The sequence below is a fragment of the Macadamia integrifolia genome, chromosome 5 (assembly GCF_013358625.1).
Source record: "Macadamia integrifolia cultivar HAES 741 chromosome 5, SCU_Mint_v3, whole genome shotgun sequence".
NCBI classification, from domain to species: Eukaryota; Viridiplantae; Streptophyta; class Magnoliopsida; order Proteales; family Proteaceae; genus Macadamia; species Macadamia integrifolia.
In genome coordinates, this window is record NC_056561.1 from 43,893,065 (window position 1) to 43,965,153 (window position 72,089).

General features: G+C 37.5%; 3 protein-coding genes and 1 pseudogene across 3 annotated transcripts; 3 read left to right on the forward strand and 1 right to left on the reverse strand.

The window, feature by feature from the left end:
- The first annotated feature begins 1,477 nt into the window (after window positions 1-1,477).
- On the forward strand, window positions 1,478-24,643 carry LOC122079281 (SAC3 family protein B). The gene is made up of 14 exons (XM_042645627.1): window positions 1,478-1,610; window positions 6,233-6,436; window positions 6,548-6,778; window positions 8,165-8,413; window positions 9,568-9,824; window positions 9,947-10,047; window positions 10,164-10,379; window positions 10,748-10,975; window positions 11,045-11,136; window positions 11,228-11,321; window positions 13,234-13,326; window positions 13,417-14,261; window positions 14,351-14,465; window positions 22,551-24,643. The coding sequence occupies exons 2-14, from the start codon at window positions 6,306-6,308 to the stop codon at window positions 24,384-24,386; spliced, it is 4,488 nt and encodes a 1,495-aa protein (XP_042501561.1). The 5' UTR covers window positions 1,478-1,610; window positions 6,233-6,305; the 3' UTR covers window positions 24,387-24,643.
- Window positions 24,644-25,861: 1,218 nt separating this feature from the next.
- LOC122078094 lies at window positions 25,862-26,863 on the forward strand. The gene has a single exon (XM_042643955.1). The coding sequence runs from the start codon at window positions 25,862-25,864 to the stop codon at window positions 26,861-26,863; it is 1,002 nt and encodes a 333-aa protein (XP_042499889.1).
- A 1,536-nt stretch (window positions 26,864-28,399) lies between these two features.
- LOC122079193 (CSC1-like protein ERD4) lies at window positions 28,400-44,140 on the forward strand. The gene is made up of 6 exons (XM_042645458.1): window positions 28,400-29,002; window positions 29,945-30,090; window positions 30,314-30,589; window positions 32,620-33,464; window positions 42,869-43,124; window positions 43,505-44,140. The coding sequence occupies exons 1-6, from the start codon at window positions 28,729-28,731 to the stop codon at window positions 43,883-43,885; spliced, it is 2,178 nt and encodes a 725-aa protein (XP_042501392.1). The 5' UTR covers window positions 28,400-28,728; the 3' UTR covers window positions 43,886-44,140.
- A 431-nt stretch (window positions 44,141-44,571) lies between these two features.
- On the reverse strand, window positions 44,572-46,189 carry LOC122078095 (annotated as a pseudogene).
- Between the last annotated feature and the right edge of the window lie 25,900 nt (window positions 46,190-72,089).

The following is a 72,089-nucleotide window of genomic DNA, read 5'->3' on the forward strand; positions in this document are numbered from 1 at the left end:
GCAGGTGTTGATGCTTAATAATATATCCCATGGAGTGATAAACACTATATCACATTTTATCACCTATACGTTCTATGACATTTTGCAAACTTTTAAATAAAACATGACATTTGTTTGCACCCTATGGCTGATGCTCTAATAAATAAATGGAATTGTATTGTATCAAAAGAAGAAGAAAAAGGACTGAAAACAAGACTTTCATACCAACAACAAAAAATAACTCAGCCTTATGGCCCTTATCCCAACTAAAAAGCTATGGAATTCCATACCATATTCATGAATTATCCAACTGAACCCAACATAATTAATTGGCATTGGTACACCAATCTTATTTGACTCTTTGCCCAGGTTTAGTATTCGTGCATGACAACTTTGATATTTCTTTGTGGATGTTAATTGTCTTATGATAAATGTATATCCATAAGCCGTGGGTGGGGGTGGGAGGAAGATGAGAAATGAGACTGGCATAATTTTAGCTCAGTGCTATAATCCTTTACATAACCGGGATTTCCAATTACTGTGAGGGGTATTTTATTGTCTTTATATCATGTAAAGTCAATTTGATATCAGTGCAATAAAGATTTAGGTCACAGCATCATCATTTTGTGAATGTGAAATTCATTTTATGGCCCGGGGGGAGGGGGGGGGGAGAAAGATAAGAAATGAGACTGGCGTAATTTTAGCTCAGTGGTATCATCCTTTACATGGCGTGGGTTTCCAATTAATATGAGGGGCATTTTATTGTCTTCATATCATGTAAAATCAATTTGATATTAGTGCAATAAATATTTGGGTCACAGAATAATCACTTTGTAAAATGTGAAATTCATGTGTATATGTTCCTTGAAACTATTATGATATTCAAATTCTCCACACATTTTTTTTAGTTGTTACAGACTCACAGCTGAATGCTTACATAATATAGTATGTAGTATGTACTCCACAATTTTTGGCTTTTGTCACCTGACTTTTTTCCTTGATCTGGATAGTTAGACTGGTTCCCTACTTCTTGGATGGACAACAGCCACAAAAAAGTATAACATTTAATATCTTGATTATTTTCCCATATTTGAAGCAGCAAACTGCAATAGTTTTTTAAAATTCAAGTTTCTGCTTGGGGAATTGATGGTTCAGTTTACTGATGATATAATTATTGAAGACATTGTATCTGAACTCTGATGTTGGCTAAATATTGAATAGTTAGGTTTGCATACATATTAGAGAATGGGTGGCAAACTTTTGTCTCATTAATTAGCATGACATTTTTGTGTCATAACATCTGTATATATGGATGGTACATGAATGTAAAATGTAAAACATACACATTTGTATGTATTTGTATAAAAATCTCATATTGTGGTTCTCTTGTTCAGACCAGCTATATCACCTCCTAGATGGGGTAATCAGCTACAAACCCTTGCCAATGGTTCTAATTCCCATACACAGCAAGTGCCATCTACATTTGCATCATATCTTGTGACACAAAATGCTGGAGCCCGCAGTTCTGCTAATCCTGGCAGCTCCCAACACCCAAAAAGAACCAGGTCGCCCCCTACACCATCAACTAATGAAGAATTATTGAGAAATTCCAGTCAAGGTGTATCTGGGAGGTGAGTTCATAGAATATTTTATCTCTTTGTGATTACTCTTGGGTTGGCTGTCCTCTTTCAATATATGTTGTATCAAACACAGTTGTTGCAATTTATCAATTCCGATTATTTATGATATATGCTGGGTTTTCAATTTCAATGCATGTGAAGGTCAGCACTCAGCAGCTAGTTCTTTAGGCTAATTAATTGAAATGAATAGATTGGTCTGTTTTTTGGGTGAATGATATTTCATTACTAAAGAAGAAAGAACAACAAGGGCTCTCGAGGGGGAAAGAATATTCAAGACATTATACCCAAAGTAAAGCAAAATACAAAGACATCAAAGCACTAGAAAGAGTGTGGGAGGTTCCAAGAGCCAACGATAATCCGATTTCTTGGGGAATCAACACATCTGAAGGGCACCAAAGGTAGCTTGCTTTTTTTTGCATCAAAAGATATGGAGCCCCAAATCTGCTATTATGATTGGGAATTGAAGTCCATTTTTTGAGATTATACTCCAACCAAATGTGGTGCATGGCAATAACGAACACTAGCTTATCCACTCTGTCACAAACTAAGGAACCTCCGAAGGTCATATCACCCTAGATCCACTCACACTGAAAAGGAAAAATCCTTTGTCTATAGGGCCAACATTGAGCAAGAACACCAGTCGAAAACTTGGAGGAGAAAGGACAGCTGAAGAGGAGATGATCCATATCTTCGATGGCACTCCAACAAAGGATACAGGAAGGAGAGACTGGATTGTGCCTTTGGCTTGGAAGGATTCCGTTGGAAGGGAGTAAGAGAGGGCACAAAGTCCACACCAAGATGAGAAACTATGGCGAGGAATGTGAGACGTGAACCAAACTAGGTTGCACCAAAGAGCCTCGAGTTCTTATGGGATCCCAAGCCGACTTTAAACTAAAGAGACCTAAAGGAGAGGCAATTCAAAAAACGATATCACCATTACCAGCCGGCCTTCTAGGGATGCCAAGGTGGGAAGATCAAATAGGATATATAGCTAGATGGAGGGAGCTGATTGGGTGGGCCCAAACACCACCTGAATGATGTTAGAGACCGTGGCAAGTCTAGTCGAACCCGAGCTGTAGATGTATTTGTCAACCATCAAATGAAGGAGAATACCAATGAGGTGCCAAGGATCCATCCAGATTCTGGTGGAAGAACCATCATCAATGGAAGCACTAATAGATCCAATAGCTAGAGGCCTGATTTTTAGAACCTTTATCCAGACCCAAGAGGCATCTGAGATAATGGGAGCCATCCAGAGAGATCATTGCAGAATGCAGAGATGGCTAGAGTGGACCCAATCAATCCAAATATTTTTCTTCTTGGATGCTAATGACTAAATCAAATTGAAAATACCAGCTAAGTTTACATCTTTAATACACCAGGCTCAGACCTCCCTCCTCTTTAGGGAGCCAAACAAAAGCCCTAGAGATGGGATGAAGAAACCTGAGCAGTCAGATCCCTTCTAAAGGAAGGAGCACATAAGAGATTCATGCTTAACAATAACTACCTTAGGGGGACCGAAGATGCCAGACCAATAGAATTAGGTGGACTGAAGGATTGATCTGATCAACTCAAGATGGCTTGCATAGATAAGAACTTACCCTTCCAAAACTGAAGAATCTTTGCATGGGTTCAAGCGTAGGGGTACAATAATGAGCAGTCAATCTGGATGGGATAAAGGCAGCACAAGATATTTGACGGGAAGGGAGCCAAGAAAGAAACCAGTCAAAACTTTGGGAGAATTCTCTCTTCAGAAACTCTTGATAAGAAGAGGAGGGACTTGGAGAGGTTGATACCAAGCCCAAACATACACTCAATTGTCTCAACGACATGGAAGATACAATAGAGAGGGGGTCAGCCTTGAAGAATAACATGAGGTCATCAACAAGGGTGAGATGGGAGAAATTAAGAGACTAACGTGAGTTCATCATCAAAATAGATTGGTCTTTGCTTTGGTCTATCATTGTTTTTCCTGATTTTTTTATCTTTTGAATGTTGCTTTTACAATTTTACTTGAATTCCACTTTTAGTTCATACTTCATAGTGGTTCATTTCATACTTTGTAAGGATAATTATATATTTCCCCCCTGCAGCTGAAAACAATATTGGAACTAATCGTTTTAAAGGAAAATGATGGCCACGCTGCTGGCATCATGCACACTCTTACAACTTAGCTTCTTCTTTACACGTGCCTCCCCCCTTGTATATGAACTATGCGACTCCCCTCCTGTGCTCCCATTTGCTTGGTGTGTGAGATTCCATTCCATGCGGGCAGTGTCGCGATCCCTTGCCCTTGCATTAATTTGTTTCATTCGTAATGTCTTTCACCAATTGTCGTTTGAGAGTTTTTTATAGATGTTGGTAAGTTCGAGAGTTTTCCTTTGTTTTCAAGGAGGTGTTTTCTTATTGCAAAGAAGATATTGAACACACAATAATCAAATCTCTTACCATCAACCAAAAACTTTTGGTTGTCATATTTGGTAATTGTGCAATCATGGGCTTGGTGTTGCCTGATCCTTTTACCTTGGTCTGGATGGTTCGATTGGTTGTTGATGCAGATACATCACCAAAAGGGCTTGTTTGCTTAGGAATAAGTCTAGGGGTTGGGTTATATACATGTTGGGCCTTTTGGTCCATTGGGTTTTCAATGTAATAAACCACTTTAATGGGGACTAAACTATGAATATTAAGGCTGCATATGGGATTGCAATTTTTAGGACCCAGTTTCTTATACTTAGTTTAGTTTTAATTTGTTTTGGGTTAGTTCAATACTTCAATTGAACTGGTTCTATGTGGTTCAATTTAAGTTGCATTTTTTTTCTTTAGCTAACTTGAGTCATAGGCTTGTTAGGACCATAGTTGTCATGGCGTCAAATTGATCCAAGGCAGTGGAGGGGTGGCTAATCGATTTGGCAATGAATCACCTGTTATGGCATTGCCATGGCGGTCAAATCGCCCACATGCCATTTTTTATTTTCCCTATTTTCTAAAGTTATTTAGCATGCCACAAGCCTACAATATATACCCTATAACATATAAAACCAACATTAAGTAACATCAAATCATCAAAAATCAACATAGCCCCTATCAAAATCACCCTGCATTTTACAAAAAAATTGACCGCCTAGTGAATCAGGCGTGACCTGGCATCCATGGCGACGCCTATCAGCCAATGGCGACCGCCATTTGTGAGTCACGTAAATCATATCATTGCCATGAATTTCTTTTTCAGCCAGGACGCAAATCGCCTCCTTGGCGATGCCTAGGCGACGCCATGACAACTACGGTTAGGACTTAAGTTTGACTAGGTTGTTGGTAGTGGAGTTGGTTAGGGATTTGTCCAAGACTACTCTGCAACTCCAAATAAAAATTCCTTCCTTATTTTAGTTTTCTAGTTACTTTAGGCAACCTTATTAGTTAAGGATTGGGTTAATCCTTTCTTTTTTAGTGTTTGATTCTATTTTTGAGTTTTTTATATAAGTTTGTGAGGAGGCCCGCATTGTACACGAATTTGGTAAAGAAACTGTAGCTTTTGCTTGCCTCTAAATGTTTGAAGATCTCTTGTGTTTGATCGAGGAACCCCTTGTGTGCGATCAATGTAGGTTGGTTTTTTATCCAATCGAACCACCTTGCAGTGTGAAGCCCTGGTGTTTAATCTCTGTTTATTCTTATTTTTCCATCATCATTCCTCCGTTACAAGTTAAGTTCTGTAATTTTTCTGCAACTCATGTTCTACCCAGAATTTACATGTTGCATATATATATATTTTTTATTTGAATGTTCTATCCCTCTAAAATAGAATTTGTTTTCAATTTGGGCAGATTCTGACCTTCCGATCTGGAATTATTCCTGTTTTTCTAATTCTGCCTCTGTTTCTTCTTAAGCTACCGTTTATACTCTGATATTCTGATATTGATTCTGATTTGCTGCTCTGTTTTATTAACTGATATCAGATTCATATGTTGAATCGATTGATAGTTCAAACCCTTAATTCTGTTCTCTGTTTTAACCTCCGATATTAGCTCTTTTCCTACTAGTACTAGGACAGGCCTAAATCTTCTGATATACCCATTCGATGGAACTCATAATTTCAGCAAGTATATCCCTGATTTACTGAACTCGATTGGAGTTATAGGACCATCCTTTTATTAAATTGATAATCTCCCCAAATCTGGATTTTATCTCTGAAAAGATCTTGTCTTTTGGTACTGTTTTGACTTCTTCAAATTTGGTACTACATTAGTTGTCCACCTCTTGGATGGACCACAATCGGAAATGTATAACCAAAGGATACCATTGAGTGTATTGGTTATTTTCCCTATTTTAGAGCAGCAAAGTGAAACAGCTATTATGATTCAAGTTTCTTTTTGGGGATTTGATGGTTGCCGATTGACATGGTTGTTGGGTTATGGTGTGTACATATTTAGGCAATATCAAATAATAAGAATTTGCATACATAACTTCAGAATGGAGATAGACTTTTTGTGCTTGATGGACATGAAATTTAAGCCACATAAACATTTCTCTTTATGGAGATGATGTAATTTTGAAATGTAACATATACACATCTTTGTATTTATACGCATTTCTCATATGGTGGTGGTCTTTCTCAGACCCACAGCATCTCCTCACATATGGGGTAATCAGCCAGGATCCTTTGTCAGCAGTTCCCAATCATATGTTGCTATGCAAAATGATGGATCCAGCATTTCTGCTAGGCCTGACAGTTCTCAACAGCCAAAAAGAAACAGGTTGCCCTCTTCATTACCCACAAATGAAGAGTTACTGAGAAATTCTAGTCGAGGTGTCACTGGAAGGTATAAGTTTGTGGGATATTTACTTATTTATGCTTTCTTTTGTACTCCCTGTCCTCTTATACACATCTTTATATTTATATGAAACTGTCGTATGGTGTTTCTCTTACTCAGACCCACAGTATCTCCTCCTAGAAGGGGTAATCAGCTAGGATCCTTTGTCAGCGGTTCCCAAACTCATCAAGTGCCCTCCACAGTTGCATCCTATGTTGCAACGCAAAATGATGGAACCGGCATTTCTGCTGGGCCTGACAGCTTTCAACAGATAAAAAGAACCAGGTCGCCCTCTTCATCACCTACAAATGAAGATTTATCAGGAAATTATAGTCAAGGTGTCACTGGGAGGTAAGTTCGTGGCATATTATAATTATTTGTGCTTTCTCTTGTATTATCTCACCCACTTTTGTTGTATGTTTTATCCAACATATAACAATAACGGAACCTGAATCAGTACCTGATCATAAGAAAGAAAGAAGATAAGAGAGGAGAAGAGAGAAGTCGAAGAGAAGAAAAGATGAGAGAAAGGAAGAGATCCACAACCCACGGTTTGAGTAATGGGCAGAATGCTCTAACTGTGGGGGTGGGGAGTCTATTTATATTAACCAAAGAGCAATTACAATGTTAAGACTGGGTCCATGGCTCCATGCCTAGAACCGACTGAAGAGTATAACAGATGAAGACTATGACAACTATGACAATAATGACCATTACTTAAAGAACCGACACATATACCTAAACCCATAAAATTGACACCACATAACTACATTACACTCCCCCTCAATTTGGAGGATAGTCATCACCCATAACCAGCTTGGAACACCCTTGGAGAAATGCATTTTGGAACAAGGTTTTGGTAAACAAGTCTCCAAGTTGATTATTAGAGCTAACTAAGGAGTGGAAATCAATTTCTTCATCATTGCATCCTAGACAAAGTGAGAGTTTACTTCAATATGCTTAGTCCTCTCATGAAAAACTGGATTACGAGCAATGTAAATAGCTGCCTGGTTATCACAGAACATATCCAATTGTCCATTGGCTTGCTGATTAGAAAACCAAGCTCCTGAACGAAGGATCTAAGCCACATCAACTCAACTGTAGTGTGAGCCATTGTTTTATATTCAGCTTTAGCACTAGAATGGGCTACTGTAGTTTAAATGAGTGACATGGTTCTTGGAAAATCTCCAGAAAAAGTAGGGTTTTACCCGACGAATTGCCTGACAAATTAGGGTTTTGGCAAAAACAAGGAAAATCTGATCTTCCACATCAAACGAATATGACCAGTCCATAAAAAAGAAGACATGAATCTAGAAGGAATCCCAGGTACTGAAATCAATAATCTGATACCATGTAACGATAACAGAAGACAACATGAGAAAAGGAAGAGAACACAACCCACGATTTTAAGTAATGGGCAGAAGGCTCAAACCATGGGGTGGGGGAGTCTATTTATGTTAATCTAAGAGCATTTACAATGAAAAAACTGGGTCCACAGTCCACACCCATAACCAACTTAAGAGTGTAACAAATAAAGACTATGACAAGTATGACAACAATACCCATAACTTAAAAAACTGACACATACACCTGAACCCATAAAATTGGCACCACATAACTACATAACACAACACATTCATTGTGGTTCATCAATTCCAATAATAATCTTACTTCTTTTCTTATCTTTCCTCATTTCCTTTTATCTAATTGAACTCTGTTTGGTAATTCCTTGTGCAGATCTGCTTTATTCCCCTCTGGCTGGGGTAGTCAGGCAAGGTCGCCTGTCAAAGAGACTAATTCACATACTCAAGAAGGCCCCTCTTCACTTGGAACTCATGTAGGTTCTCACACTGGTGGAACCAGGTTGCAGGCCAATCTTAGCAACCAGGTACTGAGACAGAACAGGGATCCTCCTTTTCCATCTAAAAATGAAGCTTTTAATGGAAAGTCTCATCCCATTCAAGATGCAAATACCACTACTGAGAGGTAAATTATAGCAGATGCTAATGAATTCTAAAAACTCTTTTGAGAATTCCTATTTCATCATCATCATCGTAGTTATTATGTGAATGTTTCCTACACAGCCAGTTAAGGAAGCCTTTCTTTAATGGCCCAAATATATGCCACGTGGCGGATCAGAAGGGTCCATATTTCGTGGACCTCAAGGTCCCCTGCTCGCATGTCAAGTTTCAGCCAGCCGGAGTTTGCATAGTGGCAAAACAGAGTTTTGAAAATCCAGGACTATGGGACAGTGCACACTAGTCGTTGGAGTACCATCATGCATGACATACATGGGAATACATGCCAATGGACGGGAGGGTATTTGATTGAATTGGACTTTGTCACGTGGCTAATCCAAACCATGTCCTCTCTATCGACAGTTGGAATTGCCACGTCATGTGTCCATGTGGCACAATGAGGGTGGACCATTAAGGAAAGGCTTCCTTAAGGGGCCTTGTAATTGAATTTTTTCTTTAGATATCTCAGTGAAACCTTCTGGTAGTTCTCTTGTCCAGGGCTGCTGTATCTCATCCTAGATCAAGTAAAGTAAATTCCCAAACTTACTGGAGGCACTCCCCACCTGCTCAGAATGTCAGTGTTGAAGCTGATGGACTTAAGTCTACCACTTCTCATGTACCCAAGAGGACCAGGTCACCCCCTGTACCTTCTTCTAATGAAAATCTTCTAGGAGATTCATCCTCTGTGCAATTCATTATGGTCAATTGGCCTTATTGAATTGAAGGTTGATGGTTTTTGAGGGGTATTGCATGTGTGGTCAGACTGTTTGGATCACCAAGTGCTGCGCCCCTGAATGGTGGAATGCCTAGTTGTGTGATAGAACATCCCAGAAACCATGAACCTCCCAAATCCCAAATTTAAACACCCAAGTGTAACTATACCTGGGAAGTATACTTACAAAAGAGGACAAAAAGCACCTGGAATATACGACATCAACTCAAACCTCTAAGTACTCCACCTATGTACACTGTCCTTTATGCTTCCTCTTCTTTTAAAAAATAAATGTCAAGTATATCCATGTTCACTCTCCTTACTTCCTTACAACTATCAAATGTATCGAATATCCTTCAGATTGTCTTTCCAGTCCCTCATGTATGTGATTTGCATAATATGGATTGTAGAGAGCTACAAGCGAAGGCAAAGCGGCTGGCACGCTTCAGTGTCGAGCTAAGCCAATCGGTGCAAAATGCTGATGATCTTAAAAAGCACAAGTCTTCAGGGAACAGACATGATCAATCTCCGGTGCATAGACGGAAGTTTGTTCCGGAGCATCCCCTTGAAGCAGCAGGGGACTTCTCTAATGGCAGCATTTTACCTGATTCTGAAGACTTGTTGTCTTCCCATGCTATAATTGGGTTATGTCCTGATATGTGTCCAGGTATTGTTTTAGCTTCTTAGTTGGTTGTCACTTGTCATGTCTGTGTTTGGTTGCAACTATGGGTTGTGGTTCTCATTCCATCTCATCTATTATGGTGGTTTGTGTTTTCCTTCATATTTCAGATTCAGAAAGGGAGGAGCGTGAGAGGAAAGGAGATCTGGATAAATATGAACGCTTGGATGGAGATAGAAATCAAACTACCGAATTCCTTGCTGTAAAGAAGGTTGTCCATGAGCTTTCTGGGAACATGTTTTCTGAGTTTGGTTTGCTTCGTGTGAAATTATCTATCATCACCTATAATATGGAGCATAGCTGAAGTGCTTTTCTGTTCTTGTACAGTATAATAGGACAGCTGAGAGGGAAGCAGACTTGATTAGACCCATGCCAGTCTTGCAGAAGACGGTTGACTATCTTCTGGATTTGCTAAATCAGCCTTATGATAATAGGTTTCTTGGCATGTATAACTTCTTGTGGGATAGGATGAGGGCGATCCGGATGGACCTCAGGATGCAACACATTTTCAACAGAAGGGCAATAACCATGCTGGAGCAAATGGTAGAGATACTTCCAGATACTTTTATTTCTTTGAGACAATATGTGTAAAACCTTAGACATTTTGTTGGAAAGCATGGACTATAAATTTATTTTTTTAGTTAAAATTTTGAATAATTTAATTGTTGATATGCATCTGGATGGGTGTTTTGATTCTCACTGATTTTGCATGCAAGTACTTCCCCTCTTGTAAATATTTTTTGTATTCAAATAACCATCTTCCACTTCTGTTTCCTCTTTTGGGTTCATAATAGTCATAGCTTCCATTTGAAACTTATTTTACTATTCTAATTGGTTTGGTTGATATATGCTGTCTAACCACTTAATTTTGCTTAATTCTAAGTTGTCTTGTTTCATCCCCTTGATGCCAGATAAGACTTCACATCATAGCCATGCATGAATTGTGTGAATACACGAAAGGTGAGGGTTTCTCTGAGGGATTTGATGCACACCTCAACATTGAACAGATGAATAAAACATCAGTAGAGTTGTTCCAAATGTATGACGACCACCGGAAGAAGGGAATCGACATGCCCTCAGAGAAAGAATTTCGGGGCTATTATGCACTTCTCAAACTGGATAAGCATCCTGGCTACAAAGTAAGTCAACTATAGCAGTAATTCAGTCTTGGTTAACGTGGAGTTAGTGACTATATTCCATTTTGCTAGGTTGAACCTGCAGAGCTCTCACTTGATCTTGCAAAGATGACTCCAGAGATAAGGCAAGCCATGGAAGTTTTATTTGCCCGAGAGGTAGCAAGGTTTGTTGGCCTTCTTTGATTCTTTATCTCCAGATTTTCCCCCCTTTTCTCCTGTGCCGACCTGATAGTGAAGGTGATATTAACCTTTCAGGGCTTGCAGAACTGGTAATTTCATTGCCTTCTTCCGGCTTGCAAGGAAAGCGACTTACCTCCAAGCATGCCTAATGCATGCGCACTTTTCAAAGGTACTGGTTCACTGTATTAGGTCCTGAATCTCACACATCAATGCGAGTTCTTCTGGGAAACTTAGATAAGAATAAATCCTATATCACCGAGGAACCAACTATTACCAGTTTAACTCTTTACGTATTTCTCACATTCACCTCCAATTCATTCTTCATTTTTGTATCAGCTTCTACTTCATGTGATATGTACATGTTATTGTTGACCAAGGAATAAAACATGTTGAATTGTCTCAGATGGACACAACATGATGTAATTCGAACAGGGAAAAGGGATTCGGAGGAATGTAAAACACAAGAGAGGTACACTGGCTGACTGTTAAGAAGAATTTAACTAGGGAAGTAAGCTTCAAATTGATAAGACATGGTTACGGCTCAATTAGGTCTCAAAATGAGGCCAAATTGGTGTCCGGCATAGTTGTCAAGGCGACACCTGGGCGTCCAGGCTCTTTCTTGTGATGCGGATCCGGGTTCCAAAAGCTGAAATTGGATCGCTTATGGGTCCATAAGAATGATTAATAGCTTAAGTTAAGAGTTTGGGTGGCAAATACATAATATCTGAAGGGACTTAAAAGTAAGTTAATAACAACTGGGTAGTTCTGGAATTAAAACCTTAAAAGAATGGGTTATTCTGGAAATTGAAGAAGAGTGGGTATAAACAAAACTAAAGTTCAGGTACAGGGGGTTTTATGTAATTATGAATAACTGTCCTTATTTGCAAAATTAGAGAATCAGTTTCTTCTTCCTCACGATAAACAGAATCAGGGGTAAAACAGAACTCAGATATCGATCCAGCCGCCTGACCAAGGTTCCAATCCTCACAAAAATCTGGGAACAGGTTCGCCTTCCCCAACCATGTTGAATCCAAGCCACCGATCTTCAAATGGAGGAGCTGAAACGTGAACTACGCTGCTGCAGTCAAGCTTGGCACAAGTTGCAGAACCAGATTTGTTTTCGAGTCGATTTCTCGCAGCAGGACCAAGCTTTGGAGGTAATACTCCGGGGTTTGAGCGACCTTCAAGGCAGCAACCTTCGACCTTAACCTCATAGTCAATTGGTAAAGGACAAGGGTTCAACCAGCTTCTTTGGGTGTTTGGTATTACCGCCCAGTAGAGAAGATGAAAGGTACCAAGTAACTATGAACAATAAAACATGCAAAGAAGAAGAAGGAAGAGGGGAAGAAGAGAAGAAGGTCAGGGGAGGGGAAGGAGAAACGCACTCACAACAGCCATGTTTCACCCAAAATACTCTTCCTTCATATTTCAATCAATTCTCAAAACTGAAATATCCATTGAGTTACATCAATATAAAAGCAAGCAAAGTGTAATAATGGAAGCTAAATAAATTGAAAACTAATCTAAATTATTAGTGAAGCAAATCAAAGTACTAAATTATTTGCAAATCATCCCACGCCCAACTGCATCAACTCTCCCGGTCTTAAAAGAACTCGACTCTGTCGAGTTAGGTCATGCTCCTAAGATACCCTTGTAAATCGCTCGTCGATGAGGTGACACATATCTTGAAGCAGATGACGGGAACATAACTCCTAGAGGAGGGAGAGTAGGCTGACGTGTCACTAAAGGAGTCAGTCGTTGACGTGGCATATTTGATAATGCATGTGGCGTCATTAAGTACGTACGGTCTTCTTGCTTCACCTTGATGGTGTTCCATGCACCGTCATAGAGAATACCTACATGTCGTTGCCAAGGTCACCCTAGAAAATTTAGATGTTCATCTAATTTGTTATTTAACTGATTATATTGCATGTGTCAATGTCGGTGTCAGTGTCAATGCCAATCTTAAGATTTGTTTACTTTGCTCAATTTTAGGAAATGTAAATACATGTATACTTACCTTTTCAGTAATGATGGTGCCCTACATTGAGGCGTAAGTGATGACATGCTCTTTTGAACAGTTACGGACCCAGGCACTTGCATCTCTACATAGTGGTCTTCAGAATAACCAAGGAATACCTATAACACATGTTAGAAAATGGCTTGGAATGGAGGTAATTTTGTTGATCTAACACGGATAGATTCCCTGTTATCTTACTCAGGGCAAAAACTCAAATTCTTTCTGTTTATTTATTTTGGATCAGGAAGAGGACATAGAAGACCTCCTAGAGTACCATGGATTTTCAGTAAAGGAATTTGAAGAATCATACATGTTTAAGGAAGGTCCATTTCTCAACAGTGACAGTGATTACCCTACCAAATGCTCAAAACTTGTTCACCTGAAAAGGTCGAGGAGCATTCTTGATGATGTTGTTTCTTCCAATTATGTGGTGAAATTGCCTGTGAAAGAACCCAAACATTTCCCAGAAAAGATGGCCAAGATTGAACGGAAAGCTGTAGAATTTGTTGAAATGAAGGATTCGGCTGATGTTGTTGATGAAGACATGCCTGATTTTGAATCCAACACTACTCCAAGAGATGGCTCTGCAGTACAGTCAATGCTTAAAACATCTACTGACCACCACTTGGGAAATGTTTCTTTTGAGCCTTGGGTTATCCCTGAAGTTGTTTATCCTGAGACTCCACCATCTATGGTTGGAAGAGTTAGCAGTCCAGTCTCAGGTGCCAATTTGAATGATTTTCTGAGAAGAAATATGCCTTCAAGTGTGAAAGAAATGCCCCTGGTTGGTAGGGATAGCACTCCAGTTTCAAATGCTTTTTGGACTGATTCTCTGGAAAGAAATATGCCTTCCAGTGTGAAAGAAACACCCCTGCAAACTTTGCCAGGGGATCTCTCACAAGTTGAGAGAAATCAGGGGTTACTTTTAGACACTGTGTTGTTGGAGGATTCGGAAACTCAGGAAGAAGTAATCAAACAGCTAGAGAATAAAGAAAGTGTGGATTATCCTGAAGAATTAGAAGGTGAAAAAGCTTTAGCAATTCAACAGGAAGCTGAAGCTTTTCAGGCAAAACTTAAGTTGATCCTAAGGTTAGAAGCTTGTTCAACTAGTTAGCTATAAGTTGAGATTTAGCACTGAAACATGTAACTTAATTTCTTTTTCATTTGTATTTTGTCAGGATATGGAAGCGTCATTCTTCAAAGAGAAGGGAGTTACGTGAGCAACGGAAATTGGCAGCAGATGCTGCATTAAATTTATTATCTTTAGGCCCACCATTTCGACCCAGTAAAACTGTAAGAGTTTAGTTCCAGCTCCCCATTAATCTTCATTGTTTTGCATTATGTTTTCTTGAATGGACTTCAGTGCTATTACCAAACAACCATGCATTCATCTGAATATATATGTGGGAATTTCTTGTATTAGCATGAATTGCACAAGTCATCAGCTGACTAAAAGAGGATGCCTCCCATTTAGAGGTATATACAATCAGCTACATGGATCCTTATCCTTCAATCAGCTGTGTTTGAGGTCATACTTGATAGAGACCTAAGCTATGCATGTCTTTCCTCGCCATTTCTCCTGAAGTCATTTTGGGGCTGCCCGTGGCTCTTTTAGCTCCTTCAATCTGAATCAAATCACTCTTCCATATTGGAACATCCAAATGCTTCCTGAACTTGGCATTGCCACCTCAAAAACGACTTTCTCATAGCTTATCATGTATCAGAGCTACTCCCAAATCAGCTCTAATATGATCATTTCTTATTTTGTACTTCCTAGTTTTATTATGCATCCGTCTCAACATCCTCATCTCAACTACACTAAGTTTACCTATATGATGCTTTTAATCGTCCAAAACATTCAGCACCATATATCATAGCCGGTCATATGACTATCCTATGAAATTTTTCTTCAAGTTTTAAAAGAATATGTCAATCACACAACATTCCGGAAGCATTTGTCCACTTCATCCATCTTATTTTAATTTTCTATCAAACATTATCCTCTATATCACCTTCTTTATTTATGATTGATCTCAGATACATAAAATAATCACTTTGCAAAATCCAAGGTTCACGGTATCAGGTTTCGACCTCTAGGGAGACCGAAATTTCATGGAAACCTGGGAAATTTCGAGGATACTGGGGAATTTTTCTCGGTATGGTGGAAACTTAGGTTTCGACCCCCAAACAGTGTTTTTTTTGTCTGATTTTTTGTGTACAACCTATTTTAAACATTTCTAACACATGCACATCATTAGTTTCATAAAAAAAAAAAAAAATTAAAAAAAAAATAAAAAAAAAAGTCTTACTTGTGTGGTGAATCAAAGGTTCGGTAATCATTACGCTGATTTGTTGGCTTAAATTCTGAAACTTTACTACATATTGACTATATATAGTCTACAATCTACATCAAAACATAAGACATAATCCAAATGATCCAAAATAGATAAAAATATTACATCATCAATAATTATCTATCAACACTGAATAGTGGTGACTCAATTACTCAACACTCGAAAGTAGTGACTCAGTTCCAAGTAGAGTGTCTAGGTGGTTCCATCCAAGTAGTGACTTACAACTCTCAAGGCACGCATGTTATCTTTTCTAATATTATTTAGTAAGCTACACATACCTTATATCATAAAAAATCAACATTAAGCCACATCAAGTCATTAAAATCAACATTCAGCTACATCAAATCATAAAAAGTCAACATTAAGTCACATTAAGTTATAAAGAATCAACATTTAGAGAAATGCTCTTGTTCTATAATAAGTTTGACTGGCCAAATGATTTTTATTTTTACATGAGACCTTTTATATTAGGTATAACATAAAACCAGTTTTCCAATAAGTCTAAGATTACTTAAATCTGAGTTGTAATGACATAGTTATGCTCCGGTCAAACTTATTTTAAAGTGCGCCAATGCTGTTAAAATTGTCTGAATTAAAATAATTTTAGGGATATCAAATAAAAGATTATTTTACCAGACTTTTGGTTTTTAGCAATGTTTTAACATTATAGGATTTATAAAATTTTCATAATTGAGAAAAACCCCAGCATTTAAAAGTTGAAAAAATCGCCCCTATAACCAAAATCCAGTTTTTGTTCTTGGACTGGGGGGTTGACTTTTTATCCTTTAGGAATTTGATTTTTAAACTATTTTTATTAGATTCAAATAGGGGGTATTTCCTTATTTATGAATAATATCTTAAGTTAAATGATATTTGGCATAAAGAAGTGTCAAAAAATGAAAATTTTCACTGTTTCCCCAAGTTTTCCACACTTGGGAGAAAAAATGCACAAGAGAAGGTCGAAAGTTCCTATGTTTCGGTCGAAACATGGGAAACCAGGTCGAAACAGGTGATTTTTTAAAATCCTCTAAGGTTTCGTTTCGACCTGGGTCAATACTTGCGAAACATGCGAAATTTTGCATGTTTCGCTCGAGTTCTCAAACAATGGCGAAATCTCCCCCATCTTCTTTCGCCACTGTCCTAGTGTAACTAAAGTTACACAATATATACTCTGCCTCCGTTCTGTTTATCTTAGAACCTTTTGATTCCACGGTTGATATCCGTAGCTTTAACTTGGCATTAATCTTTTCTTTTGTCTCATCCACCTAAACATATCATCAGCAAAAACATACACTAAGGAACCTCATCTTGAACTTTGTTTAGTCAAATCATCCATGATAAGTGTAAACAAGTAAGGGCTTAAAGCTGATACTTGATATAACTCGATTGAAATTAGGAATTCACTACCTTCATCCCCTATCGTTTTTACACTAGTCACCTCACCATTTTACATGACTTTTAAATTATGTCCACATATTTACTTGAAACACTTCTTTACTGTAGTACTTATCAAATTAACTCTCGAGGGGTTTTGTCATAAGTTTTTTCTAGGTCAATAAAGACCATATGGAGATCCTTCTTACAGTCTATAAATCTTTTCACGAGTCTTTTAAGTAAGTAAATAGTTTCAGTCGTTGATCTTCCTGTGGCATTAAACCAAATTGATTTTCCATAATAGTAGTTTCTTATCTTAGGAGAGTTTCAATAACTCTCTCTCGTAGTTTCATACTATCACTCATTAGTTGTATGCCTTTATAGTTATTGCAGCTCTAAATATGACCTAAATTGGAACCACAATGCTTCTCCTTCATTCATTAGGATTTTTCTTGTGCTCATAATCTTCTTAAACAACTTGGTTAGCCAAGATAAATCACAGATTCTGATGCAGTTGGGCGCTGGGCTTGAGATAGCCTTTGATCTGATTCCTTTTCTTTCTTTTTTAGAGCTAGAATTAGTTTGGTAGTATCTTTATTTAGATTGAATTTTTATTTTCAGTTGCCAATTAGGATAATTTCCATTTTAATGAACTACCAATTTTATGTTTTGATTCTCTTTATATAGCCATGTAATGGAAGAAAACTCATTAAGATTTGAAGAATTGAATGAATTTGAGAATTATGTTTTGGTTGGAAATGATGGTTGCCATGGGTGGTTTCCATCTCTCTCTTTTCTGATCTCTCTTTATGTCATCTTCTTCTTTTCCCCTATGTTCTTTTCCTTCTTCTTGCTGGTTTCCTCTCCCAGCTGCTGTTCTGGGCGATACTTCCAGCCCTAGTGTTGGGGCTCGATCTCTACAAATACCCACCAGACGAGTTCAAGATTTTTGGGACTCATTCTAACAATAGAAACAACTCACCATACACAGATCCAAGGCCAAGTTTGGTCTCTACTGGAAGCTTTGACCAGAAGTTCAGATCTGGTTCTGTACTTGCGATGGATTGAGTTGCAGAACAAATTAGTTCCTGCTGGTGGAGTCTATCAATGCTGGTTGTCATGTTCATCCGATAGGGCTTGAGGTTTCGATCCTTGTCCTAAACTTGCAGATCCAGCAACTCTGTGCTGAGGGAGTTCTCTCCTTTGAAGGTCTACACTTGGTTACCCGTTTGTGTTCTATCGTGAAGAAGAAGAAGAGGATTGGGTTTCTGAAATAACAAGTGAGGACAGTTACTTAAATTTACAAATAAACCCCCTGTACTGGAAAGTGTATTATATTAGTTCCTCCCTATTTTATCAATTACAGAATACCCCCTCTTTTAATTTTCCTATTTCTGTCATCCCTGTCACTTGTTATAATATCAGTAATGCACATGGTTGTTTCTGAATTTACAATATTGCCCCTCAATAATTAAATTGAGATGTTTAGTCATCCTTGTGGGCCTTAAGCGATCCAATTTCAATTTTTGGAACCTGGATCTGCATCAGATTCCTAAGCTCTTCCACACTTCAATTGGGATCCCATCTAGACCTGGTGCCTTACCTACTTTAATGCGGAACCGGGGTTTGAAACCCTGTTCGGTTCACTTAAAGGCCCACCCAACACTTAAACAACCCAATCAATAAAAGAATAACGGTAGAGTTGTAAATCAGAGTGGAAGAACTGTAATTACCATGACTAATGTGAGATTCCCTTTGACAAACCAAACGTTGGGTAAATGAATTCAGACATTAGAAATAAAATAGGAAAATTGAGAGTAAGAGAAGAAGTGAAGGGTTTTAATGGAAATTAAGATAAAGAAAGTAAAACCCTTCACTTTATGAGGTTGTCTTCAACCTCATGACACAACAGTAGCCCAGCAGCAAAAGGGAAAGCTTGCGGTGGTGAGAACTCCTTCTAGGTTGATTGATTCAGCCCAAAATCTTGGACGAAGCTTGGACACCCTCTGGCCTCTTGATTCCGACAGGAAAATACTTCAAACAGCAAGCGAAGATGAACAGTAGTCCCTGCTATTCGGATCTGGTGGTAATAGGAGAACCAGAACCTGCAATTGGTTGGCCTGCTCACAACAGAGTATGGCTTGGGGAAGAAACTCCAAGGTTCTGATTGCCTATGAGAGCCCTACTCTCGACCCAAACCTCAGGGTCAATCGAGTGGAAATAAAACTTCAGCGAAGATTTCTTTCTGTTCTGCTAGTATCGCCCAGAACAGAATATGCATAGAAAACCAGAAAAATGATGAAAATAAAGAAGAAGAAATAAGGAGGAAGTAGGAGAATGGCAGGGAAGAGATTAGAGAATTTAAGAGAGGGAGAAGAAGGGTGCGGCTATAGCTTCAGCCAAAGAAAGCATTCATCCAGTTTCAATTTAGTTCTTCAAATCTATTCAATATTGTCCAATGATTACATATAAATAAGAGAACTACATGTCAAGAATGGAAACTTGTCTAATAGGAAATAAACTAAAACTAGAAATTAAAATACTACTCCTACCATCTACTTCTAGAATAAAAAGAATCAAATATACTAAGATTGATTGCTTCCCTAATTATCAATTACCAACCCCTGCCAGACCATAATATTGGTTTGGGTTGGTTGTGTCTTGGCGTAGGCCTCCATGGTGGGCCAGTTTGGTCCAGCCAAGCCAAGGCATCTGCATCATACTTTCGTCCTCCTTGCACTTGATTTACTTTAAGCACCCTAATTTTTCTTATATATTTACATGTGGTATCTTGGTGGGTAATGTAGTCTTCCGGGACTCTATTATTAGAAATGTCTTTATTTAGCAAGCTATAGAAATAATCTTTCCATCTCTTCTTAATGTTCTCATATCTTCATCCCTTGTTAGTACTTTATCATCTTCACTTTTAGTACATCTAACATGGTTGAAATCTTTACTCTTTATTTTCCTCATTTTAGCTATCTTATACATATGTTTTCCCCTTTGTGATCAAATTGTTATAAAGATCTTCATAATTCTTCGTCCCTTGCTTTTTCCTCCATCTTCTTAGCTTATTTATACCTTTTCGATCCCCTACATCCTTAGTCCCTTGCCATGTCTTAAAACCAGCTTTCTTATTCTTAATGGATGATTGAGCCTCATCATGACACCACCAAGTCTCCTTAGAGGAATGACGTTTTCCTTTTGATTCGCCGAGGACATCTTTGGCAACTCTTTTTTTCTTTTTTTTTTTTTTGAATGACAACGTTCTTCATCTCGCTCCACGTCAGATTAATGTCTCCATCAAAATCCCACTTTCCTTGTTTGACCACTTTATCAGTAAATAATTTCAAGGTATCTCCTTTTAAGCTCCACCATCTTTTCATAGTGAACATAAGCTCACCTTTATGGAGAGGATTATTATACCATAGAAATTATTTCATGCCCCAGTAACTTGCAAGCTTGGCTTATGATAAATGGTTAATGATCTGCTGTCAAATAGGCTTAATCTAAGAGATTCATGGGACAAGACAGATGATCCAAAGAGTAATGCATAGATTTTGTGGTTTGCAGGGTTTTAAGTATCATCAGTCGATACGTATCGGTATTGGTGGGTATCAATATGATATGGTACCAATATGATACTTGAAAACAAAAACAATTGTATCTTCCCCTTGTTGTCCGATAGGGATCGATATTTGGTAAGACACCTCTTGATATGCCTCATTTAAATCTGTGAAACAGAAATTGTGAGTGAGATACGAAACTGAGAACAACTGAAGCTTGGAAATATGTCTTTCTCTTCGATCTAAGTTGGGGTAATTCATCTAGCATAAAAAACAATCATAATCTTCACCATTTCAACAAATTTTGGGGATTTACAGTTTTCAAATCATGGATTGAAACGAATTTGGACGAAAATTGGTAAAGTTGCAGATCTCTTTTGTTGTTCTGTTTTGTCTTGTTATGCATCACTAGATTAAGCAAAAATGAATGAAATCCTTACATCAATCTGATATATATATATATATATATATATACATATTGCATCATAAGATGTTTTATGCTTCAAAAACTGTATTTTGTATGTGTCCTAAGGACATCCATGCGTTTTCTTGACCATTTCCATGTGCATCTTTAGTGTATATTGCATTTCTCCGATACAACACGAAGCATCTCTCAAAATAACTCATTCAATACAATACCTAGTACCCATACTTTATACCTTGGTTAATAATCGTTTTTTATTATCCTTATTTTTGGTATATGGGGATGTTTATGTGGAACCAACCAGATATAGTACTTGATGCTCTGGACATAAGAGGCATGGTGATGCAGTTAAGATTGTCCAATTGGGTCAGTTGGGCCTCAGGAGCTTTTATTTTGGCCCATGGTTGGGTTCTATGGACCTTGGGTTTCTTGTTTTTGGGTTTTTTGATATAATAGGCCTTAATTTATAAGCCCATAAAATGGGTTTAAAGTTAATACACGGATTAGTAATTAAGTGTTTGAGTTTGATTGGAATACTTAATAGCTAGATATAGTTATGTTTTAAGTTTATTTACTTTATTGAGTTTCTGAGGGTGATTGGGAGTTCTTTTATGGTCAAATTAGGAATACTTAATACAGTGTTCATTTTTCATTTCTCACCTCATTTCCTATTCCTCTTATCTCATCTCTTCATCCCCCCTTTTCTGTCTAGGCCTCAGTTTTCCCGACTTTGTTTTATTTCGATCCATATAGCCAACCCATTAAGTTAGGTTAAGGCTAAGTTTGTTGTTGTTGTAGAAGGTCTTTATATATGTAATACACCTTCCATCAATTAGAGATGATTGGAGTAAAGAATGAGTTTATTTTAAGAGTTTTGGTGCTGTTGAGTAGTGCGTGCATGATTGATATCCCAAACCTGGGTTATTCTCTTCTTTCTTAGAAGAAGACTGATCTCATCTCTTTTCTCTCCCCTTCCAGCAATCTGATTTCTTTCCTTACCAATGCAATTGCTTCTTTTATCTCAGTTCTGATGACAGATTTGTTCATTAGGCCTGCTTTCATCTGTGATCCATGGTCTGGATTTTCAGAATGCATTTCATGGGGAATTATATGGAACCTGATAGTTTGGGCATGAGAGAAATAGCAAGTTATGGGAACCGCAGACCAACCCATCCATTCTTTATGTTTACAAGTCTTCTTTGCATTGATTAGGTGGACACATTTTGTGAAGGAGTTTTATTAAGTACAGATTTGTACCTTTATAAATTAGAATAATGTAGTCAGTTTTGTGATAGTAGAAGTATGTTTTGTATTAGTGAAGAAGTAGGTTTGATTTTTGTCTTTTCACTGCAATCTGTCATGTCTAAAAACAGAGTTTGCACAAATAATCTCCCTCCCTGCAACCCCTTTTTCTGTTGATAAACTTGAAAAACTTTGTTTCTTATAAGATGAATATCCATGTCGTAAATATCTGAAAGGACTGAAATTTCCCGATAAGTAGTAGCTACTGGACAGAGAAATTTTTCAGCATTGATTTTCTTTTCCAATAAATTGTAGCTAGTGGATGAGGTAATGTTTCATGAATTTTTCAGCATTGGTTTTCTGTGTTTTTGAGCTTCTTATACCACCTTCTGAATTTTGTTTCTCTTTCTGCCTGAAGGAATCAAACATTGTTGGTGAGCTTAACATTGATCATATTGTGAAGGAGAGACATGAGATACAGAGGAGATTGTGGTCCAGGCTGAATGTTGCTGAAGTGGTTGAGGGGATACTAAGGGAAAGAAATCCAAATGCCAAGTGCCTTTGCTGGAAACTTCTTGTCTGTTTCCAGATGAATGACACAGGGAGGAATGGATCACTACAGAGAAGCCAAATCAACCATTTTGCAGGGAGATGGTTGCTCAACAAGCTTATGGGTGTCAGGAAGGAAGTTGATGATGAACTGCTAGTTACCTTGCCAGGCGTATCAATATGGAAGAAGTGGTCTAGTAGGCTATCCGGAAGCCATCCGACCTGTTGTTTATCTGTCATCAGAGACATTGAAGTTGATAAATCAGATGATACAGCAGCTGGTGCAAGTTCCGTTCTTTTTCTTGTATCAGAAAGCATTCCATTGGAGATTCAAAAAGTTCAACTCCATAACCTTATTATGTCTTTGCCTTGTGGTTCCCGCTTGCCACTGCTTATCTTAAGTGGCATGCTTGGAGAAGAGGATCATGATCCTTCTCTCAGGGTAGTTAATGGACTAGGACTTCATGATATGGATGAAGCAAGGATAAAGAGCTTCTCGATCAAATTTCTAACAAAAGACCAGTCAATGGAACATGCTGACGAGTTTTTCAGCGATGATAACTTAGGAGAGGGCTTACAATGGCTAGCGAGACAGTCACCTCCACAACCTGATCTCCTTCGTGTTAAGACACGCGAAGTGGTCTTGACTCACTTGAATGCTTCATTAGAGGTTCTTGACAAGATGAATGTGTCTGAGGTGAGTCCAAACCATTGTATATCTGTCTTCAATGAAGCATTGGATCAATCAGTAGAGGAGGTTACTTGTGCAGCTGATACCAATCCTGCCTGTTGGCCCTGTCCTGAGATTGATATGCTTGAGGAATCCAGCAATGAGCATAAGGCAGTGAACTGGTTTTTACCAAGCATAGGGTGGAGTTCAGCTGCAAGAGTTGAGCCAATTAAAATTGCAATTAATGGCTGCAAGCTACCTCTTTTCCCTGATGACTTGTCTTGGTTGGATCGGGATTTGCACACAGGAAAGGAGGTCCAAGATCAGAAATTAGAACTTGAGAAATGCCTCACCAGATATCTGACTCAATCAAGTAAGATGATGGAGTGGACACTGGCAGCAAGAGAGTCGAATGTAATGGTACAAAAAGGTGCTCGGTTAGTGCTCCATGATTCCTGCTACCATATAGTTCCTAGATGGGTGGTGATCTTTTGGCGAGTTTTCAACTGGAAACTAATGAATTTAAGCAGTGGGATCTTCTCAGTAGCTTATGTGTTGGAGCATGAACATGAATCCTCTTTGAAAGAAAACAGCATGGTTACTTCTCAGGTTGAAACTCCTGAATTGGAAATTGTAGATAACTTGAGGTATCAAAACGACACATTACCACCATATTTTCTTAGCCAGCTATCACTTGATGAAATGATTGAAGTTGGCTGCAACTCACTTCCTTCTTGGAGGGACCGATCAGAGTCTGATCCTGTTCATCATCTCTCTGCAATGGAAGCCAATGTTAATTTAGCTGTGGAGGCTACCACTGCCTCTGATTTAGTGGAGGATGTCCAGATCCCTCGACAGGATGGCGAATTTGCTGAGACTGGCGATACTTACACATCAGATGAGTTGAATTACAGTAACCGTGAAGTAGCTGTAGTTAGAAAGGAGAAGGAACAGGCTGACAGATTGAGCAAGTTGTTGGAGCATTGTAACCTTTTGCAGGACATGATTGATGAAAAGCTCTCTATATATTTCTAATAACCTGATGTACTGAGAATTTTTGTATGCCGGTTATAATGCGAATGTCGCATGCAGTTATGGTTCATAACTCCACTTACAGGATGTATTCAAGGTGGTGTCCAAGTATGCCCAGAGATGTTTCTACATTAACAAGTTTTTCTGTTGGGATTTGACCCCATATTACTGTAGAGTCATCAGTTTGTTGTTCTATTTTAGAGAACATTCTCACTGAACATGTTTCACAGATCAGAAAAGAAATTTGTATCTTCAAGCTATGATTACCATGCAGTATTTTGTGGAACTTCTTCAAAAACCAAAAAGAGGAATGTAAAGTTTCAATTCTGCAGTTTGTCTCAAACTGTGACAGTGGGACAACCATTAAATAGATAGTAGTGCATAAATAATATTGAGCTGTATGGCTCCGGTTGGTTGTGAGGAAAATGCAAACAGAGAGAAAAATGCACTTTACTGGAAAAGTCAGTTTTGGTGTTTGGTTGCATGGGAAATACAAATATTTCATTGAAAAATGAAATATATTTTTTTGCAGAAAATGCAATATTTCCCGAACTTCTTTCCCCATTTCCCTTGCAACCAAACTAAGCCTACTATGCAAGGCGGGAATCCTGCCTTTTTCATGGTTTGGCCTTTTTATTGTTGGTCTTACCTTACAAATATGTTTTCGACGAAAACAAATTTGAGATTTGGGCATTCCTTAGCTTAGACAGTCCTTAACGTCGGCCCAGGTTACCAATGAAAGCGACATAAACTAACCCTTTAATTTGCCTTAAAAGTCGTTTTGACCAACCATAAATAGATTACTTTTTTATGAATAGTTTCTCTACCGTCAGATCAGCATCAGAGAGTTACTCATTTTACATGATTCCAATCCGAAGGTCGATAGACAGCTCCTCACATGAGGGCCATTGAAAGAGAATACACTTATACACGTCAGGGACTCAGAGTCTATTGTCTACCAAGATGTTGACTTCCACAAGACGTGCAGGCCAGGGTTATTTCAGTAATTTTACAGGAAAAAGATGAGAAAGAGAAAGATTAGAAATTTTTTCTTCTTTTCTCCTTTCCAACGCTATCAAAAAGGACCCTACAAGAGAGCGTGTTGACTCAACTTTCGAGAAGGACCTGACTCTGATGCCTCTTTGAAGCTTCGCAGTTCGCAATGATGTGTCAACCACTACCAGTCTTCTTGTTCTTGCCTTGCCACCCTACGAAGAAAAGACATCAAGTCTCTTTCCTAGTCCCTTATTTTCCATCATAGATTCCAATCTGATTCCAGATAACACTAGGAATACACGAAGAAGTGTACTACGAAATGCACTGAATCATTTTTCCATTTAGTCTTTACCCAGAAAGCACGCCTGAGGGTAGTCTAGGAAACAAAAATTCCATTCACCATTTCCACGCGTTCTCTATCTCTATTTCTCTTCCTCTTCCCCTGGCTCAGAGCAGAGAGAAGAGAAGAGAACCAAATCGCCATGGATAGAGAACCAGAGGAGCTTCAGTTTCTGGGATTGTTTGGAATCTACAAGGAATCCTTCAAGATCATACTCTCATGGAGAAAAATCTTCAACAAGATCACCCTTGCCCTAATCCTCCCACTCACCTTCATCTTCCTAGCTCACATCCAAATCTCTGAGCTCATCATGTCCAAACTTATGCAAAACGAAGAAGCCCTAAACTTCACTCGTCCAAATACGCCCACCTCCCAACGCCTTAGCGATCGAATCTCATCGGAATGGGTTGCTTATTGGCTCTTCAAGGCGGCTTATCTCGTCGTCCTTCTCATCTTCTCCCTTCTCTCCACCTCTGCTGTCGTTTACTCAATCGCTTCTATCTACACAGCTAAAGATTTGACCTTCAAAAAAATCATGACTGTCGTCCCCAAGGTCTGGAAGCGCCTCATGGTCACTTTCCTATGGAGTTTCGTCATCGTCTTCCTTTACAATATTGTTGCGGTGGTTTGCTTCGTAATTTCCATTATCGCCGTCAATCCTGGAACCACCGCCGGCACAGTTCTTCTGACCGTTCTTGCCATTCTCTACTTCTGTGGGGTTGTTTATATCAGTATTGTGTGGCATTTGGCTTCGGTTATCTCTGTTTTAGAAGATTTCAAGGGGATTAACGCTATGACCAAGAGTAAGGCTTTGATCAAGGGGAAGATGAAGGTTGCGTTTGTGATCTTCGTTATGTTGATCATCGCATTTATATTGATTCAATTTGGGTTTGAGAAGATGGTGGTACATGGAGAGAGATTCGGGATGTGGAGTAGGGTTTTTTCTGGGATTGTTTGCTTCTTGTTGCTGATGCAGTTGTTTCTGTTTGGGCTGGTTGTTCAAACTGTGTTTTACTTTGTCTGCAAATCGTATCACCATGAAAGCATCGATAAGTCTCTCTTGGCAGATCATCTTGAGGTTTATGCCGGTGAGTATGTTCCTCTCAGGGGAAAGGATATTCAATTGGAGCAATATGAGGTGTAAAAGTTCTCTTTTTTTCTTTCTTTTCATTTCTTTTTTTATATCTTCTTCCTTTGTACACACATAAAGCTGGTTCTAGAATCATTTTAATATATACAACATTATTCTGGTCTCGCTCTCTCTCCCATTGATGGATGAACAAGTTTGGTATCATGTCAATTTTTTGGGGCCGTTCTGATGAGAGAACTCGCCCACTATTACTAAACTAGTGGTTCACATTTGGTATGTTAATTGATATGAGACACGGGTAATAAGAGTCTTTTGCTTTACCTTTTGGGAGAGAGTTTTCCATGACACCAATGTATGAAGAATATGTTCCACACTAATGACGAACAATAATATTATTAGAAAAGAATGATATTCACATAGAACCCATATGGTCGGAGTGGGATAGAGTATAATAAGAAAAAAAAAAAACCAATAGAGTATATACTTGTAGGGAATTTTTCTTTTATCTTTTAGGACCCGTTTGTTTAGGGGGCTATTAATGGGGTGGGATTTAAGGGGTGTGAGAGTCATATTTATTTTCTTAAAAGCATGGTAAAGTCATGTGTTTGGATATAATGGGTTAGGAAATACTCACAACATTGGGAGATGAGCTTTCTTGTATGATGTGGCTTTCACCTCATCTCCTTTCAAAGTCTTATTAAATTTGTAGGAAGTCATTGTAATTAATGACTCTCGTTCTTCATTCATTTGTTCTCTCTCTCTCACAACTATGTGCTAACCTAGGGGTGTCAACGGTCCGGGTTGGTGCGGTTTCGGTCCGGTTCCACCGGTTTCGGTGTGAGTTTGGAAGTGACCGAAACCGACCCATTAAGGATTTATCGGTTTCGGTCCGGTGTCGGCTTCCGTGCGGTTTGGGTTCGGGTTGGTACCGGTTTGGATTTATTAGGTTCATTTCGATTTGGATCGGTTTTTTAAACCGGTATAGAGCCATTAGGAAACAACAAAATGATGAATTGTTGAACTTCGGTTTCTTAAATCGATTTGTAACCGGGTTGGTTTTGGTTTTTGGTCTAGTTTGGATTCGATTTTCCATACAAATGTATACAAAACTATTCAATTTTGATTTTTTAATGAATTTTGGAGTGTTTCGGTTTCTTACCGGTTTGGTTCCGGTTTCGGTCCGGGTTTTGAGCCAGTGTCGGGATCGGTTTCGTGCGGTCGGTTTGGTTTTGGGTAATCTCGAGAACTGAACGAGCAATAGGCTGGTGGTTCGGTCCGGGTTTGTTATCGGTTCGTCCGGCGTTGTACGCGTTAAGTTAGGAGACCCCTAGACATGGCATCCCATTCCGAACCAATGATGATAAAAAAGCAATGAATGAAATAATTCCTCAAAAATCTCACGTTACTATCCACAAAATTGAAGGTTCATATAACTACGCGTGGGGGAAAAGCCAAAACAATTTTCCAATTTCCACATAAAAGGGTATTTAACGTTTTTTGTTTTTTTTTTTTTTTTCGGGTGAAGATAAGGGTATTAACGTTAAATGACAATTAAAGCGCGAAAATGATTGTTGAATTTGTGACATTCGTTCGTTTTGAATCCGATGTTATCCAGTTTCTTCTCATTTTCCCTCGCCTTTCTTAACGGCTAATCCTAGCATCATCGCCTGGCTATTTATTTCTTCCAACGAGAAATGGATCTGGATCCTGGAATCATCGTCAATCTTCCATGGCCCTTGGTTTGCTCTTCTGTTAATCACTTCCGTAACTACTTCTCTCTCTAATCTGCGGCAACTTTTCATGGTTTTTAGTGCTGTAACAGTTCAGTCTCTGGGTTCACTTTGACCTTGTTAAGGAGAAGAGGAAGAATAGTTGGAGAAGTAGAAGAGGGAAAGAGAGGAAGGAAGGACTAAGAAGAGATGGATTTCAATTCGTTTTTGACGTCTCTTACGACTTCTTTTGTGATATTTGTGGTTTTGATGCTTGCGTTCGCATGGCTCTCTAGAAGACCTAGCAACTATGTTATTTACTACCCGAATCGGATACTCAAAGGGTTGGAGCCATTGGAAGGTTCAGGGTCGAAGTTGAGGAACCCATTTTCTTGGATTCGTGAAGCACTAAGCTCCACAGAAGCAGATGTCATTTCTATGTCCGGCGTCGACACAGCCGTTTACTTCGTCTTCTTGAGCTCCGGTGAGTGTGAGACTACTATGCAAATTTGTGTTCTTTTTTGGATCAATATTCTTCTTATGGGAAATTTTTTCTGTTTCTGTTGGAGGGTGTTGGGGGTAGACAACCGGAGATTTCTGGGTTGATTTTGGTCTTTTACATCGTTTGGATGCTTAGTTGGGTTTCCATAGATTTGTCTAATTTCTCTGTTCTTATTTTTGTAATTCTTAGATTCTTGTTGATATATATGTTGCCTACCCTTTTTTTTTTTTTATGGAGTTAGTTTCCAATTTTTCCCCTGATGGATTTTATTTTCTGAAATTGCCTAGTCTGGGTGGGTACTTGGATTAATTACTCTTTCTGGTACGGATGCTCTTTTAGTATTTGTTTACAAGTCTACTTTTGAGTGTTTGGATAATTCCTCTTTCTGGATTTGTTTTTTTCCTCCTCCTGGAGTTAGTGATAAGTATTCTTTTTCTCTATTTGTTGCTATTTTTGGTTCTTCCTATGCCTTTTTGATGGAGTACCTTCCTGGAGTGGGTTTCTCTGTTTTCATCTTGTTGGGGGTGTGTGGGGGGGATGGGGAGGGCACCTTTCTTTTCCCCTTGGAATTTGTGTTCATATGCATATAGGAACACTTTGTCTCTGTGTGTGTGTGTGGAACCTTGAAAAAGAATAACCATCTTTACTGGTCTCTGTGATTATAATCAGATTTTTATCAAGAGGAGTTGAAAGCCATAGTCACTTTAGGGTTCTGTCTGGTCTGTTGAAAATTTGTTGACATGCATGCTTAATGTTTTGGTCCTTGATTGTTTGGAGCCTAATAGATCCTCACCTTCTATTGGATGTCTCAAGTTGCATTGATGTACCTGCAAATTATTTATCTAAACAACTGTTTTTTATTTGTTTTTATTTTTTTATTTTATTTCCCTTTTTAGATTTTCATTTGTTTAATTTATGTGGCAGCACTGGGCATCTTGGTTTTATCTGGCCTTGTGCTACTACCGGTTCTTCTGCCTGTTGCTGCAACTAACCATGTGAAGTTAACTAATGATACCACCAGCAATGGGACCTTCAGCAATCTTGACAAGCTATCCATGGGAAACATTGAAGTAAGCTATATGAATTTCTCCCTCAAGTGTCATTTTCCCCATTGAGCTTGTTGGAATGTTCTTGAATGAGAACTAATCAGCCAAGTTTTACTTAAACTGGTTCGAACATAGTACAGTCAGGATCTCTTGTGATGGAAGTTGGAAGACATAGTGGTACTTAATGTCATAATATTTCCCCCATATAATTTTATGAGTTTATTTAAATTTTCTTTATGTGTTTCAGGCGAAGAGTCCCAGACTTTGGGCATACTTGATTGGCACCTACTGGGTTTCTATGGTTACATTTTATATCTTGTGGAAGGCATATAAACATGTATCGGAACTGAGAGGTAAGGCTTTAATGTCTCCAGAAGTGAAACCTGAGCAATTTTCTGTTCTTGTCAGAGACATACCTCAGGTACATGAAGGCAGAAGTCGTAAAGAACAGGTCGATTCGTATTTTAGAACAATCCATTCGGAAACATTTTACCGTTCAATGGTGGTCACAGACAACAAAAAGGTAAAATTTGTCATTTCTCTCAATGTTGTTAATTTCATCTAATGCAGGTTGAATCTTCTTTCTGGTGTCAATGAAATTGCACTGATAATGAATAAAGGGTTTCGGTAGTTTCTGGCACATGAAATGCTAGAAGAAAATCTGGCATAAATGCCATTTGGCAGTTCTGTTAGAGCTCAACTTCAGAGGTCATGTTGTCTATGTTATCATAAACTCATCGCTTAATTTTTGTACCAATATGACATCTCCACACTTCAATATAATTCATAAAAATTTAAGTTCATTTTGGGCTGTTCAGTAAACATGTCCATTGAGAAAAGGGGAAAAGCCACAAAATTTGACAGGTTGACTTTACAGGGAATTTTCATTCTGTCCAATGGTCAGGGTGACCAGCAGCCACCACCTTATGGCTATATGTGCTGTGGATTATTTCCGGCATGATCTAGAAACATTGCATTGGTACAACTCCTACTGTCAAGCACCATTACACGTAATTGGTTGTGCACCTCACCCTCGTCCGAAAAACACTGTTACAGCGCCAATCTTTTCAGAGATTTTGTGTACGGCAAAAAGTGGATGAAGAATGTAGCAAGGATGATATAAAATAATGCAATTTGAAAATCCAAAGTACTATAAATCTCAGATGCAAACATGCCCCAAATCACTTGATAACAGCACTGGGTTCAACGAACAGAATAGAGAATAAACAGAAAGAAGTATTTTGGGCTTAATTAACAGATCATTGGAGATGCAGAATTTCAGATTCTGAGAAACAGAATAATTGGATGGAGTATGAGTAGAAAACTGAACAGAAAATTTTAAGAATTCAAAAAAACAGTGCTGACAAAATGAAGAAGTTAGTAAACTAACCTGTTGATCAGAATCTGATAACAAGGATGCTTCTGCAGTGTCTGCAATTGGGGATAACCTGGACAGCTAAAAGTGAAGAATATTGTAGGCAAGAAAAGAGAGAGAAGAGAAAAGCAAGGGATATTGATGGAGGAGACAGAAAAGAGAAAAAGAGAAGAAATCTTCTAGCAACCAAGGTGCGGCATGTGAAGAAACAGAGAAGAAAGAAGAGATATTGTGATGTAAGATTAAACCTGGGAAACTAAGTTTAACTACAAGGAGAACAAGGCTAATCTGTGGTAGGCCACAATACACCTAAGGTTCTCTAGTTGGGTGAGGGCAGCAGCACAACAAAATAATCCTAAGCTACATACGTTAAACTATGCAATATTTGATCAGTTGCTATAGGGGTCAGGAATTAGGCATCATTTAGTCAAGTATTAATATGCAGGAAATTTCAGTAGTCTTAAAATTATAAGGCTAAGAAAACGTAAACATAGTCATAGGCAGCCAACTCCATGTCAGAATAATAACAATTTCAATATTTAGGGTAATACTGTGATAATCATGGATTAATTAGGTATTCATGATTAATAAGTAGTTAGTGCAAGCATGTGTATGGATGGCATAAGCATACCTTAGTTAGCCAAACATATTCAAACATATGGGTTTAGGATGTGTACATTTGGGAGAACGTTGGAATTTTAGTGTCTAGTAGAAAGACCAGTTACCGGACGGTGTGGGTGCCTGACACCTTTCCACTTCTGTAACTTGACCTTTACCTGAATTTCTGACCAGACCCTATGGAATCAAATCTGGCTCTTTCCCCTAAACAAGGATTGAACCACCTTGTTTTGGGTCCTAGGCCTCACATCCTAGGTGGTGACTGCTCATCAGGTTTACCCACCCACCGTCGTCATTGGGTCATTGGAATACAACAGCACACTTGCATGTGGTGCTGCTCAAAGGTTGCTCAGATGCCATATACGATATTTTCTGCACTTGCTATGCTTTCTCTCTAACCATCCAAAGATATGTAGCGTGCCATATGGCTAGCTTATTTGTGGAATTCTGTTAATGGGTCCATAAGACAACAGTTGCCTTATTGTGTTTCAATCGAAATTGATTTATCTGCGGAGTTTAATATATAACCCCTAAAAATATTACTGACAACTGATGCCCAGGCCAACAAAATTTGGGAAGAGTTGGAAGGATACAGAAAGAAGCTTGCCCGTGCTGAAGCCGTTTTTGCAGCCTCAAAAACAACAGGAAAACCAGAAGGAACAAGATCGACAAACAGAACTGGCTTCCTTGGGCTTATTGGAAAAAAAGTGGACACAATGGATTACTGCAATGAGAAGATTAATGAACTGCTTCCAAAACTAGAATCTGAACAGAAGACCACTGTTAGAGAGAAGCAGCAAGCAGCGGCTATTGTTTTCTTCAACAGCAGGCTGGCTGCAGCTTCTGCAGCTCAGGCTGTTCATTCCCAGATGCCAGACTCGTGGACAGTTACAGAAGCTCCAGAACCCCGTCAAATAATATGGAGTAATCTTACAATAAAGTTTTATGAGAGAAAGATACGTCAAAGTATTGTTTATGTGATTGTGGCTTTGACCATATTTTTCTACATGATTCCAATTGGATTTATCTCTGCATTCACTACCCTGGAGAATCTACAGAAGTTACTACCATTCTTGAAGCCTATTATCAAGCTGAATGTGGTTAAGACAGTATTGGAAGCTTATCTACCTCAGATTGCACTTATTGTGTTCCTGGCTTTGTTGCCAAAATTTCTTATGATGCTCTCCAAGGCTGAAGGAATCCCTTCTGTGGCTCATGCTGAGAGAGCCAGCTCAGGGAAGTATTTCTATTTCTCAGTGTTAAATGTTTTTATTGGAGTTACTGTAGGTGGGACCTTATTCAGTACGTTCAAGAACATAGAGAAGCATCCAAACACAATCATAACTGTTCTGGGTACCGGTCTTCCTGCCAATGCGACCTTCTTTGTGACCTTTGTGGCATTACAGTAAGTTTTCTACTGTCAATTTCTGTTTCTCTCCCCCTCCCCCAACACGCACAAACACACTTTCTTTTTAAATGTTTTACTGACACAGTCAGACTTCAGATATTCTAATTTTTGTTAGGTGGTTCAATAGTTCCAAGGTTTAGATCTGCCATTTGATTTAACCACATGGGACATTTCCATGGCAAAAAATCAAACCAATCAGATTCCACAAATCCAAAACATCTGTTCGGTCTTACCAGAAAAATATTGAAGTGATCAATTACTACAAATCGATTGTTTTCCAAAGTACAATTCTTCTTGGTTGTGAATATTTTGAGATGAGACTTTTGGATGCATGCACATTGTGTTTGATTTTATTTGTTATTTGTTATTTTTTATTTGATAGTGTCAATGCTACACCTATGGCTAGCAGGTAGGTAGGAAATCCAAAACCATGAGTGAAACGCCATAATAAACATAATAGAAAACAAGAAAATATCTAGACTACCCTTTGCCTGCTAGGATATATACTTTAACATTCCCACTCAAGCTGGAGCATATATATCACCCATGCCTAACTTGGTACAACTTCCCCGAAGTGCGGGACGAAGCAAAGATCTGGTAAACATATCACCCAACTGATCTGTAGAGAAACAAACAGAGTGGAAATAAGTTTTCTGATAATTGCATTTCTAACAAAATGACAGTTTACTTCAATGTTCTTGGTTGTCACATGAAACACCGACTTATTGGTTATGTAGATGGCTAGTTGATTATCACAAAACACATCAATGGGTTTGGTAATTGAATACCCAAACTCCTGAAAAGGAATCTCAACCGCATTAATTCAGCTGTAGTATGAGCCATCCTTCTACACTCAGCTTCTGCACTGGACCTTGCCACAGTAGTTTGCTTTTTGCTCTCTCATGCAACAAAATTGCCATCAACAAAAATATAATAACCTGTGGTAGATTTTCTATCGCCATCAGCACTAGCCTAGTCCGCATCTGATATCACCAAATCAGCATCAAACTAGGTCTTTAAATGAGGCCCTTACCAAGAGCCCCTTACGTTAGCGTAGAATCCAAACTTCGGATGTGGGGTCCATAGGCATATCAATTGGTTTAGACCCAAGCATACCATTCTTAAATAGAAGATCCATCACACTTTCTTTGAGAGAGGTCGCACCCATCCTATTCCGAACCACTTCAACCCCAATAAAATAATAGAACACCTAATCTTTCATCTGAAAGTGCTGATGTAAATACTGGATCCATCACTACCTGATATGACAATGTCATCAACATAAACTACCAACAAAATCGCCTAAGAATCCAGACGACGAACAAAGACTGAATGATCAGAATAATACTACGAGAAACCACATCGGGTAATAATAGAACTAAACTTATCAAACCAGGCTCTAGGCAATTATTTCAAACTATAAATTGCCTTAGGAAACTTGCATACCTTCCCAGCATTCTCCACCAAAGGAACATATTTGGGAGGTTGCTCCATGACACCTCCTCATGCAGATCATCTTATTAAAATTCAGCTCTCTGGGTCTATAGTAATTTTAAGTCAGCAGTCAGAGGCTGATAAACATAAGTTCCTCCCAAATCCCAAAGGCATTGAAATATTCATTGACAGATTTATCTCCCTGTTTCAGATTAAAACTCTTTTTATAGAGATCATAAATACGAATCATATTCTTATCATGTGAGAAACTTTCCTTCAGATCATCCTAAACACTCTTAGCGGTGGTGTGGAACATCACATTAGCTGCTACAGAGGGCTCCATAGTCCATACTGTTCCATAGCCACACTAGAAGGCTGTCATTTTCGTGCATCCTAATGTAGACTAGGATAGAGGGTCTAACCAAGTCTCAACTTCAGGATCTTTTTATCCGATGAACAACCATAACCAACCCAAACCTTAATATAGCAAATCAGATTACAACAAACAGCAGGACAAACAAGAACAGTAATCGATTCCAAACCAGTAGAATATTAGGACAGAAGTAGAACAATTCAAGCAAATAAAAAAATACTTCAGATCTGGAACAATGATGTATTGACCTCAACAAGACAGTGCTACTGGTCAGATCAGCATAACATATCACAGGGATTAGCAAGGGTATCAAATAGGTTCACCCCACCTTAGAAACATGAAACACATGTCAAAAGATCAACAGAAAATAAACCAGACCAGTCGACCACCATTCTGGTCACTACAGTGCACTAGAAGACAGAATTGGGGAGATTACTATATCTCCCAATTGGCTGGTCAGAATTGGACCAGGTTTGGATAGAAGGTAGTACTAGGTGGGAGGGTGGTTCGATCCATTTTTCAGCCGCAAAGGATGGCTGAAAGTGTTTCAGGCAGCAAGGGATCAACTAGGAAATATAAGAGGATTTTCTGGACAGAATTGAGAGAAAAGTGCTTTAAATACCTGTAATAGTAGATCAGATCTGGAACACCTTGAGTATGGAAGAAAAGAGAGATAACTAGAAGAGAAGAAGAAGAACTCTTGAAAGGAACCTCTTGGGCTTCGCACCGCAAAGAGTCAATTGGATCAAACACCAATTCCATCAGCCTTGATCAAACACAAGACAACTCTTCATAAAGAAGACAATAGCAACAACCATTAATTTTTTTTTTATCAAAATCATCTTTTTTTTTAAGGGCCTCCTCTTTATTTATAATGTTGAAGGGGGAGGGAATTATAAAATAGAAGGTTCCTCAAAAAAGGAAACCAAATATTCTCCTAATACAATAGTTACTAAAAACTAAAATTAAGAACTAACTGAAATTAGAAACTAGTTGAAAAAGGAAACTAACTACTAATGACTTGACTCATCTAATAACTTGACTCCTAAGAAATCAATATAACTTAAATTAAACCCAACTTAAAAGGAACCTATGAAAAAAGGAAACTAACTAGTAATTCCGTACTCAATCTTAGAGCCGCTCTTTTAGACCCATAAAAGTGGCCCAATATACTCCAAACCACATGAACTGAAGGCCCAACACATATACAACCATACCCTAGGCTTATTCCTAATAAAACAAGCCTATTTTGGTGATTAATCTGCATCACATCCATTCATCATACTCTTTAGATTCAGAGAGTGGAAGTGCAGACATAAGAGATTATAGCACTAGCAGAGACCCTAGTTTTTCATCTTCAAACATCTAGGGTTTCAAGCCAAGTAGGACACATAGGTTGCTGCAGAACGAAGGAAGGGCAAATCTAAAAGAAGAACCTCAAACCAGAAATAAGGAAACAAGTATTGGATCTCTAAAGCTTTGATTCCATGTGATGTAAACAGAACCTAAAACCAGTACCTGCACACACAAAGGTTACCTCGTAGTTTGACCGAATAGTCTTACCGTGAGGGTAGGGTTTATTACATAAAAGAAATAAAATAATACATGGACTTGATACCCCTACCGACGTGTATCAAGTCCACTAGTACATATGTGGCCCTCACATAAATACAAGAATGTTGGCAAAAAAGATCCTTAGACTAGGTTATTACTTACTGGAATATTATCGAAGTAGATTGTGCAGAATACATGAAATTTCACATGTGTCAGATATTTTCCAACTTGATACAAACACCTTCTGAGTAACACACACCAGCTCACCTTGGCCATTTGCCACCTGGGGCATAGATGTAATTAGACAGGTCATTAGTCATCTGATGACCATGATTACATCCTAGTTTCTATTGACTACTTCACCAAATGAGTGGAAGCTCAGTCATATTTCAAACTGACATCAACCAAGGTTGCTAAGTTCACAAGTTATTATCATTTTCAAATGCGGGCTACCGCAAGAATTATGTCAAATCAAGGGTCTCACTTCAGGAAAAAGTGAAAGTTATGTGACTGAATGAATATCTAGAGACTTACATATGGAGGATGCCATTTTAATTTAGTTAACCTTGAGAATCTGTCCATATAGGGTAGGAAGGCGTGTTTGGACGTATTATCCACGAGGATGTCAATGTGGGAACAGGGAAGTCATTTTGGGACTAACCTTATTTAAATCTCTGAAATCCACACACATTCATTCTCATCCTTCTTTCTTTTGTACACGTCATATATTGGGCAACCATTCAAGGTATTTTGGTATCTTTGGGTATCAAACATTCAACTGCATACTAACTTCCTCTTTTATTTTCAAGATCCATCTAGCTTCATCCATCATAATTTTTGCTTTATTGGTTTTGCCCCAGGATACAATGGTAGACAATGTTTGACAATATTGGTGTCAATGTCAGGCATGTCATCATATGACCTTGCAAATATCATATACATAAACGCATAATAAATATAATAATAAAAAAAGAAAATACCAAAACTACCTTACCAGCTAAATATATAAACTTTAACAATAAGTAGATGCCCTGCATAAATAGTGAACATAACAAATCAATTGCGTAAGTGATGAAAATAAGTCTTACTAAAGAACATATCATATAATATTACACATCCACCATTGTCATACACATAATATAGCTTGTAGAAGCACAACTCCAATATTTTCTCACTATCTGAAGTTCTGCTTTGGCATGTTTTTTCTCATTATGGAGTCATTTACACCATATTAGTCATGTGTTGGTGTTTTCAAAACACTAGACTAGGGACTTCGTATATTCTCCAAATATCTAATTTCTGATTTAATAGTTAAAAAAAAAAAGAAGAAAAAAAAAAGAACAAAAAAAAAAAAAAGAAAAAAAAAAAAAAAAGAAAAAAAAGAAAAGAAAAAAAAAGAGAAGAAAAGAAAAGAAAAAAAGCAAGTCAGAGATAGGAAAAGTGAAGTAAAAGGAAAATGACACAACACTAGCAAGTCAGAAAAATCTCAATTAAATAGGGTCGGCTACATGGATTCTTGCCCTCCTATCGTCTCTATTTGAGGTCATACTTGGGACAAGACCTAGACTATGCCTGTTATTCCTCACTACTTCTCCTATGGTTATTTTAGGCATGCCCCTAGATCTTTTAACTCCGTCAATCTGAATCAGATCCTCCTCCTTACCGGAGCATTTTCTCTTTGTTAAACATGGTTATACCACCTCAAACGAATTTTGTAGAGCTTATCATTGATCAGGCAACTCCGAAATCAGCTCTAAGATGTTCATTCCTTACTATCCTTCCTAGTTTTTCCAACATTTTCTTAACATCCTCATCTCTACTACGCATAGCATATCTATATGGAACTTTTTAACTACGCGAAATTCTTTACATCATATTCGGTCGTACAATAGTCCTTTAGAATTTTCCTTTAAGCTTTGAAGCAATACATCGGTCACAGAACATTCTGGTCACACCTTTCCACTTTATCCATCCTACTTTAATTCTTTGTGAAACATCATCCTCTATGTCACCTTCTTTATTTATGATTGACCCCATATATCTAAAATAGTCACTTTACGGTATCGCTTTCTCCTCAATTTGTACCATATTGTTATTCATCATAATGTGACTAGATTTGCACATTATATACTTTGATCTAATTATCTTAAAATCTCTTGTTTCCGAAGTTGATCTCTATAACTCCAACTTAGCGTTAATCCCGACTTTTTATCTCATCCACCAAAACGATATCATCTGCCAAGAGCATACACCACGGGACCTCATTTGGCATCCTCTAGTTAAATCATCCATGATTAGTACAAACAAATAAGGGCTTAAGATTGACCTCTGATGTAACTCAATTGTAATTGGGAATTCATTGCCTTGACCTCCCACAGTTTTCACACTAATCACCATACTCTCATACACATCTTTAATTATATCCACATATTTACTCGACAGTCGACACCCCTCTCTTCTCTAGTATATGCTGCATTAATTCTCTAGGGACTTTGTCATAGGATTTTTCTTGGTCAATAAAGACCATATGGAGATCCTTCGTGCAAGCTCTATATTTTTCCATGAGCTTCCTCAGTAGGTAAATAACTTATGTCATGGATTTACCTAGCAATGGCTAGCATAAAACCAAATTGGTTTGTTGAGATAGTAGTTTCTCTTTTTAGATGGGTTTTGTTAAGTTTGTGTCGAATTCTTGACCCGTTTTGAAGATTGACCCGATCCGATATATTTTGGTGGCGACCCGAATGGAAAATTTTCTGAGATCTGTGATGGAAGCAAAGGGTACGGTTTGATCGGATAGACCGCGACCCGATAGATCGACCCGCGACTTGGAATATATATAATGTATTGTTGCTTGTTGGGAAAGTGATTGTATTTTGGGGTTTTTTCAAGCTATGGTTTCAGGGCGAGTTTTCTCGCCGCTACTTGGGTATAATCTCTTCTGCATAGTGAAACATCTTCTTCTTCGCCCAAGGACGTAGCACACCACCCTGGTGTGTGAACCTCGTTAAATCTCTGTGTCGTGCGGCTATTGTCTCTTTATTTTTCGTGTTTCTTGGTGTTTAATCTAACAGATTTCAATAATCTTCTCTCATAATTTCATAATATGACTTTTTTTTATGCTTCTATAATTATTGTAGCTCTGAATATCACCTTTTTTTTTGTAGATCGGAACTATAATTTTTCTCCTTCATTCTTATGACATTTTCCTTATGTTCAGAATCTTATTAAACATATTTGTTAACCAAGATACCCCACAAAATCCTAAGCTCTTCTGCACTTCTATTAGGACCTCATCTAGGCTTGGTGTCCTACCTACTTTCATCTTTTTTAAGGCTTTAACTTCAGCCACTCCAACCTTTCATGTATATCTATGAAGTGTGGTGTCTTGATAAATAATGCAATCTTTCGAGTCATTCTTACTAGAATTGTCACCATTTAGTAGGTCGCAAATATACTCATCCCATCACTTCATAATTTCCTCATCCCTTACCAGCACTCTTCCATCATCACTTTTGATATGTCTTACATGTTTGAAATCTCTACTCTTCTTTCTCTCATTTTAGCTATCTTATAGATACGTTTTTCCCCTTCTTTTATGTTCAGATTATTATAGAGGTACTCATATTTCTTCACTCTGACTATCTCCATAATCTTCTTAGCTTCGTTTCTGAAAGCATTATACCTTCTTCTTTTTTTTCCTTCTACCTCTTTAGTCCCTTGCCATAGTTCTAAATTTTGGAAATTTTGTTGACCCAAATTTTGCAAGTTTTGATGGTTTTGACCCACCTTGAGATTTCCAAGTTTCAAAGTTTCGACCCTAATTTCAAAAATATCCCCAAATTTCTAGAAATAGCTTCACAAAAAAAAAAAAAAAAAAAAAAAAAAAAAAAAAAAAAGAAAAGAAAAGAAAAGAAAAAAAATACCCGGGTTTTGACTAGATTTTGAAAATTTCAACTAGGTCAAAATCCGAGATTTAGAACCATGATGGTTGCTTAGACCTCATCATCCCATTACCAAGTCTCCCTAGGGGCTTGACGACCACCCATTGCTTCCCCTAGGAATTCTAGCAACCTTCTTACTGCAAGTCATCATCTCATTCCACATCACATTGGTGTCCCTCAAAATCCAACTTTCCTTGTTTGACCACATTTTATCAATAAATGTACCTACGGAATCTCCTTTTTATCTCCACCTTTTTTTTTTTTAATGAGAATTTTAATCCCCACCTTATCTTAGGGTACAGAGGTTCCCCATCTTACGCTTCTGCGTACCGAGGCACATAACGAGGACTGCCAGTCTATGTTGCGTGGTTAGTCTCTCCTCATAAATAACCGTACAATTCTTGCACAACAATCAGCCGGTCCCTCAAGTTAGGAAGAAATCTTTTGGCTGGTATGATGCCCACTTTTGTGGGTAATGGATAAATCATAAGTTATGCAAAGTCTGAAAATGATGCCCATCCTCATTCCTCTCCTTAACTCCGTAGCCTCTACGGACACCTTTATAACCTCTACGATCACTTCCAACATGTCCATTCAAGTCTCCTTCCATAGTAATTGATTTATCTTGACAAAAATTTGCGGTAAATCATCCATGTGTTCCCAAAATTGATGCTTACTACTTTCATCCAATCTTACTTGGGGTGCATAACCTCTAAGTATATTGAAAACTCTTTCTCCAACACCAATTGATGGATATAATCCTATCTCCTAGTCTTTTGACATCCACTACATCATTCTTTAAATCTTTATCCACTATTATACCCACTCAACTTCTATTACTTTGACCTCCCGAATACCAAAGTTTGAAGTCATCTAACAACTTAGCTTTGTTATTCTTCCACCTATTCTCTTAAATACATGCAATATCAATCCTTCTTTTTCTCATAACATCTATCAACTCCAGGCTCTTACCCGTTAAGGATTCAATGTTCTAGGACTCTAATCTAATCCTATGCTTCTGGGCTAGATTCTTTACTCTCACTTGCCCTTGGCTACTTATCACCACATCTGCGTGTCGACGTGGCATGTCGCTTACGGGGGACGCCCTAGTAATATAAGGATGCTAAGATATGATATCAAGAAATAAAGGAAATCAGAAAACAGAAGGATCTATGTAAAAGGTGATTGGCTGAATATATTAAAGTGGTGGCTGCCTACCTGATGCACCCATATAGAAAATAAAAATAAAAATCTAAGTACAATAAATAGGATATAATGTAGAGGCGCCTACTGCATTAAACAGACAATCTTCGTAGTCTGATTGCTGATTCAGGCAGCTCTTATTCTTTCAGTTATAATTTCAACCTTCCTAGTCTCCTAGCACTTTCCATCTCAGCATCTGCTTGGCCACTTTATTCTTTGGATGTGCTCTTTCTTGATTGCCCTACCATTTTCAGTTTTCATCCTAAAGCATGGTTAACAACTTTTAGTCTTCTAGAAGGGCATTCCACTTCCTTTTTTATTAATTACTTTTGGAGTTATATTTCATAAAATTTTACAATTATATATGAGGAGGTGGTTAGTAGGTCCATAATTTTTGCCAATGTATAGGGAATGGTTCCTGCAACATGTCATCAAAGGTGGCACCCAAAAAACACATTTGTAGGCCCCACTCCTTATTTTTTCACATTTTTGCAGTCTGAAACACAGTACCTCTGGCAAAAGTAAACCTTGTGTTCTTCCCCATTTATGTGGTTGCATTTTGACTTAAATATAAAACATGAGAGTTAACTCAAAATGCAAGGAGGAAGAGCCAATTAAATGGTTGTCCTTAAAATTGAGGTCGGACCTGAAATTTGAGATTCAAATTGCATAGATGATTCTCTATGTAATTTCTTAATTGGCCAAACCAGCAATCCAATCAAACTGCCCAGGCATTGTCCTTGAGGCATATGGAAGCCTGATTTTTGTACTTGAAACCGTATGGGACATAAATTATGGTACTTGCATTGCTCAGTAAATTATCTGTTTCTCTGTTGTAATTGAGCTGGACAGGTTCCTTATTATTGAGTGTTCAATTTTGATGAATGTCTCAGGTTCTTTGTTGGCTATGGGCTTGAGCTTTCACGGTTAGTACCTCTGATCATTTACCATTTAAAGAGGAGGTATCTCTGTAAAAGTGAAGATGAGATGAAAGAAGCCTGGGCTCCTGGGGACTTTGGTTATGCTACAATGGTTCCAAATGATATGCTAATCATCACAATTGTCCTCTGTTACTCTGTTATAGCTCCAATCATCATTCCGTTTGGTGTGATTTATTTTGGCCTTGGATGGCTTGTTCTTCGAAATCAGGTTTGTCAAGATACTCTTTACAGATATAGCATGTGTGCTACTCCTGAACTCTAGTGTCAAGAACATTCAGAGCAACTTGGATGAAGCTCAAGTTTGTTAAAATTTTTTGGTCTGAATTCCACATGGAGCCCACATAGCATGTGTGCCAAGGGCCTATAGGAGATAACATTTGATGGAACCTTCCTAGAAGGTTTCCCAGGCCAACATAAAACCTAATGATCTACTCTTTTGGTTTGAAGATTGGGTGGATAGGACAGATATGATGTTCACCTTACCTACCTCCTTCCCTGGTGGAAGGCTATTCTTATGACTTCTTTTATTGATCTGGAGAATTTCACCAAAGAACTTTCTTTCTTACCGTTTATCTTTCTTTCATACAGGCCTTAAAAGTGTATGTTCCATCATATGAGAGCTATGGGCGCATGTGGCCCCACATGCATTCACGTATTCTTGCGGCTCTGATTATCTACCAAATTACAATGTTTGGCTACTTTGTACTGAAGGAATTCTCCTACACAGTTATCTTGATACCCCTTATCGTGTTTTCTTTTCTCTTCACTTATGTATGTTCCCAGAAATTTTACCAATCATTCAGCGCCACCCCTCTTGAAGTTGCCTGCCATGAAGTTAAGGAGATCCCTAACATGGAATCCATCTTTAGAGCATTCATCCCACCAAGTTTGAGATCAGAAAAGTTTGAGGATGGTGATCAGTTTGAGGATGCTCTTGCTCAATTTTCAAGAACAACGTCATCCATTTGATGTAAATACAAGAAAATATGTACGTACAGAGAATTTTTTTTTTTTTGGTAGTGGATCATGGAACCTCTTTGGGACTGTGTTAGTTTGTTGACTATGAGCTCTAGGAACCATCTCATTTAGATCTTTTTAATCTATGTGTGTTCAGATACAGATATTTTGTTAGAAGTTTCTGTATGTGTATAATTTGGAGTACAAGATTTTCCTTATTGCTGCCATGGAAGGTAAATTTACAGCTGATTAATATTGTCTACAGTATACCTTGTGTCATCTGTGGTGAATCTTGGGTTTTCAGGATTCTATGGACTACACAAATTACAAGAACTTCCAATATTTCAAAGCCACCAACCAGCCCTATCTTTCACCCAAATAGTAGGGTTATGTGCATAATCACATAGGCTCTTGGGTAATGTTTGCCTGTCTGAAAATGGAAATCTCTGATGCAAAACAACAGAAATTGTATGGCCAGATGTTGACTACTGCATTCAAGTTAAGATCTCTGCTACAATTCCGTTGGATGAATTGTGTTTGACGGCAACATATTGCCTTGTCATTTAGTAGACCAAACACATCCCCACCAAAAAAAAAAAAAAACTTTATCATATAGAATTCCCCAAATGGATTATCATATAGAGTTCCCCAAATTGATTTTGGAGCCAAAGGAATGATGTTCATGTGTCATTATTCTAAATGCCTATGGTTTCTGCCATGCTAGTTTCTCCAGCATCTTCATCATTGGACTTTGAACTTGATACATATATTCAAAATTGAAAATTTCATATATATTGGTTTGACTTTCAATCCCTCAAGAATATGATATCATGAAGCAAACACAAAGTCTTCAATCTCATTATAAAATTTATGCATATCAACAGAAGTTTGTGTATTAGATGATTCTTCTGGTGAAGGTATTTCTTCTTCAGGTGAAGGTATATCTTCAGGGTCCCTCTTAGGCCTAACCCATTTCCCACAAGAGTTAGTAACTAATCCTTTGTTATGCAATTGAGGCCAGTAATTGGGTATTCTTAGCTCATCCATCAACATCCCACAAGCTTTGTTCACCAATGTCAAGTCCCTCCGAGTGTATGGCCGGAATCCCGAAGTGCTACTTTGAAAACCATCTACAAGATGGAGGTATGTCTCTAGGCTGTGAAACCCTTTCAAGTCGAATCCCTTCTTGAGGTACGGCGACGCTTGCACATCAAGCTTCAATTCAGTTCCCACATGCTTGTACTGCCATTCTGATATCCCAGGCATCAAAGGGACTATATCCTGCTTCACTACAACTCGTAATGTCTATACTTCCATTTCGCAAAGCTTCTCCTTAAAGGCGTCGTTACCAACTCTCGGTGCACCGAAGGAGATGACACTGATAGGAACATCAGGAAGGACTTTGGCAGCCTCATAGGCATTGAGGAGAGCTAAGGCACCACCTAAGCTATGGCCAGTGATGGTGAGGCTCACATCTTCACCCCTTGCTCTATATAGACTAACCAGTCTAATCACTTCTTTCATCACTTGCTCTGAGGCACTTGACTTGTTGTACCTAGTGGACTCACTCTTAGATGTGTAGATGTCATGGAAGCCATGCTCAACCTTCATGTCTCCATCTCCATCTCCAAATGGCTTTAAATCCAATTGCAGATCTTTACACCATTCACAGGGTGACATGGTGCCACGCCAAGCCACAACAATGTCACGTCTTCCAATCCTACATGTCTCTTCATCATTGCTAATACCCACATACCCAAGCCAATTGGAATCTTTGCTCCATGTGTCCATCAGGAGGGTCCTCTCAAGCCACCGTGGCACATCAATATGTGACATGGCATAGATGTACTTGGTTACCATGTACCCATTTTTAGTAAGCCCTAATTTGTCAAAAATCTTTCGGCGATTGTACATGGAACTCCCACAATACTCCGATGAGGAATCAAAGTCAAAAGCATCATTTATGGCCTGAGCAAATTCACCATATTTGATGATCTCTCGTCGGAGCCCAGGATCTAAAGGGTCTAAAAGGTCATTCCAACCTGACAAACCATGGATTTCGCGCCATCTTGAAGATATATCTTCCTTTGGAGACTCCGGAGTCGTTTGATTGTAATGTTGTAGGCCATCCCAATCTATGCAGGGATAGTGAGGGATCTCTAGGTGGAGCTGGAGGAGGCTAGAGAGTGATTGAAGCTTATGGGGCTCAAGTGTGACCTTTTGATGGGCATGAATTGAAAGATCACATCGATTGACAGGAGAATTGAAGGAGCTAGTAGGAAGGCATTGATGGATTGTGGATGTTACGGCCCTCATAAGTACACAATGTAAGAAGAGTTAGGAATAGTTTGGGAATGGATTTAGATTGATTTTGAAGCCTCTGGAGTCTGGAGAGGTTAGAAGGGGAGCTTGGAGAGGTGAAGGTTCTTACAAAGCTTAAGAGATGGGGGAATGAGATTTATATAATGAGATGGAAGCTTTAGAACTTGAAGCTCTCATTTTCTATTCTCCAAGTCAAATATTACTTCTACCATAAACCCTCCCCCCCACCTACTATGACTCTGTAAGGTCTACAGAAGTTGCCGACTTGTTAGAAAATTTGCGCTCCAACCCAATTTCTAGTGGCCCAAACTCTTGGTTTCATTTGGTTTCATTCTGAACCGATAAGACTGATCAAAATGAACAAATGTTCTGAAACCAGAATAACCCGATAAAAAAATCGATTTCTTGTTTATCTATATGAAAGAAATGATAATAGACTAATACGGGACCATTAAGAGAAATCGACAAGGGATCGAAAACTGATCAGATCGATAACTATCAATTTCTGTTTGGATTTTATATACTGATTAATTATCAGTTCATTTTTGTATAAGCTAAAAACCGATGAGACCAACTGAAATTGAACCAAACCGATCGGTTTAACACCCTTAATGTAATGTAATATGATTGCAGTAATTAACTTGGATTGCGGATGTAAATGGATAGTCGAAATCCGAATTCAAATTCGTATTCGTATTCGTTTAGGGGTATCCGTATAAGGTTAAAGGGTATCCGGAGTAAAATCCGATCCGATTAAATAAGCAATTAATAATTTTGAAGGTTCTTGATGTTTAAAGAGGTTTTAGAGAATGAGGAAAAGAGTTAAAACAACATAAGAAGATGGATTAAGAGCAAATTATATTCATTGGGGAGGAATGTCCAGATTACATAAGTCAGAGAGTAAACGGATAGTTGAAAATCTGAATTCGATCTACATCCATATTCGTTTAGAGATATCCGAATCCAATTAAGCAATATCCGAATTCAAATACATCTGATCTAAATTCAATCTGTATTCAATCCATTTACATCTTCGTCTTTGCAGGACCAAGATTAGAACCAAGACCAAGACCACGACCTGGTCAGGCTGTTGGGCTTATGTTGGGGAAAGAAAACTGTTAAGTTTGTCTTGAATTCTTGACCCGTTTTGAAGATTGACCCGATCTGACATATTTTGGTGGCGATCCGAATGATAATTTTTCTGAGATCTGTGATGGAAGCAGAGGGGTTGGGCCGATAGGCCTAAGCCCGGAGCCCATCACTGATCTCGTACGGGGTGTGGGGCGTAGCCCCCGTGGTATGGTTCAACCGGATCGATCGCGACCCAATGGATCGACCCATGATTTTGGAGTATATATAATATACTATTGCATGTTGAAAAAGTCATTGTATTCTAGGGTTTTTCATGCAGCTAGGTTTTAAGGTGAGTTTTTCCCTCGCCGCTGCTAGGGTGTAAATCTCTCTTTTGCATAGTGAATCATCTTCTTCTTCACCCAAGGACGTAGCACACCACCTTGATGTGTGAACCTCATTAAATCTCTATGTCGTATGGATCTATTATCTCTTTATTATTCATGTTTGTTGTTGTTTGATCTACCCAAAACTTATAAATGAAATTTGACTTTTTGACTTTCAAGTTTAAACACGCCAAGGTTTTTGTCAAGGTAAAAGGGCACTCTGGCCACAGCCAGACTGGATAGAGATTAAAAGTCGATCAGAAGAGTTCTGGTCAACATGTTGTGGTCTCCTCTCCTGGTTTCATTTTCTCTTTTTTTGACACGTCAACATATTTGTGTTTGGTCTTTCCAGTGACTGATTCTGATGCTCTAGAAATGTGACACTTGGCAAAATATTAGTATAAAATACAAGGTTGGCCGGCCTACCCCGGTCCCCCCTTTACCTTACTTCACCTCCCCTCAGTCTTTCCTTATTAATAACTAATTAAAAAAAAAACTAAGGCCGCGTAATTATTCATTTTTAATGTTTATTTATTTTGTCACTTGATAAATTTTATGAAATCTTAGATCCATCTCCATCAATAAAATTTCAACTCCATCCTTTTTTGCTACATGGCAAAAATAAGTGATCGTCTAAAATATCGAACTCATACAAAATATTAGATGAATGAATCAAGATGATTTATTTATGTCTTAAGTTGTGTATTTTATTTCAATGAAATTTTTGAGTAATTAGACATTTTTTTTTTTTTTGGCAAATTCAGTTAAACTTTTCTCTTGGTTATATGCATATTTTTTTATATGGATATGTATGTATTAAGTGTATATTGTATTAAAAGTTTTAAATTTTCTTATGTCTATGTGTGTGTTTCATTTATATTTTATGAAAATTTATATTTGCCTTACATTAATGTATTTGATATGAAAAACATTCATATATTTGACCAATATGTGTTTTGTCTTAGTGGCTGAGGCATTACTCAATAAGAGAGAGGGGCTGAGTTTGAATTTCCTCACTTATATAGAGATCTATTTTTTAGTGTTAAGAAATTGATGCCAAACTCAAAATTTAGGCCAGAATTTTATGAAACAAAATGGATTTTACAACTAAGCTTCTAACTCAAGCTCCACTATACTTCATTTATTTCAAGACTAAGTTTACTCCTCTCAATTTTGAATAGCTGAAATTAAATTTCTTCTCTCAATAGTTGCTATTACTTGTTATTTCTTCTGTTACGGTATATTCGAAATCAATGTATTTTTCAACAACTAAAACCAAATCCTATCCAACTTCTGCTATTAATAACTCGATATGTTTATGGTTATTACCTTCCCTTGAGGCTCTTCTCATAGTCCTGTGATGTATAAGAATCAATGCCAAGTGATTCAGGGTTATGTGCTTACGAACAATTATCCCCTACGGTTCTACTTGTTATAATTTGTGATGGTACCTATGACCAAAGGACTAGAGAGGTGGGTTGGTTATTAATGAGGTCAAGATCCATGTTGTGTCCATGTAGATACTGTCTGCTTTGGGCGTCTTGTCCGAGGCTAGAGGCTTACTAGTACCTGCATGGTTTTCAAATTGCATCTTACATTAAAGTGGTTGGCCTTATTTATGAGTCACGAGTTTCTCCCTTCACTCACCAATGTGGAATTATTTCCCCTGAAAAGAGCCCCCCCCCTAAAAAAAAAGGTAAGGGTGAAACTCTAGTGTGTACAATTGGGGTTTTCCACAGACAGCGTCATTGATAAGGTTGGGATCCACGTCTTGTTCATGTAGATAATGTCTGTTTTGGGCTTTTTGATCAGAGGCCTGGAGACTGATTAGTACTCACGGTTTTCAAAACACGTCTTACATGGAAGGGTTGACCCCTACTTGTGAGTCACAAATTAGCACATAAGATGCGGAGATCAAAGAACTATTACAAAGATTACAAACAATAGAAAGGCAAAGAATGTAAGGAGATTGTGAATTGGTTAACACAAAGAAACAAACAAGGATGATGATGGTATCTTTTCATTCTATTATCAGATGATTTAAATTGGAAGGCAGTGAATACCCTATGCAGCTGCGGAATGATTGGGTCCTATTGCTTGTGAAATTTATAATACAAAGATTAATGGGGAGATCTGGGTTACCTTTTGAACGGTAAATGTTGTTCCTCAATGTGAACTTAGTTCTTCCACACTTGAGCAATCTAAGGTACTTATATGCAACACTTGCGTTTGTCAGGAATCACCTCACCGACACTCTCACTTATGGTTTTTTGAAAACCCTAATTCACAATCCAAGAATAGGAGAGAGAGAGAGAGAGAGAGAGAGAGAGAGAGAGAGAGAGAGAGAGATTAATTACTCTAAAGCCTAATGGTATGAGGAGACGAGTTCATTGACAAATGTCCTTGTCAATCCCTACGTTGACAAGGATCATTGTTGCCACAATAGTGGATCTACCTAATCCAACTACTTTATATTTATTAATGATAATTATAAATTAATAAATATATCTCCCAAAATAATAGACAATTCACAATTTAATCATATTAATTACATATTAATCTCTCCACTAAAACAATATCATATGATGGACTATAGAGCATGTAGTTGTATTACTGCCAAAATCCCATTCCATCGTACGTATCGAATGATTGGACGAAATTTTTTGGATAGATAATTTAATAAAATAATAGTAATATAAAAATAATTTGGAAAAGACATTGGACCTGGAATTATGTCCAATCACACACATACAATTTCTCTCTCCTTGATACCTTAAAAAACAGTGGATTTCGTGTTGAGTGACTCTTTCATTCATGATTAAAGATAGTGAGTCTAATAGATCGATTTATAATCTAGAATATATCAACTATTGGTGAGCAAAAATCCACGACTGATAACCGCAACCATAAGGACTTGTCAAGTTAAAGAACCAATCAAATTGTATAAATGAGAATCTTGTTTATCAAGTGGAAGTAACATGTGCAAGATTCTTGTGCAATTCAATACAATGCACACACCAGCCACTCAAACAATGCACACACACGGGCCACCGGGTGCACTCAAACATGTGTCTTAGAGTTAGTATTCGAAAGAATACATTATATGATGGACGTATAAACAAGTTTGGTAATGACCCTAGTCGAATACATTATAGGTGAAAACCTAAGTACAACCGCAACCCGTTAATTATCATGAATATTAAATGAAATTCATATTAGTTATAATTTTGGGTTTGATGGATATATATCCAACAATCTCTCACTTGTACATCAAACCCAGTCTCTCATGTTCTCATCATGTTTCTCAAACACAGTAGTTGACGAACCCATTTTCACAACATCAAACAAATTCTCTATAGAGTCAATCCATGTGATGGCTACATAACTTTGCGCTATAATTTCTTTGACAAGAAGTTGCTTGTTGACTTTGGTTTGGCACGATACGATTCTACCACCTAACATAAAGAGCATCCCTAAAACATAGCAAATATCTAGCCAAATACATGAAACTGCATACATGAGGCTCCCTATTTTCGAAGTATAGGGAACTCTCTTCGTAACCTTAATATCCTTAGATGTTTTGGGACATTGTGACTTTAAGAGTGTCCAATTCCATGTCTACAAGAAATACTTTCTTTCTTGGAATTCTTTTTCCATATAAAACTTAGGACTTTGTCTGTGTAAGTGGGCTAAAATGCATATAGCACTCCCACTGAAATCGCTTATTAACATTTTATTCAAACCCAAACGATTTGGTGGTTTGGTTAAAATAAATGTTTCAACTTTTGGAATCTTGCTTGAGACTATATACGGATCTCAGCAATTAAATTGCATCCGCATCCCTCAAAGCCTCAGAGTGTGTGATGAATCTGATTTTTAACAATCCGACACCAAGTGGAATTCTTCAAATTTATGTGTATTCTCTGTGATGAGGGAAAGCCGTGTAAGAGGTTTGCTAGTCCTTCCACTACATCAAAGCTATGGAGGGTGCTTTGCAATGATATGAGTATTAACTGGAGGTTGTGGTAGGACTATAGTTCTAAATTTTGGAAATTTCAATGGTTTCGACCCACCCCAAGATTTTCAAGTTTGAAAAATTTGACCTTAATTTTAAAAAATTTTAAAAATTAAACTAAATTTCCAGAAATAGAAAAAAAGGGTGGGCGGGGGGATTGACAAGGTTTTGGAAACTTTGACATAAATTTCAGTTTTGACCAAGATTGAAACCTGAGATGTATAACCTTGGGTAGGACAAGTGGCATTTGGTCATTAGAAACTTATTGTATGACTACAAGATTAGATCTTTTAGTGATTAGATCCTCATCAAGGAAGGTAGTATGTTTGCTGACAATCACCTTTTAGTTTATAGGGTCATAAAAGTAAGTACCCTGTTGTTCCTTTAGGGTAACCTAAGAGATAAAAATTTTGATTAGACTTTCATCCGCGCCACAACTCACAAGGGCTATTCAGCATAGACTTGCTCGGTACTTGGTTTAAGATATAAAGTATTATTTCTAGGAAATCCCCAAAAGGACAAGGTAAGCTACACAATAGGTAAGCATTCATGTTTAGTAAGGTTCTATTACGTCTCTCTAAGACACAATTGAAAGAAAATAAATACGAAACGATTCATGAAGATCGATAAGCATGTACGACAAACACTACAAAATATAAGTTTTAGGCATACCTGAATCCATGGCTGAAGAATAAGAACTCTTCAATGTCTTCTTGTATGCTCCTCGTACAACACGATCAATGTTGGTCTGGTCTACCCTTTTTCCATTTTGCTTTTGGTTGTTAGCCTCACTTAATGGGTCAGTGATAACTATATATAGGGGTGAGGGTAGGGACCAACCCTGCAATAAAATTAGGGTTTCCTCCCCATTAAGGAAACAATACCTTAGGTCCACACATAGTAATAAATATTTCATACCATTAAGGTGTGTTAATAGAATCCAATATCTCCATAGAGATCACTTGCCAATAATATTGGATTCTTTCTGCTTACTCCATCTTTAGTCAACACCACCAAATTGGTTTTGGAAACAAATCTTTGACTATGCTAGCCCACCTAATAGGAAATCTTACAATCTCCCACTTGGGCAGCATATGTCACAAGTTTTAGATTTTAAAATTTATTTAAAACGACTCTCTGGTTTAGATAAACTGAATGTGGCCACAAACAAAACAGTGTCGAATGGAGTGCACCTTAAACCAAATGCCTTGGTCCGAATGAGAATTACAAACACTCAACCGTATTGATCATCACATCTAAAGCGATATGAGACCACACACGTCAAAGTGCTCATAACATCACCGACTTGGGCTGAACAGTATGAAAGTGTGGTATGGAAATAACATGCAATAGTGATCATCATGTCTATTTCCAAATTGGTCCTGGCTCGAAAACCAAATGAGCCCTATGAGACAGATACCGAAGGTCTCATTAACTACAAGCGTCTCCCAAACGCTCAAGCTTCAATCAAAGAAGCTCATTGGGACTGGGTCCGGATGTCCCACAACACTAGGACTAGACCTCAATCAAACGAGGCTTTGCTAGCGACTGGATGTGTGTGTATTGACTGGAACCTCAGATACCGAATGAGGTAAATACACCACATATAACCTCAATTTTCTGTAGGAGGTAAATAAATAAGTGTATACACATAAACAAATGGCCATAAAATGCATATATATTCTTGAGAACAATAATGATGTTTCATAAATATAATAATGTTGAACTCAGATGCAACTGGATATATGAGCAAAGCTCCCACTAATAAAATACATCAAAAGAACTAACAAGTCCCATATTAGTGATATGTTCTTAAAAGACTTTTGGAGTCAAGCCCTTAGTAAGATGATCTGCAATCATGTTTTCTGTAGCAATCTGTTCCATTGTAATCTGTGACTCTTGAATTTTTCTCTGACAAAAAATTACTTAATGTCAATGTATTTAGAGTCTGAAGTACTTTTACGGTTATGAAAGAAACAAACTGCAGCGGAGTTGTCACAGAACATCCTCAATGGTTTAGATATAGAGTCAACAATTTGTAATAATATAGTTCTATAGAAATTTATGATTCATGAGCTTACTCCCACTGATCTTTAGATAGACCTATTCGATTCCTCCCATTTTCATAAAGAACCTTAGCTTGAACATAATTAACAATCACTGGCTTAGGAGGCTCATCAATTAAGATTAAAATTTATTATCATAATAGCCAGAGAAATATTAAAGGATTAGTTCCACTCCTTAAAATTGGAACCATTCAAATTTTTTATAACAGAAAATAGCTGAGAAGTCAAAGCTGACAAATATAATCATACATATTTACCAAAATATATAATATGCAAGAACATAAAGCATATTAAACTTATCAACAATATAATTAAATCTAACTAATTGGGTTATTAATCAGATTTATCCCAGTATTGTTTTCAATAACTGTAGGAAAACAGAAACTGGGGAAAGATCCGACGTCATCGGGGTCACACCTGTGGTGGCAAGATCACCCAATACGTAGTGAAATCTTTCACATGCAAGGCGAGACACTCAAAACAACACCACTTTGAAGATTTCGTCACCTGTGGTGGCAAGACAAGAACCTCCAAAGCTATGAAGCCCAAAATGTCACCCTCACACTATCAAGTGAAACCGACCAAATGAAGACTCACCTGTGGTGGCAAGAGCACATCATTCGCCATATAGTCTTCTTGACTGCAACCCATCCTGAATAGTCACTAGTAATTTCACAATCACAGTAACTAGCCCACTAAGTGGAAGCGTAATCACTGAAATTATAAAAAACCTATAGACTTGGATTGCTACCAAATGCCCGTGGGTTTAGATTTTGGGTGCAAACAACAAGATGAGCTATTTCAGTATTTAATTGATAAAATATTCAACATAAGCCCACAAAAGCAACCCATTATAAACCCTAATAGTCAATATGGTAATATCATAATTTAACAGTTATCAAAGTGAGTACATTCTTAGTATGACAGTTTTGTACTTCCAGCCATTACCATAAATAAATAAAAATCTAAATATGGCATTTTCTATAATGACAACATGTTAAACATGAAAGTTCATAACATTTATTCATGATAACAAAAAACACATGAAATATGTTATTTTATCCATAATTCATTAGATATACGAAGTTGTATGCAAGTATGAACTTTTAACCCAAATGACTTTAATATCTAATACAAACATTAGCCCATAAACTTTAAAGTCAATCATAATAAAGTCCCATAATTTCTTCAAGTCAAAAGAAAATTAGCTAATAGGGCACATGAATCGAATAACTTATAGGCTAAAAACAACAATAAGTCGTTAATAAATAAAGGTAATGTTGGCTTAGATCCATAGTAAGTATAAACAACTCCATAGGCTTTATACCAATAAGCCACTAAAACTTCAATGAGTTCATTTAAATCATTCAAATATAATATATCTGTTTTATCTCGATGAATTTTCAATAAAATTGAACTTTATCAGAAGTACAAATATGACATATAAATTTGAAGAAATATTACTTAAACAATGCACTTGTGATATTTTGAATCATAAATGGATGTTAAAACTCATAATTATGTGTCTCGTGACGAAACCTGATGTCACGGATGATAAATATAACATCGAAAAAATATCAAAATACCCCAGATTGACTTAAAATTTATGAAACGACAAGTGTAATATACATAATAAAACATGTATAATACATCTATCACCCTCAATAGAATAATAATTTATTCTCCCACTAATATAAGAGAGTGAAAACCAGATGACCCATTAAAAATATCAGTTATTTGAGTCAAAATCAGTTCATAGTATAACTGGACCTAACTGTTGGCTTGAACAAACATGGTCAAAATAGTCAACAACAGTATGAACAGATTTCAAAAGTCATTTCAATAAATCAAAATTAAACAATTTTTGATTCCATTTGCATAAACTATTTATGGTCTATACAATTATTAGACTCAAAAACTGGATTTCATTAAAACTATGCTGAAAATAGTTAATAAATCATCAACATGTAGAAGCAACCTAGAATGATCTTGTGTCATAACATCTCAAATGTGAGTATATGTATCATCATTAATATTAATCTTTAAGATGCCAACTCTAGCCACAAGAATCTTCACAAAAAATCGATTTAAATAGACCACACCAATAAGAAAATTTAACTTGGTGAGATTCATGTGCATTCACTGTAATGACTATATCATTCAAGAGTTATAGCTGAAACTGTATCTTTATCCTTTAAGACAGGAATACACTGGTCCTCTCATTTTCTTGTATTAACTGTGAAAAGAACAATAATTTTTTGAGATCCCCTTACCTTTGGGATCAAAATCCTTAGGTTACTGTCATTTTCTTTAACTTTGGTGACATCATCTCTAGACAAATGTCACCTACTATGATGTCCTAGGGAAAACCATGAAAGAACAAGATACGTCACTTTGGTGGAATCCACATCACCCTTTCATGGTTCCCTAGAAATAGGTTTTGCAGCTAAACATGTGCGAAAGCTTACACCCAATTTAACTCCAATATATTTATTCATCATAGAGTATTCTAAATATGACATGCAAACATAAAATGTCATTAATTTTCTGCCTATGTCATTCATAAATGATTTTTTTAATATCATAGTAATGATAAACCAGTGCAAATACATGCATAAACAGAAATACAATTTTGAAGCCACTATAGAATAAAGACAAAACACTATAGTTGTTCCAAAACAGTTATGGAACACAAAATATATGTCTCATTTTTCTTGTTTTAAATTCAACTCAGAATATTGAACATACATCCACTGGTCGAACCATAAACAACATTTCAGAATATATAATTACATCATCCACTGGTTAATATATTTTTTATTGACCAGTTAAGTAATTATCCACAACATCCCAAGTACATAATAAAATGACATCATGAAAACCAATGGTATTTTATTATTCACAAGGCCTTGGGACTCTCAAAATAATTGTTTTAAATATGAAAAACTTCATTGGACATTATTTGAAGACTGGCCATTACAAAAAAGACTCATTTATTTCAATGCATTTTCATTAAAATTACCTTTATCATAAATATACTATAGACCAGATGTCACAGACAATATAGTATTGAAGAACCCATCAAAATAACTGGGGTTGGTTCAAGAAAATCACAAAACAACAAGTTTATGCCATATAAATAAATCAATACATAGACAATATTAGATTTATCTATCAACTGTAGTAGGACAAAATTTTATCCTACAAAATATAACGAGATTATAGATTTTGTAATCTCAGGTGTTACAGTGTTCCGTTCTCTCAAGTGGCACAATAAATACCAATCATAAGGGTCAATAAACCATTTCATTTTGAATCGGATCAAAACTGGTTCGAATCAAGACAATACCTTAGTGATGACTGTTTAAAGACTTTAGTATGAACCATAAATTTAAACGGAATGGGATTTTAAAACGTAAGAGAGCCCACTTTACAAATCCCATTATATATATATATATATATATACACTAATAGATCATACCCATGGGTCTAAGCCCATAACAGTTTAGATGAAACAATAAACCCTTTTTTTTTTTTTTTTATGAAATAAATAAGGCCCAACCCATTACTTTAAAGGATTTAAAAAGAAAGGAATTGATAGAACCAAGTCTGGGTCTATCATCACCCATGACCAAACTCTTTTTTTTTTTAGTCAACTTGACATAATACTTTCTTCGTCCCAAAGTAATACAATACTCTCTTTTGGAGATAGCTTCCGTGTCACGAATCCGTTTGTGTTAACTTGATTTCTAATCTAATTTGGTTCACCTATTGATTGATTCACTGGATTGTGTTTGATTTAACCGGTTCAAATTGTGTTGGTTCAATCCATCCCATTTGAGATAATGCCTATGAGCTTTTAAACCCATTACACTTAAACAAATCTGGACATGGGCTTGGCTCATTAAGTTTCTAAATATAAAATATAAAATTAAGTCAAACCATATGGATCCAGCCCAAGTCTAATAAAAACCCAATTATTGTGACTTAAAAGCTTAAGGGTAATAAAGTAAAATCACTTGGTTCAATTCTTTGAACCATAATAATAAGTTGAACTCTTTAAATAAAATATATATATATATATATATATATTGGGCTTGAGTCCACCAGCCTAAACTTAAGAAACAAATTTAACTTTTACTTTTTTTTTTTTTAAATAAAAGGCAACCAAACCGTACGGTTCTCCAAAAGACAAATCAAGGTTTTTTTCTTTTTTTTTACAAAAAACAACCAAAAACACGGACGTTTTAACTTTTGTCCTTTTCTTTTTTATTAAATAAAGCAACCAAATAGTACGGTTCTCACAAATCAAAGGATTTTTTTTTTTATAACAAACAGAAAAACACAAAACCGTACTCACCTTTTTCATTGTCACCTTTTTTTTTTTTTTTTTAATTTAACTTTACCAGTTAAAATGTCATTTAGTAATAATATATAATATATTACTTTTCTCGTTTCTTTAAAACAAAACGACTCGAGAAGAAGAAATTGATTTTTATTACTAGTGGTACAACCGATCGATTTTTCATGAACGAGGCTCTGATACCATTGAAAGAAAATAAATGCGGAACGATTCATGAAGATCGATAAGCATGTACGACAAAAATTACAAAATATAAGTTTTAGGCATACCTGAATCCATGGATGAAGAATAAGAACTCTTCAATGTCTTCTTGTATGCTCCTCGTACAACACGATCAATGTTGGTCTGGTCTACCCTCTTTCCCTTTTACTTTTGGTTGTTAGCCTCACTTAATGGGTCAGTGATAACTATATATAGGGGTGAGGGTAGGGACCAACCCTGCAATAAAATTAGGGTTTCCTCCCCATTAAGGAAACAATACCTTAGGTCCACACATAGTAATAAATATTTCATACCATTAAGGTGTGCTAATAGAATCTAATATCTCTATAGAGATCACTTACCAATAATATTGGATTCTTTCTGCTTACTCCATCTTTAGTCAAAACCACTAAACCGGTTTTGAAAACAAATCTTTGACTATACTAGCCCACCTAATAGGAAATCTTACAACAATTCCTTTGAGGCGTTTCAGGGGTCCTCAACAAAGACGATCCCAACTTGTTTCAAGTAATCTTTGAACTCATCCGATATGTATTATCTCCTCGATCAAATGTGAAGAACTTGATGCATTTATCAAGATGGTTTTCAACTTCAGTTTGGAATTCTTTGAACTTTTAGAAATGTATATATTTGAATGTATTAACTCCAATAAATCATTGGCCCTTCTACCCTTATTTGTAAATATTAAAAAGAAAATAAAAAAAATTGGATGTTAGATTCTCATATATTAGCAAGAAAAGCTAGGGTAGGAATTCAAGAGAGCACATAATCTTCTTTCTTTGCTTCTCTCTACTCACTCTTAAAGAAATAGAAAGGAAAAAAAGGAATTTAGAGCACACTGGGTTCATGTACATGAACACAATATGAGAGAAGAGAAAAAGTTTTTTGCACATTTTGCTTACCCTCACTGTCCCTTCATATATCTATGATGAGTATGTGACTTGATGGGTCAGAATTTGAACCGAAGGAGAAAGGTGACTTGACCTCTTCTCACTATCATCCACAAAATGGAAAAGGACAAATGGATCTCTAATGCCTCGTTAAAGACATTGTGACAAAGACCTCACAAAATATACTATAGTAGTTGAATTTTTTATTTATTCATATGCTAAGTTTGAGTTTAATCAGTTAATTTTTTTTAAAAAATCACAATAAATACAAAGAAAATGACAAATCTTGAGTAATTCAAGTAAATTGAAACTGTAATAAAAAATGTGCATCTCAAGGTGTATTATAATATAAAACCAAGGCTGCAAATTTAATACCTAACCATAGATGTTGGAACTCCAAACCTCATCGATTGATAGACTTGCATCCTTCATGACAAAAGAAATTTGGATTACTTTTTCTTAAACAGACGCCAAATGTCCCAAAGGTTAATTGAAGATTGATTCTATTCTTCGTGGACACATTGGCATCACATTGATTCTATTCTTCGTGGACACATTGGCATCACCCTCTATTCATGTGAGAAATTTCATTTAAAAGCAATATATATATAACATGACATAACCAACAACTCAATTTTACTCGAAATTTGAAAAGTTAACGTCGTGGGCTGCTCAAATTGACAGATTGTTAATCTGCGTGGTCCATGCTCTCCTCCAACAGATTGGAATGATGGTGAAATGAGACAATATTACTCAGAAAATAATGGACCAAAGTCCTTGAATCACATCTAAGGGGGAAGCAAAGCTTTCTTCGTGTTGGCTTTGCCAGTTTTAGGGCCAAATTTGTGGCTGGATTATTTTGTGTGGAGAAAAATTGCTAGAAGGGTCACGGTTTTAAAAATAGGGATTCGGATCAATGAATTGGTCGATTTGGATTGACCGTGACTGATTTCTATTCTGGCCAATTTATGCTATGAAATCTTAGAATCGATGAGTTTTCAGTTCTAAGGACAGATTCTAGAGTTCTTGAGAATGATTCTGTTCAATAATCAGATTGAATAAAAAGGGACTAATTCGATCTCCGATTCCATGTTTTCAAACACTAACAAGGGTTGACGTATCTCAATTGCATGTGTTCAATGTTTTATAGAGATTAAGCTTTTCCTTTTGGTTATAGATCCACCAACATAAGCTTTTTCTAGTACAACTATTGTTGATATTGCAATATACTAAAACTCAAAAAAAAAACATTTTGTCAGACCAAAACTCAAATTGATATTAATTAGGGCCCGTTTGATAATATTTCTGCCGTTTCTGTTTCAAGAAACGGTAAAAACATAAATTTCTGTTTTTAGAAACAGAAACGGAATTGAAGGTATTTGATTAGTCATGTTTCTGGAAGTCGATAGTAACCAGCGAAAGTATGGCCATAAGTCGTTTCCAGAAACGGCGAAACAAGTTCGAACTTGTTTCGCCTGGGTCGTTTCTTGAACCATAAATAGGTAGAAATTTCAATTTCTATTTCTGAAAACAAGTAAAATTAAACAATTTTATCAAACACTTTTTGTTCCGTTTCTGCCGCTTCTGTGTCCAGAAACGGAAGAAACGCATATTTTGAAACGTTATCAAACGGGCCCTTAATATTTGTCATCCTCTCTTATCTTGTCATATTACGTACCATTTCTCCTTTTTTATTTTGTCGGATTCATGTAGCTGACTTCAATAAGTTAGAATATGTCTGATTCTATTGTTGATCTTTGAGCAATCAGCATTGGGGAATGCCACTAATGGGATACGACAATATAGCATCATACATTGGATAGCAACGAAATCGTGTAATACACACACACAGGGGCCTCACATTTGGGATTAAAAAAAGAATGGGTAATTTGGTAAATAATATCCTATTTTGGATAATCTGTGATTTTTCCTAAAATTAATACATATAAACATAACCACAAAAGGGTTGGTATTAAATGTTTCTGGGCAGTGGAGATATGTCTTGTTTAGGTGAAGGTATATTTTCAGAGTCTGTTGGGCCTAACCCATTTCCCATAAGAATTAAGAACTGATCCTTCGTTGGGCAATTGAGACCAGCTCTTGGGTACTTGTAGCTCATCAACCAACATCCCACAAGCTTTATTCACCAATGTCAAGTGCCTACGAGTGTATGGCCGGAATTCTAAAGTGCTACTTCTAAAACCATCAACAAGATGAAGGTATGTCTCTAGGCTGTGGAACCCTTTCAAATTGAATCCCTTCTTGAGGTAGGGAGATGCTTGCACATCAAGTTTCAATTCAATTCCTACATGAGTGTAGTGCCATTCTGATTTTTGGTTGATGATCTCCTCCATCTTGTGAAGATCCTCATTGAACATTGAAAGCCAGGTGGATGATGAGGTAGCAAAGTCAACATACTTTATTAAGCAAAAGGGGGTGACTTAGGGAAGGAAATCTCTTATACTAATCATTTGATCACAGTTTTGCCTTCCTCAAAAAATCTGGTGGAGAATATTCCTAAAAGATACAATGTTGACGTGGTAGATGGAGAGGATAATGGTAGATTGATTGAAGATTTGACTCTCAAACATGTAGCATATGCGACTTATTTCAAGGAAGCTGAGAATCTCGTAGATTCCGTTATTTTTTCAGAGGAAGAGACAGAGTTGAATCATAGTGAGGAGATGATAGACCAAGTTGAATTAAACCATAGTGTGGAGGTGACCCATCAAGCTGATAATATAGAGGGTATACATTTGGATTTTTCAGAGGAAGCATTAGAGTCGAATAAGGACGATGGCGCTGCAGTCTTTAGAAACCTAACCCATCCAGTAGTGAGAAGCTTTCTACGGAAGAGTCATCGCATGAAAAGTGCCCCGTACTTTCTTCGCTCCCGTGATTGGTCTTCTTAACTCTTTCATAGCATTTTTTCCTAATTGTTGAAGCTTTTCTTTTTACATGAATTGTGTTACAGGGTTTGTCATGTTTGATTTTGGGACTTCTCAACCTTTCTTTTGGTCTGTCCAAAGAAGGTTATAGGGATTGCCTTAATTTGTATTTTTACATTTTTCTTTTTCCTTAATACATACAAGTTACCTATAAAAAAAAAAAATCCTCATTGAATATTATCCCAGGCATCAGAGGGACTATATCCTGATTCACTACAATCCATAATGTTTTCACTTCCATTTGGTGAAGCTTCTCTTTAAAAGCATTGTTACTGGTTCGCAGTGCACCGAAGGAGATGACACTGATAGGAAGATCAGGAATGGCAGGGTGAAGATCGATATTCAGAAAGCCTATAATACAATTGATTGGGATTTTATTTTTCATGTGCTGAGAAAGTTTGGGTTTTTAGAGAACTGGATTCAATGGGTGCACCAGATGTTGGTCTCTGCGAAGATTTCAGTCTTGCTCAATGGGGGCCCGATTGGGTACTTTGGAGTAGAGAGGGGTTTGAGACAAGGGGATCCTATTTCCCCTATGCTGTTCATATTGGCTGAAGAGGTTCTCTATAGAGGATTGAATAAGCTTGTGAAAGAAAATAAATTGAAGCCGATTAAGGGTCCTTGTGGAGTGAATACGCCAGCCCATAGCCTGTTTGCGGATGACATCTTTATATTTCCCAATGCATCTGATGAGCACATTTTTGTGTGAAATCTAGGGTAGTAAAATATGTATTTTACATATTTAGAATGGAACCACCTTGGGTTTTACTCTCTTTTTGTAGGTTTTATATTTTCAAGGCCTTAAGGATTATTGGGCATTATATATCTCCAATTTTACACGTAAAGAGATCATGTTTCTTTTTATGGTTGCGAAGAGAATAAAATTCTGAGCAAGATGGACGTGTTCAATTAAAAGTACACATCCGTTTGGTCACCCGTACAAGTGATTATTCTTTTTGAACCAGAAAAAGAAGAATATATCAGAACTGAACCGAGATGCAGAACCAGCCCATTTGTAGTTGTTCCAGAGGTACAAGGAATATTTTAAATGCCAACAAAGATCGATGAACCACACCCTTAAGTGATTGAAGATTCATTTTTTGTAACAACTACCTATCCCAGTTGATGAGTTTTTGTGTGCAAATTCCCTTCCTTATTAGGAGATCTCAAGTTTGAACCTCTTTGCTATCATTTTTTGAAAGATTTTCTCTCTCCTACTCATCACTTAAAGCAAGGAGGTCGGACAAGAGGTTTCTTGTACAAGAAGAGAGAGAAATAAGGAAAAAAAAAGAGAGAAAAATAGAAAAAATAGGAAAAAAAATAGGAAAAAAATAAAAGAAGGAAAAATAGTTCAAGGGCTACCCATGTTTTGAAGAAGAGAGAGAAAAAATTGGAAAGAAATAAAAAAAAGGGAAAAAGGAAGAAAAATCGTTAGAGATTCCTACTTCTAACTTGGATGTCCTCCTCTACTCCCTTCCTATTCCCTATAAAAGAGAGTCCACAAAACCCTAAAGGGTTGTCCCTCTCTTCCTCTTTACTTCTCTTTTCTTAGGTTTTTTTAGTTGCTCTTTCTCTCTTTCTCTCTTTCTCTAGCTCTAGTTCTAGGTTTTTACTTTAAACATTTTTGTATGTTCTTTTTATTCAATTAATGCAAGCACTTTTGTTTTCGATTCAGTCTCTTATTTTTATTGTCTAAGGAATTGAAGTTGTAATTTTTCAAGTTCTAGTTCAAGGCTTAGTTCTAGGTGACAAGAACAAGCTATGGAGCATGTCTGCCATAGCTTAAAGAGAGATGTTAGGAGAGAGAAGCTCTGGGGTGGGTGTGCATTCAGTTGAAGATGATGATCTCCATGGAGATCTGCCACCTGATAGGGGAAATCAATGATGGATAACTGATTTCTGGGGACCTACTGCTTGCCCGCGGCCTCCTTTGATCCCTGAAGTCCATGCTTAAGGATCTACTGATCCTGATGCCCCGGCCCCAAAAAATTCATATGCCAGGGCGGTGGGAAGTGTCTTTCTGGCGGTTGAGGATTTTCCCGAACCTGTTCATGTTGAAGCCTCAACAAAGGTGATTATTGTAGGAAGAATATGAAAAGCGGCTAGAAAAATACCGATTGGCCTTGATAGGATGATTCAATTTCAGCTATGTTTCCCTTGATGAAATTAGGAAGGAAGAAGCGAAGGACTAGAATTTAAAGGCGAAAATGAAGCTGACCCCAATGAGAAAGGGTTTTACAATCTTCCAAATTGAATTGGAGAGAGATATGGCGTCCATATGAAAGAGAGAACCTGTAAAACTGGGGGGCCTATATGTTCGATTTCAGCGGTGGCATACTGATTTCAACATCCATGAAAAGATGGTGAACAAAGCCCTTATATGGGTCAGATTCCCAGAACTACCTCTGGAATACGGGCATGAAAAGGTCCTATTGACTATGGCAAAGGCGGTTGGAAGACCGGTAACAATTGATCAACGCACAAAACAGGGAATTTCGCTTGGGTGCTAGTTGAAATTGAGGTGGGCAACCTGAGACCTGAGGAGATTCAAGTAGAAAGGAAACATCTAAGGACTGATATCCTTTTCTGATTCAAGCAAAAGATTGTTTACGAAGATCATATTGGTAGATCTGGTTTTTGTAAAAAAACGGGTCACTTAATTGGAGCTTGCAGAGAGAAGAAGGCTATTGATGCAAAGGCAGCTTTGTAGGAAAAGGATCCGGGCATTCCTGGTGCTGTGTACACGGATGAGGAACCACGAAAAAATTGAGATCAAGTGAGCATGCCCTAAATCGGTGTGCGAAAGGTGTTGTATCACCACAACAAGGAACCAGAGCGAGCTCCACCAATGACAGTGATGATAGAACCTCCATGGAGGGCAGTGCTAGTGATGCAACCTCCTCAAGGGGCAATCATAAAGATGCTGATTTGTTCTCAGGTGAGGAGGAGATTCAGGAAACAAATTTAGAAGGCTAATTTACTAAGGCTATCACTCCTCAATCAAGGAGAGTTTCTCCACTGGGCGCTAAGGCTGAGGTGGGATTGACTTCAAACAATAATTTCCTTTTTAATTTTGAATCCAATGCAAATGTGGAAGTTATCTTGGAGGTGGATTGGATGGAAGAGGATAGGGCCGATCCTTCTTTTACTTGGCCCATGGTGGGAAACAGTTCTGGACTTGAACCAGCTAAGAGGCAAAATACTAATGATGCCCTTCCTATGGATGGTCAAACCAAGGGTTACCGTAGAAGCCTGCGTTTAGCTTCTTGTGGAGCCCTTGCGGTGGTTATGAGACCCCCCAGGAAGGACTCAATGAATGTTACAGATGGTGTGGCCATAGTTGATAGGGTGGCCAGGAAAAGGGAAGAATCCCAGGGTGGATGGACTGTCCACCAAAAGAAGAAGGGAAAGAAAGCGCAATCAAATCTTTGGATTGATTTGATGTCTGGACCTTTGTTAGGGTCGAGAATGATTATTGGAGATTTCAATGCCACTCTCTTTGACCTTGAACATTGTGGGCAGGGCAGCTTCTATATGGGAGCAGCAATGGAATTTGGTGCTATGGTCGATTCCACCTCCATGATCAATGTGCCTTCTTCAGGAAGATAATTCAGTTGGAATAACTATAGGAAGAGAGGTAACATTGCTGCTATGTTGGATAGGGCTTTTGTCAATGCTGATTGGCTGAGTACCTTTACTGATTGCATCCAAAAAGTCCTCCTCCGAGCTACATCTGATCATGTTCCAATTATGGTGAATTTGGCAAATACTGCGAAGCCAAAAAATTACCCTTTCCACCTAAACAAATTTTGGATGGATTATGTGGAGTTTACTTCTATTATGGAGAATGCATGGAATATGGAGACCATAGGCTCTTTCCCCATTCCAACCCTGGCACAGAAGCTTAAGAAGTTAAAACCCATCATTCGGGCTTGGTCGCGCACTACTCTTCCAAATCTAGACTTGGAGGTAAAGTCCTCCAAAGCTGATCTTGAGGAAATTCAGCACTGAGTAGAAGAAGAAGGTATGTCTGATCATCTTTTTGATTTAGAGGCTGAGGAAAAAAAATGATACTCGAAGGCCTTGGAAATCCACGAGAAAATGTGGGCGGAGAAGTCTAAAGTGAGATGGCTAAAGGAAGGGGACAGAAACTTCAGGTTCTTTTATGTTACGGCAAAGGTGAACAGATTGAAAAATGCGATTAGATCCATTCTAAAGGAGGATGGGAATATGGCTACCGATCAAGATCAGATGGGGTCTTATTTAGTGGATTTTTATGAAAATTTTCACAGGTGTGTGGATATGGACAACCACCTTGAAATTCTTGATGTCATTTCTCCAGTTATAAATCAAGATGATTGAATGGTGCTGGACGAGATTCCCATGGACTATGAGATCAAGGTGGCTGTTTGGGAATTAGATCCCGATAGCTCTCCTGGCCTGGACGGTTACTCTAGAGGTTTTTTTAGGAAATGCTGGACTATTATTCAAAAAGATGTTTGCAGCGCGGTGAAGTCTTTCTTCTCTTTAGGTATGCTTCCTAATGGAGTTAATAATTCTTTCCTCTTATTAATTCCTAAGGAGGAGGGTGCCCGCACCTTGGACAAATTTTGGTTTTTTTTTGCAAACTTCTTTCTAAGATTATGGCCACTCAAATCAGTGCTTTCCTTCCTAAGATAATTTCTCCGGAGCAAGGAGCTTTCCAGCGTGGTAAAGTCGTCCAATCTAATATTGGATTGACCTCTGTGCTTGCCAACCTGATGGGGAAGACCACTAGAGGGGGTAGAATGCGTCTTAAAATTGATATTAGGAAAGCCTTTGATACCCTATAATGGGATTTTCTCTTTTTGATCCTTAGAAAATTTGGGATATCTGAAAAAATAATTAGGTGGATTAGAGAAATTTTTAGATCTACTAGAATTTCAATTATTCTAAATGGTGGTCCGATTGGCTTCTTTGGGGCTACCAAAGGTCTTAGACAGGGCGACCCTATATCTCCTCTCTTGCTTATTATTGCTGAAGAAGTCTTTTGCAGAGGCTTAAAGGAAATGGGAAGAACAGGTCTCATAAAACCTATCTCTCGTCCTCATGGCACACATGTTCCTTCTCACCTGTTGTTTGTAGATGACCTATTCATTTTCATGAATGCCTCTAAAAATTTGTCGGAAACATTAAATCTTTTCTGGAAAAATATCAAAGCTTCTCTAGGCAACATTTTAATTTGGTGAAAAGCAAGATGTTTCTTGCAAGGATCCCTGCTGATAGGAAGACTTGGATAGTAGAGAAGATGGCCATTCCCATTTGCAATTTTTCAACTGAGTACTTGGGAGTGGAAATTTTTCAAGGAAGAGTCAAGAGAGAACCTCTTTTATATACCATGGACAGGATCAAGGCTAGATTAGCAGGCTAGAAAGGAAAGCTTCTCTCCCTAGCTGGCAGAGTGGAGCTGATCAAATATGTTATCTCAGAAATGCCCCTTCACGGTTTCTCTGTTTATTGGTGCTAGCTACCCTTATCAAGTGCTTAGAGAAATAGATGAGGAATTTCATCTGGACGGGAGAGATTGATTCCACCAAAGCCATCACGGTGAAGTGGGAATCAGTTTGCAAGCCAAAAAGAGAAGGAGGGCTGGGAATTCATCGGCTCATGATGTCAACAATGCTCTTCTTGCAAAAATGACCTAGAAAATTAAAAATGAAGATTCTAAGCTTAGTAGACTGGTCCGAGCCAGATTCTTAACTAGACATGGCCTTCTAAAGAAATGCTACATAGGCTCCTTAATATGGCCAGGCATCAAGAAAATGTTGAAGTTTGTGGGAGAAAATGAGAAATGGATTGTGGGAGATGGTAAAAAGATTTATTTTTGAAGACACAACTGGATCAGTCCGAGATCAATCTCTGAGATCTCCTGCCTTGGGGAGGATGCTTTTAAAAACCACTTTCATATAGTGGATCAATTTATTGACAATGGCATGTGGAAGCTGCCTACTGTCGAGTCAGACCTCCTAAATCTAGCTTTTGATTCTATTAAGAGCTTGCCCCTCCCTTCCAATCCCATGGAAGATAGGTGTATGTGGAAGCTAGAGCCAATGGAAAATTTTTCTGTTAAGTCTGCTTGGGAAGGCATTAGGAAGGCAGCTCTGGCAGTCTCTTAGGCTTCGATGGTATGGAATAAGGATCTCCCGCCGAGACTCTCCACTTTGGCTTGGCGTTGGGCTCACAGGAAGCTACCTACTAATGATAAAATTCAAAAGAAAGGGATTTGCTTGCCCTCAAGGTTTGATCTATGCGGATGCAATGAGGAATCCTTCACCCACCTTTTTTTTTATTGTAGCTACTCTTCGGAAGTGTGGACCAGGGCAGTGGCAATGTTCAATGTGGTTTGGGCCAATCAACCCACTGTGGTGGATGTTATAAAATGGTGGAAAAATAAGGGTAGAAGTTGGTCCTTGAAGAGGCCTTGGATGATTGGGTTGGTCATGATAATTGAGGCTATTTGGAAAGAAAGAAATGTTAGGCGCTATGAGGACAAGGCTCGTTGCCCTTCCTTGGTGGGGAACACTGCAATCAAGGATGTCTCTTTCATCTGCAACGATATGAAAATCTCTCCCTCCAATACCGAAGATCTTGTTCTAACTAGACGATTTTTACTATCAATTCGACCTTCCTCTGCTCAGAGCATTCTGGAAGTTTACTGGTGTAAGCTGACCAGACCATGGGTGAAGCTAAATGTGGATGGCTGCTCCTTGGGTAATCCTGGCCGAGTAGGTGGAGGTGGTATCTTCAGAGACCGTAATGGAAAGTTGATTTTTTCATTTGGATTTTTTATGGATATAGCCACAAATTTTCAAGCGAAAATCTAGAGCATCATCAAGGGGCTGACTTATGCACATAGTCTGGATGTGAGGAAAGTTTGGATTGAAATTGATTCATCATTTGCGGCGGCCTTGTTTCATCGTAGACTCATTCCTTGGTTCGTGTACCAGGAGTGGACCAATCTTCTTGGCTATATTGACTCTATAGAATGGAAGATCACACACTGTTTCAGAAAATCAAACCCTATGGCAGATTACTTAGCCAAAAATGCAGCAATGTCAGGTGTATCTGGAGTCAGAGAAAGCCTCCCTCAGTCTCTTATGGATAATTAATTTCTAGATGAATCTGGTCGCCCTCGATTCAGATTCTATAGATAGCAGTTGGGAGTCTTTGCTGATGGCAATGCCCAAGGTGGAGGCTCTCATATGCTAGCTTGGTGAGTTTTTTTTTTTTTTTTTTTTCATTCTCTTTGTTCTCAATATTGTTATTTATCTCTTTTAATAGAATTTTGATTTTAAAAAAAAAAAAAAAGCTATGGAGCATGTCTTCAAGTTCAATTTTTTTCTTAGATTTGTTTTCTCTAGTACTAGAAATTTTAGATTTGATTTATTCCAGATCTGGTTTTTAGTACTGGTAGTATCTCAAATCGATCAAGTTTTCAGTTCAAGGGTTGAAGTTCAAGTAAATAGGCTCCTTCAGTAGTCTTCTCACCCCCTCTCATTCCTTCTTCTGATTATCCTTTCTTTCTTAATTTAGGATTTTAATTTCAGTCATTACATTATTGCTTTCCCTTTCCCCCAAGGTTCATGGCTAGTGTATGTGTTAGCTTTGCCACTCCTAGCGATAGAACCATCATTTTGTTATTTTTATTTAATTGCTTCCCTTCCCCTAAAGCCAAGTAGAAAAGCCCTTGTAAGAATACTCTCTGGTCAAGTAGGGAAGCTCACATTGTTTATGGTGCATCTTTCGGGCTAAGTAGAGATACCTACTTGTGTGCTTCTCTCTAGCTTTTTTCCCTTTTTATTTTGTTTATTTACTTTTCAGCACCTTTTATTTCAGCATTTTTATTTTTATTTATTTGCTTTTTAATTACGTGGTTTGAGTATTTAAATTTCAAGATGTGAATGGTTAGGTCACTTTTAGATGCATTTGTGTTAGGTTGATAGATAGAATTAGATCACCATAATGAATTTGTGCACTTTCGTATTACTATAAGAAGCCTAAAATAAAGTGGTTGCTCTCCTTGTGTTCGACCTGTTAGCTACATTGATCCATACACTTGCGGTTACTGTTAAATTTCAATCAAGTTTTTGGTGCCGTTGCTGGGGAGACAGTTCCATGTTATTTTTCACTTTGTTTTGATAAATTGGAGTACTTTGTTTGCCTTGTTTTGTTTTTGTTTTTCTTTTATTAAATTCTTGAGAAGAACAACTTGCAATAATAGCTGTATCGATGGAGGTCGCCAAGCCTCACAATATGATAAAAATAGATTTCACCCTGTACGGAAACCAATTTTTGCTTTTTTCACTTTTTTTTTTCTTTTTGTTTTTGAGTTTGGTAAGGATGAAGTTCTACTTTGGCTTTTGGCTAATGATCATACCATTCAGTTACTTGATGTATGAAAATAAAAGTTTTGATTAAGGTACCCATTTTGAACGTATAAAAACCCTGTTGAGAAGAAAGAAATAAGCTTGTATCTTGAGATGGGACTCTCTTTTGAAAAATAAGAAACCGTTGTTTTATGGTGTTGGACCATATATAAGTCTGTGTGTTGACAAATACACAATTTTAAATGAAGTGTGAAAAGTGATATAAATGAAAAGTAAAAGTTGATTTCCTTAGAACTAGACAGGGCATTGTGCCTCAGGAAGCATGGTGTCTTGTTCGAAACTCTTAAGGAAGAAATTTCTGAAAGAACTCTAGCGTCATTGTCTATGTGGGCATATGCAAAAAAGCAAAGCTACATAATTACTTGGGTGTCTAATGTTTGCTCCACCATGTCATTCAAGCCAAAAGTAGTGGAGTAGAATAAAATTTATTAAGCGAAAAAAGGAGAAAAAATGTATAAATGTCATTAATGCTTGGTAACATGTTTGGTTAAAAACACTCCAATGCCTTAGTCCTTGGTTCCTTATTTATTCACAAGTGGTTTTGCCTTAAGATAAGGATGTTTTGGAAGAGACGAGGTGAGTTCCAAATTAAGAAATATGCTAGTGCATGGAATTGATATGGGGCAATAAAAGTTCAAGTGTGGGGGTCCCTTGTAAGAGAAATTATCTTTGCTTCGGATCGATATGGCCCTTACCTTTAACGAATGTTGGGATTTTTTTATTCTGAATTTTGGGTGTATATTCACTGTAAACACCCACGAGACACAACTCATCCACTAGGGATGACCTAGGGGTTTAAAGGCTTGTTGCACATGCTAAGTGCAATCATGATTCCTACAAAAGTGAATTAGGTTTTTTGTTTTTATTCTTTTTCTTTTCATTTTGTTCGAGGACTAGCAAAGTCTAAGTGTGGGGGAATTTGGATGAGCATATTTATGTGTGAAATCTAGGATAGTAAAACATGCATTTCACGTATTTAGAATGGAGCTACCCTAGGTTTTACTCTCTTTTTGTAGGTTTTATATTTTCAAGGTCTTAAGGACTATCGGGTGTTATATCTCCAATTTTACACATAAAGAGGTCCTGTTTCTTTTCATGACTGGAAAGAGAACGAAATTATGAGTAAGATGAATGTGTTCAATTAAAAGTACATATCCGTTTGGTCACCCATACAAGCGATTATTCTTTTCGGGCCTGAAAAAGAATAATGGATTAGAATTGAACCGAGATGTAGAACCAGTCTATTTGCAGTTTTCCCAGAGGTACAAAGAATATTTCAAATACCAATAAAGATCGAAGATCCACACCCTTAAGTGATTGAAGATTTGTTTTTTATAACAATAACTACCTAGCGTAGTTGGTGAGTTATAGTGTGCAAAATCTCTTCCTTATTAGGAGGTCTCAAGTTCAAACCTCTTGGCTACCATTTTCTGGAGATTTCTTTTGAAAGATTTTCTCTCTCCTACTCATCACTTAAAGCAAGGAGGTCAGCCAAGAGGATTCTTGC

Bases quoted from the DNA above. Each gene is read 5' to 3' on its own strand.
- LOC122079281 (XM_042645627.1), top strand. From the start codon at position 6,306: ATGCAAAATGATGGATCCAGCATTTCTGCTAGGCCTGACAGTTCTCAA. The intron at 10,380-10,747 runs GTAGAGATACTT...CCTTGATGCCAG, and splicing joins TAACCATGCTGGAGCAAATG to ATAAGACTTCACATCATAGC. The intron at 10,976-11,044 runs GTAAGTCAACTA...CCATTTTGCTAG, and splicing joins ATAAGCATCCTGGCTACAAA to GTTGAACCTGCAGAGCTCTC.
- LOC122078094 (XM_042643955.1), top strand. From the start codon at position 25,862: ATGGATAGAGAACCAGAGGAGCTTCAGTTTCTGGGATTGTTTGGAATC.
- LOC122079193 (XM_042645458.1), top strand. From the start codon at position 28,729: ATGGATTTCAATTCGTTTTTGACGTCTCTTACGACTTCTTTTGTGATA. The intron at 30,590-32,619 runs GTAAAATTTGTC...ACTGATGCCCAG, and splicing joins TGGTCACAGACAACAAAAAG to GCCAACAAAATTTGGGAAGA. The intron at 33,465-42,868 runs GTAAGTTTTCTA...TGAATGTCTCAG, and splicing joins GTGACCTTTGTGGCATTACA to GTTCTTTGTTGGCTATGGGC.